Consider the following 72,089-nt stretch of genomic DNA (forward strand, 5'->3'; position numbering starts at 1 on the left):
CCGAACACCATACAAGGATTAAGGTTCTATTTGCAGGTTAAGGTACAACCAGGGAACTGTAATCAATGATTTAATTACCCTTTCCTTCAGATGAGCACAAGAATCAGATTTTCTGAACTAAGGATTTGTATTCACCTAACTTCTATGAGGATAATTTGTCTGACTGTTCAAAACATAAGAGAACAGGGTAGAGAGTATTATTGCACTGCATGACACATTTAGAATATTTCCATGGTGTTCCAACATAGTGCTCATGGTCTAACCTATCGGGAAACGCAAACTACAGCAAGACATTAACAGGCTTCTAGGAAGGGACAGGAGAGCAAGGGAAGTGGATAGGACCTTTTGGGACCTCAGTTCAGATGGTCAGGCTGTGAAAAACAACAAACAAAAAACAAAACATATATCAATCAATCCCTATTTACACATCTTTTATCAAAATATGAACGAAAGCCGCAACAAGATCTCTCCATTTCTCCCCGTCTTTTGCTGCAGGTTTTGCCATGCCAGACTTATCTTTTCCAACTTGGTTGTTACCATCCTTCTCCAGGTGTTCTAGGGCCTGCCTACTTTCTTCTGTAGCTTATCAAGTGCTTTCAGGTACGAGACGGCATGAGAAGACAAGATGAAGTAGGTTGTTGTAGTTGCCAGACCTGATGCTAATGAAACTCAGCTCCTGCATAATTTTTATAAAATGATAGTTTTCTCCACAACAACAGTTCTGAGACTGTGTGTCCTCACATTACACATTATTACACATTTTCCCCCTCAATCAGTCTTCATTTCTCCTCGTAGCAGTTGCAATGCGCTGTGAACTCATTAACCTGGTTAACCATTTGAGAAATATTTTCGGATTCTTTGCCCTTGTCATGACATGAGTAATGACAGACAGCAATGGACACGGTGGTGACAAATTCATTCTACTCTTTGTTATATAGCTGTAAGACCTGATTTCAAGTGTTGCTATTCAAAATCCGTGCCCAACTGCCAGTTTCAATAAACTTGAGTAAAACAGTCCTTCTCTCTTCCTTGTGTGACCTAACAATTGACAATGAACACCTCTTATACACACTAAGGGATTTTGGTCCATGGTGCTTTGATACAAATCATGATCGTTTGGCAGACAGCGCATCTATTGACCCATGTGCCACATACCTGTCCATACTAGTCTACACCTCTTCTGGGAGAGGACACAGGCCCTTTCAAACTAAAACAAATAAAGTCACTCATGTATTTTGATTGACTATCTATAAATATTTAGTCTAGTAGAAAAAAGGATGTTAACCAAAATACTGGTGGCAATATGATGCAAATTTTCTTGTTGAATCTAATTTAACTTCCATATTTGATTTGGCTTGGACTTAGAAAACATACCTCTTCGTCCTGAACACTGGGGAAGTCCCAATGTTTGTCACTTTCTCTAAATAATACCTGAGGTCTTTACATTTACATTTTACATTTACATTTACATTTAGTCATTTAGCAGACGCTTTTGTCCAAAGCGACGTACAAGGGAGAGAACAGTCAAGCTAAGAGCAATAAAAAGCATGGTGTAACAATAAATACTACTTTACATGAGAATTAGAAAACAACGACCTAGAAAAAAGGAAAAAGAAGTGCAGGAATGTAACTGCTGAAGTGCAAGTTAAGCACTAGTCGAAAGTGCCAGTTAGGAAGGGAGGTGCTCTCTGAAGAGTTGGGTCTTCAAAAGTTTCTTAAAGGTAGAGAGGGACGCCCCTGCTCTGGTAGTGTTAGGCAGGTCGTTCCACCAACGTGGAACTACAAATGAAAATTCTGGATTGCCGTACTTGCACAGACGGCAGTGCCAAACGACGCTCACTAGACGAGCGCAGTCCTTTTATTTATTTTATGACATCACAGTGCCTCGTAGAATCAAGACTATACATGTGAAATGTAATTGTTAATGATACAAATATTCTCGTAATTATTATTATTATAATTACTTTAATCCGAGGATGTCTGTAGAGTTGATGTGAACGCAATCACCAACGAGTTCTCACAAATTCATTAACACTTCTAACACGGAGAGTTTTCTTAAATGCGATTCCTTTTTAAGGAATCGCATTTGAGAAAACTCTGGCCGAGTTACGACTGCTATTTCGAGTTCGGGAAGTCTTCTGAAGTTCAGAACAAATCCCAGATGAGAGAACTTTCATGAATGCCAAATGTTTTCCTAAATCCAATTCAGAAGAAATTCCTCTTAAATTCCTCTTAAATTCTTCTTAACTGCGTTCGAGAATGAGGCCCATTCATTTTAATTCCACACGTGTAAAAGATTTCGCTCAATTTATAGCCTACAAAAAGCCTGATAGTGACAGTTTTCAGTAGGAGATATGGCTGCATTGGCGTTGTTAGAGGATATTATCCCTCTATATCCGAAATGTATTACATGTCCATACAGTGCCCAGGAACAGCGAAATGTGAAAGAGGATTTTCTGCGTAAAACAGGGTCCCCAATGGCTTCTCACCCCGATTGTGCACTCAGACAGCCTAGGAAGCCCACTTCAATACAGCACATGCGAGTGTGCGGTCGGTAGTGGAGCGCAGCATAGGCATGCTGAAGGGAAGGTGGTGATGCATCGGGAGGGAGACTGCTATATGACCCCGAAAAGGTTTGCCAGATCAGCCTGTTGTGTGCTACACAACATCTGTCTAAGCCATGGCATAGAACTAGGAGAAGACGAAATGCGCATGGACCAAGATGACCACCCTCCCATCCCAGCTGGCTGGAACACGCACGTCACTGTGCTGAGAAGACGGGAGCTGATTCACCAACTATACCAACAGTATAAGAATAAATGTACACATGTTAATTTTCTTCAGAATGTTTTATTTAGGCACGTTTGTTCAAAGAACCCTCAGTAGCGGGCAGGGTTCGGCAACCACCTCACTAACAGACTCATTCAAGTCCCTTTGTGAATGAGAAGAGGAAGCTGGTGATGGCCGACGAGGCCCCGATGCTGGTGCAGCAGGTGCTGCTGCCGCAGATGCGGCTTCTGGTGCTGCTCGTACCGCAGGTGCGGCCGCTGGTGCTTCGGAGACGTGTCTTCTACCATGCCACATACTTTGCTTTTGCCATTACGCCACCCGACCGGCTTTCGAACAATGTTTTGGCCTGCATCTGCTCTTCCATCAGCAGAACGTCGATTTTAGCCTCACTATGATTCTTCTTTTTACATGTTTCTTTCTTGCTTGCCATTGTCACAGAAAGTTTGTGCATTGAGGATGCGCTCCGTTTGTGCATTGAGAATATGCTAATTACATTAAGTAGGGGCGTTTTGACCATTTCAGAAAACGTCTGAGATCAAATGTAGGATGGTTTCTACGCAACATTTGATAAATAAGCCCCTTTGACTTGCACCACAGTGCAAAGGCCCTACATCCCTCTGTGAAGTGTGGACCACTCGTTGCGTCATCCTTATGTTACATTTACAAAACTCAAATGGCCATCCTTCACCTGTTGAAGCACTCAAATCATTCAACCTTTTGCTGCATTTGGATATCCTGTTCAACATCCATGATTACTGCTTGAAACTAATAACCCTACAGCATTTCATATATGCCCGTTTTTCAAAACGTAGTCAATAAATCCCACGTACAGATATAGAATAAGCCTCATATGCGTGGTTATGTAAACATCTAAATTTAAACAGATTCTCAAATTTAGCACAATAATCTGTTATAAAGTCACACTCATCTTCACATTCATTACACAGGTCTCAAAATCACAAGTATTGCTTCACACTCTCGTATTTAAATTATCTCGTAAATCTCCAATCACAATAAGACAACAATCATTTTAGACTATTGCCTCTAACATAGTTACACTCTATAGGCACACTGTTATTTTCTCACTTTTTTACCACAATGTTGGAATCACTGCTGATAAGCATACCATCTACTGGTACTAAACATGTGTTGATATCTTCACCAGCAAAACTCTGTGGACAACGTATAGGCTATTTTTGTGCTAATAAATAGTTGTCCTGAATTATGCATATAAGCAAGCAGTGGAAAGTGGTCAGTGTTAGTCTCCCTGCAGTCTTGCTGTTGGCTCCAGGGCTCTCATTGCAGAAATATATCCTGGAAAAATATGAGAGCCAGGCTTTCTGCTGTTTGGTGTCTATTTAATTGCAAGCTAGATTTGACCAAAAAAAAGGCTGAGAAGATCGAGACAATCTAATGGGGGTGCGTGGTTGGGTATGAAATTGGCTACATGTTGCCCACTGAAAACCTCCTGCCGTACTTCTCATCCTGGTTTCAGACTGCGTTTTGTGAAAGGCAACTATACTGGAATGGCACTTAAAGAGGGACTAGCAGAGGATGGTTTCGATCCATCGACCTCTGGGTTATGGGCTCAGCAGGCTTCCGCTGCGCCACTCTGCTCTTCCTCCCTGCAGGCTTGCTGTTGGCTCCAGGGCTCTCATTGCAGAAATATATCCTGGAAAAATATGAGAGCCAGGCTTTCTGCTGTTTGGTGTCTATTTAATTGCAAGCTAGATTTGACCCAAAAAAAAGCTGAGAAGATCGAGACAATCTAAAAAACAAACAACAAACAAACAAGGCTGACTGCAGTCAGTTTTTTTATTGCACGAACAACTCACAGCAACACACACGTGTTATATATATGGAGGCGACCAGGACACACTACACACACACACACGCACACGCAGGCCTGAGGTCGCCGTGAATTTTTGCTCTGCCTTTAACCCATCCCGGATCGTCCCTCCTCCAGGATCCTCCAGGAGCAGTGGGCAGCTTCTCAGCGCCCGGGGACCAAGTGAACCGTCCGTCTCGGTCAGGGACGGACAGGATTGTTCTGTTCTTTTTGCATGTTTTTCTGTTGGGGTTCTTAGCGGAGGAAACCCCTTGTGAACACGGGGAGAACATGCAAACTCCACACAGAAAGGCCTGGGAGATAGCCCACTTGAGCACTGTGCACTCTGGAAAATTGGCTACCTGTTGCCCACTGAAAACCTCCTGCCGTACTTCTCATCCTGCTTTCAGCCTGCGTTTTGTGAAAGGCAACTATACTGGAGTGGCACTTAAAGAGGGACTAGCAGAGGATGGTTTCGATCCATCGACCTCTGGGTTATGGGCCCAGCACGCTTCCGCTGCGCCACTCTGCTTTATCTCACCCCAGATGGGACTCGAACCCACAATCCCTGGCTTACTGTGTTTTTCATAGGGTTATTAAAATAACAAGGAAGATGGTCTGCTCTTCATGTACTTGCATTTATGTTATTGTCATGCATTAAAAACAATGTGTCACCAAAGGCAACATCTTTAAAGTCACACAAGGTGATTGCAGACACATAGTGGATTACCATTGGCAGGAAGGTAACACACCTACCCAGTTTATTTGGAGTTGCTGTTGCTGCCTGCCTCTTTAGTTCATATCAAGGGAACTAATTGAATGTGTGCGTGCGTGTGTCTGTGCGTGCGTGTCTGTGCGTGCGTGTCTGTGTGTACAGGTGTCAAACCCCTGTATCGGGGTGGAGTCGTTGCTGGTGACGGTCATCAGTAAAGCACCAGCCCAGCAGAAGGCAGGGAGAGCCAGAGTCTGGCCGGGGAAGTGCTTCAGACTCTAGACAGAGGTATAACACACACGCACAGACACACCCACATACCCAGGCCAGGACGCACAGACACACACAAGCGGGCACGCACAGACAGATGCAGGTGGGCAGACACGCACGCACAAACAGACGCACACAGGCACCGAGCACACACAAACGCACGTAGGCAGGCACGCACACCCAGATGTACGCATGCAGGCACGCAGGCAGGCACGCCTCACAGACACACAGGCAGGCACTCCTCACAGACACACAGGCAGAAACGCCTCACAGACACAGGCAGGCACGCCTCGCAGACACACAGGCAGGCACGCCTCGCAGACACACAGGCAGGCACGCCTCGCAGACACACAGGCAGGCACGCCTCGCAGACACACAGGCAGGCACGCCTCACAGACACACAGGCAGGCACGCCGCACAGACAGGCAGGCACGCCTCAAAGACACACAGGCAGGCACGCCGCACAGACACACAGGCAGGCACGCCTCAAAGACACACAGGCAGGCACGCCGCACAGACACACAGGCAGGCACGCCTCAAAGACACACAGGCAGGCACGCCTCAAACTCACAGGCAGGCACTCCTCACAGACACTGTAAGAGAAATTCAGTTTAGTATGAGTTTATTAACAGCACATTTCTCAGTATGACTGAATGCAGATGGAACACAGTGTTCAAAATCTGAGGGGCCCAAAAGTAACAGAAGCCTACGCCTGTGACAGGCTGACCAGTGACATACACCTCAAGGTCAGAGGGCCAGAACAGGACACAGACAAGATAGAGATGCCAGCTGTGTGTAGGAGATGTTAGATTAGTCACAGGGGCCCAATGGCATCAAGCAGAAGTTACAGTTCCCCAGGGGAGGACACCTAAAGGCCCCAAGAAGTCACATTTAAAAGACTGATCTTGTGATATGTGTGGCAGAACGCCTTCTCCAGTCGTGGGTGACAGAGCTCTTGTGCGAACCTATCCAAGACTGTATTTGTGTGACTATATACCAGTAAAACTCAACTTGTTCAACTAAGTGCTTCGTTTGGCGGTCCTTTACTCTGATTCTCTGTAAACCAACACGCAGTTAAAGTTTTAACTTAACAACACACAGGCAGGCAAGCCTCACAGACACAGGCAGGCACGCCTCGCAGACACACAGGCAGGCACGCCTCGCAGACACACAGGCAGGCACGCCTCGCAGGCACACAGGCAGGCACGCCTCGCAGGCACACAGGCAGGCACGCCGCGCAGACACACAGGCAGGCACGCCCCTTCGCAGACACACAGGCAGGCACTCCTCGCAGACACACAGGCAGGCACGCCTCGCAGGCACGCCTCGCAGACACACAGGCAGGCACGCCTCGCAGACACACAAGCAGGCACGCCTCGCAGACACACAGGCAGGCACGCCTCGCAGACAGCATACATATTACCCAGCAATCATCATTGCAAATCTGAATATGACAAAAATACCAAAGAAAATAAGATAGTAGCCTATTCATTTCATTGAATCGTTTTTTAATAGTTTCTGTAGTGTATGTAAGATAAGCATATAATTTTGTTATAGATTGCTACTATTTTTCCCCAAAATAATACCTACCATGATGGAGATAAGTTTGCCTTTTCAAGTGTATATATAGCGTTAGACACACTTTCCATTCAAATACAGCATGTTTCCAAGACCCATGTGTCTACACCTGATGAGCTTGCTCTAAATCAGTGTCTTGCTAGTGACAGCTGGGAGGTGGGCGATAATCAATCAACGTCTTCTATCACCCAAAGACTTCACGGAGTAGCTCGTCTGCGACAAAAAAACTTTGCTCCACCTACTGTTCTGGAGGTGAATTGTTTTCAACACCCACAGCCATCGGAGAAGTATAAATCAAAATAGGCCGCAACATGAACACTGTTTTCGTTTCAACCCGCTCCACAGGCGCGCATCTACACAATATTTAGCTCATAAAAAAGAACGAGTCGTGCTTAGCTACCAAAAAAAAGTTTGTCGCTGACTTTCCAGTCAATTTTTGGTGCGTCTATGTTTTATGCCGAACTAGTTTCTTCAGAGCGCACAAGGATCTTGGTCGCGAGTGCTGGCACTTTTCGACACGTGATCGTTCTACACCAATGAGGTAGCTGCTTTTTGTCAACAGAATGGCAAGATGGCGGCTCCCGTGGTTAGATTCAACGTTACCGATAAAGAGGAAAACACCCGAACATCCTCAAAAGTGGGCTAAATGGATTCTAAATAGTGCTGTATACATAGCCGCGTCCCATAAGAACAATGAGGCAAATATACGATAATGTTATGCTTATGTTAAGTCATTTAGATCAAGTTTGACATACCTGGGAATACACCTTACTGACGATCTAACATGGACTGTGAACACCCAGCACACACTGAAGAAATCAAGGCAAAGACTGTACTTCCTACGTCAGCTGAGGAAGTTCAGAGCATCAGCACCCATCAGCTGTGTGTCCTGACAGCATCATCACTTGGTATGGGAACTGTACAGCCTGTGACTGCAGTGCCGCATCATCAGAGCACCTCTCCCTATTCTGCAGGAGACCTACAAGAGAAGACTACGTACCAGGGCCCAAAGTATTGTAAAGGACTCCTAACATCCTGACCATGAACTTTTCAAAACACTGAGGTCAGGCAAACGTCTCTGCTGCTACAAGACCAGAACAGAGAGACTGAGGAGGAGCTTCTTTCCTCAAGCATTCCGTATCCTGAACACACACAATGACTACATGCTTTACGTTAGTATTTCTATGTATGACAAATAAACCTCCTTCCTTGTATCTATAAAAGGCAGTAATTGTACTTATACCAATGACCATTTGTTCGTTCGTTCGTTCATTCATTCATTCATTCATTCATTCATTCATTCATTCATTCATTCTTCCACAAATGAAAACAACACTGATGAACCATAAAAACAATCTTCATGAAAAATATGAAATATGATATATAAAACTGTACAAAACTAAATAAGAAATAACAGATTAAGGACACTCAGTCCTCACTGTCAGTGTCAGGAGAGTTATCTTCCAGTTCCTCAGTTTCTTTTGTGTTGGCACAATTACAGTAACGAGTAACACAGTCCTGCAGAAAAACAGGAACATCTTCCTGTCTCACAGGCACCTTTGCAGCCGCAGTGTATCACATGCAAAACACTGTCAGGGGCCGGATTTCTGGTCATCCAGGTGCAAGGTCCCATCCTCGATTTGCCAACCACATTCAGCAGGTGATGGAGCACTTATATTTTGTTTGCTGATGACACCTTGGTAATGTCAATGATACGTGTCCTGTTGCCAGTCCCTGTGAAAACATATAAACTGCATGGCAAATCTGTCTGCACACGTACAGCAATGACTGCCACATCAGTGTCAGAGCTCTTGATAATGACAGCTTTATGCTCCCGTGCAGCATGTTGTGCATGTAAAAACAACAACAGGTCTTCAACAACACGAACAGACTGTACACCCTCCTTAACAGTCACACAGTGACATTGATTTGTATGTGCGATGTACAAGCAGAGGTTTTTGCCCACTATTGTAAGGTCTGCATTTTTCCATGCAACATACAGGAATTCGGCAAGTGCTTCCTTATTTGTTGCTTCTGAGAGAAACTTTTTCCATTGGGTTGGGGTCCTCTGATCCGGGTCAAAGATTTGTATGCGTTGTGACCCTGCATCAGCTCTACGTGACCGTTCTAGGTTTTTGATACTGATGGGGGAAATCACGAGTCAGCCTCTTCTTCAACATATCCTGTCTGCAACACAACAAAACAGTGACAATTAAGAGTCACAGGAGTATCATGAAAAGCAGAGAGTGGTGGAGGTGGTACAAGACATTACAGGCTAGAACCTATCTGCCATACAGCACATTTAACACCAAAGATGCCCAAGAAAGGCACACAACATCACTAACCACACCACACCACACCACACCACACGCACACACACACACACACACACACATCAGCTATTCTCCTTGTTGCCAACTGGTACATGTCTGTACAAACAGCAAGACTTAAAAACAGTTTCTCAGGCCTGTCACACACATGTTGTGTAAAGCTGGACTTGCACATGACAAATAATAAGACTTGAGAGAAAAATGCATTGCAGTTACCTGTAGTTTGAAGCATCAAGACCTTCATTTGCTTTCACCAGTTCAATGAAGGCCTTCCTCAGCTGGCCCATTCTCAGCACCTCTTGGTTGACAAGCAGCCTTTGGCGAATGATCCTCTCACAGAATATCTTATAGCCGACATCAAACGTGGGCTCATTCCTAGAACACATATGAATGAGAAGGAAAGAAATGAATAAGTGTTGTGATTGTGTGCACATACAACAGAATGCAGATTGAATGTTTACTTATATAATGTTAAATTAGTAGCTCCTTGAAATGCAATATAATAAATAACTTACTGTTCTTTCTCTGGTTTTTCAGGCCTCGTCAAAAACCTGGTGTACTGATTATAACAGCCTTTGTGGTACTGCACCTCCAGAGCCACACAGTCTTTGTCTTTTATATGCAAAAGAATACTTTGGTCATCCTTCAACTCTGCAGCTTTCTGCAATTGGCCTTAACAAAACAAAAAGGATAACTCAATGAGTTCTCACACATAATTGTACCTTTCAGTCACTCAACCACAGTGTGTGTGTTTACCTGCTGTTAATGTTTCAACCAGCATCCTCGGGAATATTTTCAAACTCCACATCAACACAGTGTTTGAAGTTCTCAGCCATGTCTCGAGACTCACCCTCCAACCCGAGCCACGTTTGTAGGCTTGTCCTGTATGTATTCCATCGTGTAGTGGTGAAATAATGTACCTCCTCGTGCTTGACTGAAGTAATATGCATAAAACAATGTTTGTTTTTTGATTTATTAAGACATTCCGGTGTATTTTCTTCGTCTTCCGTACTGCTCGACGAAGGCATGGTGGACGCCATCTTGCAACTCTGTTGACAAAAAGCAGCTACCTTATTGGTGTAGCATGATCACGTGTCGAAAAGTGCCAGCACTCGCGACCAAGATCCTTGTGCGCTCTGAAGAAACTAGTTCGGCATAAAACATAGACGCACCAAAAATTGACTGGAAAGTCAGCGACAAACTTTTTTTTGGTAGCTAAGCACGACTCGTTCTTTTTTATGAGCTAAAGATTGTGTAGATGCGCGCCTGTGGAGCGGGATTCGTTTTCTAAAGGACTTTTCGTGGTTCATGTTGCGGCCTAAAAACAGTACGTCTGAATCCGTTTCTCCGCCCATCCGTAAAGAGGACGAACACCGACGCAGAAGTATAATTCGACCTTTAGATGGCCTTATGGCCGCCAGCTTTGAGGCCAGTGGGGCTGGCACAGCTACAAGACCAGGTATCCTTTATAAAGGAGTTATAAACACCTGTCATAAGCTTTCTGTATTATGTACAGTGGCTGTATTATGTAGCGTTCCCTACCTCCGCCCTCCCCCAACTCCGCCCCTTACGTGTACGTGCTGCTTAATATTGATTTCTGTGTCAACCAGGATAACGGATTTTAAACAAAGTAAGCTCATGCGCAAAATGGTTATTTAAATTGGATAGCATAGTTAACCGAATACTGACCAATATGTGAATTATGTATCAATAACCAAACAACATCGGGACATGCCTTCGACTCCTACTATTGCTGTTTGGTGGCATAACATTTTGTAAACACTGCAAGGTAGTTTGATGTTAAGAGAAAATGGTGAAAAGGCATTTGACATTTTTTTTACAGAGTTGACAATAACGGTTTTATAGCGAGCAACTGCTGAACAATGACCTAAAATATCTAAATCTTAACCCTGGAAACTGATAATAACTGATAAACTGTCATAATACACGGTCACAGAGCCTCATCTCCCTTGAAATCCCCCTTACAAAAACTAATATAGGTAAAATAGCTTTTAAGTTCTTTGCTTCCCATAAATGGAACACTATTCAAGTAGAGTTGAAATTAACCAAGTATTTGTCTGTCAACCAATTTAAGAGCCTTTTAGATAATAAGGATGTGCCTCAATGCTGTTGTTTTAAATGATTCTCTGATTTAATTTTTTTACTTTATGTTATTTTATTTATTTATTTTTTATACTTAATTTCTGAGTTGTTTAATGTGTTTTTTTTTATTTATTTTGTCTGTTTCGTTTTGTTATGGTTTGTTTATGTATTGTTCTTCTGTACTATGTAGCCTCAATCAGGGCATTGCTGCAAAAGAGCCCTGTGCTCAGTCAATTTCTCCCTGAATAAACAATGATGATGATGATGATGATGATGATGATGATGATGATATCTTGTTGCGTGATCCGTTTTCCTAGATATAGTTACTGGCGTACGTAGTTTTACAAATGTAAAAACATTATGGTAAAGTTAAAGTTGTGTGAGAACATAAGTACAAAGTTGAAGTAGAGTTGAAGTAGAGTTGTAATCCCTCACACAAAAAGGGCAAAAGCGAAGAAAACCGGTAGCTTCTAGTACAGGCTTAGAGAGCCTGCTTGTTATGGTTAAGACAATTCGCATTAACGTTACATGCCAAAAAGACAAATACCACTTTGACCATTATCTAATAAGCTTACCTTGTATAAAGTTACCCTTACAACCGAATATTTGCCAACTCAATGTGAACACAGATGCAGGAAGCAGAGCAGCAAACACAGCAGTTCAGCGTCCTCTCAAGGAAGGAAGAAGAACTCCGCATTTTTTAGGCTGTCCGACCGTCTACCTTGCTTGGCCACAGCTACGGTTGAGGAGGAATGCTACGCCAGGGGAATGGTGGCTATCGGTTGAAAGGCAGCCGACTCTAGCTATCATTAGATTATCATTGGCGTTAAGGAAACAAAGAATAACATAATAATGAATTTATTACCATCAAATCCACATGGGAATGGGCTTTTGTATGCTGGATTTAACCAGGACCATGGTAAGACAATTGTAATCGCTAGCTAGCTAGCTTAGCCCTGTGGGCACAGTTGCAGCTGCTCCTACTGAGTTATCTTAGGTTTTGACATTAGCGTAATGCTATTAAGCTAATATGGTGAAAGCCAGTATTATCGCTAGACATTACAGAATCAGATGGATTACTCTCCTACGTTTAGTCATACGGAACAGTCAACTTGTCATACATAAAACGGCGTGGCTATTGGCACGTAGATAGCTGATAGGCAGCAGTTGTCTCATTAACAATTCTGTTACAGATGTTGTAAACAACCTAGCGATATCCTAGCTTGGGAAATTAGCTACCCAGTGCAGAGCTAACCTCATAGTTAGCTTAGCTAGCTAACTTCCAGACATCACACAGATTGTACAGATAGTAACGTTTGCCCAACATGACACTTAGCTTGGTTAATTAACGGATTGAAGTTATGGCTAGACCCACGATATGTGGATGTGCCGTTCATCTTACTAGCAGTGCTTCAGTTTCCACTGTGAATATGAATAACTTCATGTTCACTGACTTCAGGGTATCATCCACTGTCTTGTTTTCTTGTGAAAGTGTACCGACTCTCTAAAATAACGGTAGCTAACGTGAGACAGCTTGCTTGCTTTAAGTCTACGTACGCTAACGTTACGGCCGGCTGCGTATTTAACAATGGACTGACATTTCGCTGAATTGAGAGTGTTAATTGGCAGTATGATTATTATTGTGAGTTTCTTTCTTGTTGTTTTGCAAAAATACTCTTCTAGAGACCGGTCTAGAATGCTAACATTAAAGTAGCATAGCTAACGTTAGCTAAATATGTCAGTCAGCATTCGCAGCCAATTAGCTGACAATCAATCCATGCTATTATGCATTTTCCTTATTAACTATACTGAATCTGGGTATTACTCTCGTCTCTTAACCATGTAATAGTTAACAGAGTTCTAGCTAGTACGTTAAGTAACCTGTCAGTCATTGTTCATTTTGAAAACACATGAAGCTACTGTAAAGTCATACAAGATGCGTGGCTACTAACGTTATTCGTTTGGGTAACACCGCAACACCGTCGATAAATTCAATCTGTCATATTTTGCAATGGTTCAAAAGTAGTCCAACTATCAACCTAAATTTAACTCCATATGCTAGAACTGTTGCCAGATAGCTCCATGACAGTGCAGATACAAGTGGACAAAGTTGGCTCATTGTCAGGGCTAGATGGAAATGTGTTCCCGAAAGACTGCGACTCGCTGGAATATGACCAATCTCTGCTGTTTTCACAGGTTGCTTTGCATGTGGAATGGAAAATGGATTCAGAGTTTACAACACAGACCCTCTCAAAGAAAAAGAAAAGCAAGGTATAATGCTATATCCTGACCTGTCTTACACAACATCTGTTGCATATGATCATGAATGTGGAATATGTTTTAACTCAATCTAAACGAATCTTTGACAAGGCTATGTTTAACTTACAGTTCAGTAACTGAACAGTGCAACTATGGAATCAAGATGATATTCTTTCCCCAGTTGGAAGTACGAAACGCCATATAACTGCATTGTAGAAAAAAGGAAGTTAATTATTCCTTCCGTCTTGCGTCTTGGGCATGTGACTGAAAAACGCATGACCTGTTCCATAGTTACAGTATATCTCATAAAAAAGTTTAAAAGCAAAGGTTTGCCCTTGTATTCAGTAGTTCTGTCTTAGTTCAATTTGGCTAGCAAGTAATGAGATTACTTAACTGTACTGGAGCTCAGTCTTGCTTTAAAGCACACCCATAGAAAGGTGGTAGTCTCTAATCCATGCCCTTTTAATTTATAAGGTGTTTTACTGGTCAGTACTGTCAGTACTTTTGCAACAATTTGCCACTTTTTGAGGAATGTTTTTAATGAACAATGACTTTTCGGTATCATCTTCAAATTCATTTTGATGGAATATGGTCATGTGAAGGGCAGATAGACACACATGTTGTTCCCACTAGCTGTCCAGGCTTTGCACTATGTAGTTCTTTGATCCGGGTTGGAGCACCCCGTGGACATGTAAGAAAAGCCTTCACAGCACTACATTGCCAAAAGAAGCCACTTAACATGGTTGCAAGCTTTATCAGTGCCAACTGGGCTGGTGGTGGGGTTTGTAGTTTTTTAAATGCTTTTTAGGTTGGTGGCTTGCTAGTTTTATACCAAAATTCCATACTGTTTTTTTTTTAACAGCTTGGGTATGTACTTACAGCCATTTGGTTTGCTCTGTTTGCTAACTGGCACCTCACCTATGTGTTGTTCTTGTCAGAATTCCTTGAAGGTGGTGTCGGACATGTGGAGATGCTTTTTCGTTGCAACTACCTGGCTCTCGTTGGAGGAGGGAAGAAACCCAAGTACCCACCTAATAAAGGTAGCAGGACCAGCCTGTGGTCTCTGGCCTATAATGCGTTCTTTAATTTGATTTGGCACCTTACAGACTTGACATGGAAAATTAAACACAAAAGTATGAGGATAATGTATGAAATGAAGTCAATATCTGATTCTCTTTTTCCATAGCCAAAATAAGCACGACATCATTATTTTGTGGTATTTTGATTTTGGAATGAGTGGTCATGTATTCTATTATTGTGCTTATACTGATAATCAGGAAGGTGATTCATTCATTTTTTTTTTAACACTTGTGTCTGTTTTTAAGTCATGATCTGGGATGACCTAAAAAAGAAGACTGTAATTGAGATCGAATTCTCCACGGAAGTCAAGGCAGTTAAGCTCCGACGGGACAGGTAGGTCACAGTGTTAATGTAAAAGCTGGCATACACCCTCACAGTTAACAGTCTGTCTGAAAAGCACAATGACTCAGACTTCTATCTTTCACAGAGGGTTATTGCACAAGCTCAGTTACAAGCTGATTCAGCAGGATCTGTGCTCCTCGAGCTCTAGTTTGTTTCGTGGTATAAGGGTGCCTTTGTGCGCCCATGGAATACGTGCATATGTTCCTTGGTGTTTATGCGTTATTAATGTGAAGTCGATGCTTAATGGGCCTTAAGATGCAGTGCTGTCATTTGTGCTCAAATCAGTTAGCCTGAGAATGAGCCCACTGGAAGTTGTCATTTGGCTAATTGCATAGTTCTGCATCAGTGTTATCTTGAGGTTAGCTACCAATGCTTGTGCATAGCCACAAAAGTTTTGCTTTTGAATTTATGGCATTTGTTCTGCACATAGTGCAACACTTTGCATCACAAGATTTGATGCAAGATGAGTCTCTGACAGTCAGTGTTGGTTTGTTATGAGTCAAGCAGTTATTCTTTCACTAACTATATGCAAACTAAGGCATTCTTGCGGTTTCTTTAACTGCCTCTTGAGCGTTTACGTTGTGTAAATGGATGCTATTACAGTTAAAGAGGCATTGAAGTGGACCTAAGATGTGTTGTCTCTATTTTGAGTTTGTGTGCCTCTCTCCCTCTACCTGCAGGATTGTGGTGGTCCTTGACTCCATGATCAAAGTCTTCACATTTACCCATAACCCACATCAACTACATGTGTTTGAAACGTGCTACAATCCTAAAGGTCTGTGCTCTTGATAGTTAAACTATGTGAAGGATTTTCTTTAAAAAAAAAAGACTGCTAGTCTATGTAAAACAAAAAGCAATGATTGAAATGTAACATAATTATAGCTATCTTTCAACAAAGTATTCAGGTATTGTTATGGTATCAAATTGATGTTAGGCAGTGTACACGTATATTTGAATGTATATTTTTTCATATACTGTCTGTTATGATTTGTTTTCATACCTTTGTCTGATGTGCATCTGTAGGTCTTTGCGTCCTGTGCCCAAACAGCAACAACTCCTTGTTGGCTTTCCCCGGCACACACTCGGGGCATGTGCAGATAGTGGATCTGGCTAACACCGAGAAGCCGCCCGTGGACATTCCCGCTCACGAGGGTGCCCTCTGCTGTATCGCCCTGAACCTGCAAGGGACACGGATAGCCACAGCATCAGAAAAAGTTGGTCCTGATGAAAGCTCTGTCAGATACCACTTAATGTTAGCTTTATGTCATTGTTTTCATTATTAATGTTAACATTTACGTGTTAATATAATCTATTGTCCATACAAATAGCATCAGTCTGTTTGTGTTGGACAGTTGATGCTGGTGCAATCACAATCACATAACTGTAGTTAATTAGCATACATATAACTGTAGTTAATTAGCATGGACATAACTGTAGTTAATTAGCATGGACATAATTGTAGTTAATTAGCATACATATTTCCAAATTCCGTTGTATACAAGTGCAATGACAATGAAGGCTTTTCTATTCTATATAACTGTATACATATATACACCTTGTGTCTTCCCCCTTTCATGTCATGTTAAGACATGTTGACAGAAAGCTACTGTGTTTCCTCTGAATGTTTCTGAACTTCTGGCTGGACGTTGTTTCTTCCAAACAGGGCACTCTGATTAGAATATTTGACACCTCTGCTGGCCATCTCGTACAGGAGCTGAGACGAGGCTCACAGGCAGCAAACATCTACTGGTGAGCTGGGGAGTTTTCATTTTCCGTGGACACGTCAGATGTCCCACTTCCATTTGTTGACTGTTGAAATGATTTCTGAGACATTCACCCTCTGTGTTTACAGCATCAACTTCAACCAGGATGCCACACTCATCTGTGTGTCCAGTGACCACGGCACGGTCCACATTTTTGCTGCCGAGGACCCCAAAAGGAACAAGCAGTCAAGGTTTGCGTCAGATGAACTGGAGCTTATCAAACTGAAAATCTTAAGGAAAAAAACACACATTGATATGCATATCCTATCCTAGACCATTTTCATTTGGTAAAATAATTTTATTTACAGAAAATAATTCTGTCCTCACTGTTCAGCTCTGTTAACTGCAAGTCGAAGTTGCTTTTGCAATGAATGTATTAGTAGTCACCCAGACCTGTGTTCAGAGTTACCCATTAATCTGCATACATGAGCAGTGAACAGCTTCACGAGACATTGCAGGCTTAACACAGTGACAGACCTGCCGTAACATGGGGGAGACAAACCTATACTAAGACTGTCGTTTCTCTCTGCAGCTTGGCATCAGCCAGTTTCCTCCCCAAATATTTTAGCTCCAAGTGGAGCTTCTCCAAGTTCCAGGTCCCATCTGGGTCGCCCTGTGTCTGTGCCTTTGGAACGGAGCCCAACTCTGTTCTAGGTAAAGGATTACTTGCCGACTCCCACCCCCCTCTAAACCCTTAAAGTCAGTGTTTTTCATGGATGCATAGACTCTGATTTCTGCTTAGACATTGGGGTGCTGTAAGGACAGGACCATGTTGTTGATGTTTTCAAGACAAAGTCCTATTCCAGAGTTCTATCACAGTAAGGGGGACATGAGAACTATAGAACAGAAGAATGCTTGTTGTTTCATCATTTGAGATTCATCATTTGAAAAATATTTCAGCTGGAATTGGGTTTGAGTGCCTAGTGTCACTGTAGGAACTAGTGTGGGAAATATTTCCTGATAAAGAAGTGTAAAATCTGTGTGTGTGTTCAAGTGTTGACCAGTCCTGTTTTGCCGTACCCTCTCTTTTCCTCCTTTCAGCGATTTGTGCTGATGGCAGCTATTACAAGTTCCTGTTCAACCAAAAAGGGGAGTGCGCCAGAGACGTATACGCACAGTTTCTGGAAATGACAGACGAGAAGATCTGACACCTGAGACCCGGCACGGGAGGATTTTGAATGAAGAGTGTTTTTTGAGCTGGTGCTTGTTTTTCACAGCACCTGCTAAAATAAGAAGAGAAGGGAAAAAAACAATGAACAGAAGTGTTACTTGTTTCTCTGAAAGAATAGCACCAATGCCAAGTGCTGTACTGTGCTCGTCACAATTGAATGGAGACTGAAAGACCAAGAGACCTTTCCTGGACTAACGTTTGGTCCAACTATGGACAGGGGACTGAATACCTTAAGGCACTAAACTATTTTGTTCTCACTTGACAGTGGGAAGTGAAAACCCTTTTTTTCTGTTTTTTTTTTTTTTGGAGAAGACTACTTTTACTTTTTAAAAATGTCTTCCATGGACTATTCTGTTTTTTGTTTTTTTTATCATAGCCTCCATTCTGCTAGATAGTTCAAAATACTTTTTCCATTAACACCACCTAACCCTAACCTGAGTGCCTCTGTATAGTTTGAAGAGGTCCAGGTTTAAATGTGCATATGCACACACGTGTGTATGTGTATGGAATACAGAATATACAAATGTTTGTACAAGCAAAATAGTAGTGCTAGATTCTGTTTCATCTGCCCTATGTCAGGCATCAATACATAAACAGCGGACTTAATCTATAGTATTACAAAATTCATCACCGGTGAAAAAACTTCTCATTTCATATTGTTTCAGTGTATGTGCAATATTGTCCTTTCTTCGCTCTCACTACTTGCTCTCAGGCTTTTCTTTGTCAGCTGTGGACAGATGTGATGTGAATGAGGCCTATCTTCAAAATCAGAGTGTTTGTGTCGCTGTCGTTCATCCACATTCAAATTTAAGCACGCAGGAAATCAGACCATCACACTTATGTGTGGTGTCATGAGGAAGGTATGCACTATTCAGTCAAGAATCTTTAAGGACTGACAACATTACCCATATATAAATGTGTATATATAACTGCCTCATTTGTAGCCTTACTGATGACAGAAATCATGCATTATGTAAACAGGGATTTTTTTATTCTCCTGATTAAAGAAACAGAACCCCAGATTTGAGCTATTATACTCTGTGGTCACAAACTATCAAAATGTCTGTTTCAACCTCCTTGTATAGTCTCTAATTGGCCATATGAGCACAGCATTTTACCTTATGAGGTGTCTACAAGGCACTGTTGCCTTTGTTTCACAACAGTGGTTGAAAACAGATTAGATAAACTAATGTACAGGTTACGATACTGTGTTTTTTTCCCCCTGAAAACGTTCATGTTATTGTCTACGCTAAATCATTGGATTTGTTGATTACAGCAAGAATGATTTGGTTGTGGCAATGTGTGACATGACATTCTGTTGCTGTAGACATGGTGTGGACCCCCCCCCCCATTACAAGTTAGCATTGCTTTTAAACCCATGGAAAATAATATGAGGGAAAAAATACAAACATAGCTTTACTTTATATTTCTTAAATGTTAAAACACCTCTAATATCCCCTTCTGCTCTCGATAAACTGTAATGAAAATTGATTTGGTTTGTTCATCATTGAATAGAGAAAAGTGCATTTGCGTGTTGATTCATTCTGTTTCTTTTCCCGAAAATAACTTGCTGGTCAAATGACAACTTGGTTCTTGTTCTTGCTGGAGGACGGCATACTGAATGCATTTCATGCTTTGATTGTAATTGTGATAACACTATAAGTAAACAGTGACATTAAAAGTCTAGTATTCTATCTGTTACTAATTTTACAAGAGTACTGCACAGATTCCGTATTATGTGACAAATAAAAAATGTTGAAGTAATACTCCCAGAGGCCCATCTTCGTCAAACAAGTGTTTGCACTCTGCACAAGGTGCACTGCTGCAGCCATTCTGTATTTTGGGTAATACATGGATACATCCGCAAGGAACTAAGCCTAACAAATCTTCCGAGACTAACATTTAATGGTGCTTAGTAATATATACCATACCCGTCCTCTGTTTGCAGTTATGGTGCGCTCGAGACAACTCGGATATATCCGACTTGAAATTCCCCAGTTCCGATTTGTAAATCGGGGTAGACTGTAGTGGGAACTCTGACTTTGAGTGGCTTTCCATTGTACTTTTCTAGTAGGAGGTCGGAAAATGTTTAGTCATTAAACCATTGCTGTAGTATTTGAGAGTAGCCTACTTGTACACACTGTTATGGGGTAACTTGGGTATTAGTGCTGTCATATTCAGTGTTCATTTCGAATGTGGAACGGCCGATCACCACCCGTGGGAATATCCCTTACCTACCCCACTCGCACTATATTGCTTAAATGAACTTCTCCTCAAGAGGAACAGCTATGAGTCTCTGGAACTCTGTATTGATCTAAAACAAAAAAAGTGGATATGGTATCCTGAATCACAGGAAATGCAATAGGCTTCCTGGCCACGGCGATATGTAAAAACTCAAACAATGTCGCTGCAATTTTGTAACTAAAGGTTCTTTCAGCTGACGCCGAATACTAAGCATACAGATGATGGCACATAGAAGGTATGAATGTGTGCATGTATTTATTTATTTAGTTATGCTCGTGTGCAAGGAAACTCCAGAACTTGGATGGTGATGGTGTAAATGACTCAATTGTTGTGTATCGCTCATACAGCAGCCGAGGTTTGAACCTAGGGGTAATCATAGGATGACCTCCACGCTACTACATTCGCACAGGCATTATGGGTAACTCCATTTGTAAACGAATGTGAGTAGCGAGCTGCATTGAAAACCTGAATGGAGTTTTACGAGGATTTTGGTTTTGGTTTCATTTGGGTGGGGACATAGAATCACATGTGCTGTCTTCCCTATACGCATGTGCAATTAATAGGTTTAAACTGCAAAATAACATTTGCAGACACTCAAAAGGACCTGATTAATATTAATTTCAATTCAATAAAAATGTGATCTGGTAGGCTTTACCCCTTTAGCATTTAATCTCAAAATATTAAGTGGATATCTGCATATTCCAACCTGTAACTAACGGGCCGTCAGGTTGTGCATTAGTTACATTTCCGTCGAAGAAGAGGTTTTGAATAAAATGCGTTACAAAAAAGCCTCTCCATATGAGAGTTTTCTTTCCGTCTTTTGCAAGCGACACAGACATGCGTGTCAGGCCACAATTCAACCAACCTCTGCCATGTGTCCTCATTGGAGTTCCCCATTGGTAGCTATGCTTTCCTTACTTGGTGACTCCGCCAGCACATTGGTTACGCACACGATCAGTTATAAACAACCCACCCCTTTTGTTTGTTTAGGAGGTTGTGTTTTACCCTCTTTCTCTCTGTCGCGGCGGTGGGTTGGAGCCGCTGTTCCTGGGCTGGCACGTTCCACATTATATATTTAGTTCAAAGCCATACAGTTAGAAATTCTCTACGAGCTATTTAACTGGAAACACTTCATCTAAGGCATTTCATTCATTTCACCTCCAGGTTTCCAACGATTGATAAAAGACCCTATAAAATGGCGGTGGTGAGCGGGATGTCAGGGTCGGCAGTAGCCCGGCTTGAGGGCCGAGAATTCGAGTATCTTATGAAGAAGCGCTCGGTAACCATCGGTCGAAATTCTTCCCAGGGATCCGTGGATGTCAGCATGGGCCACACAAGTTTTATTTCACGGAGACACCTTGAAATATTCACTGCGGGTGAAGATAGCACGGGCAGCGGCGACTTCTATCTTCGATGTCTCGGCAAAAATGGGGTGTTTGTGGATGGGGTGTTCCAAAGGCGAGGGGCTCCTCCTCTACAGCTTCCACGAATGTAAGATGAACATTTAAACACATGTTAGAGAAGCACTATAAAGCCCAATTAACGTCTTTCATGTTGATTGTTTGCGTCCTTTGTTATTGTTTTCTTTCCCCATGCAGCACGTGTCTGTGCATATAGTGACAGACACCGGTTTCATGTTGCTAGCTAAGCCTATACGCTATGTTAGCGTGCTGTGTCGAGGTAGCAAAACCATGTGACGCTATCCCTCTGTTTGATAATAACCATCATCCATGTTTCTAATGTGATTACATTTAAACTGCATAATCACACTTTGTTTATTACTGTGATAAACAGGCTTTTTTTCAGTTAGCTATATGGCCAGGCCAGCTAATGTAGGATCAATTAGCTAGCTAATATTAGCTCGTTAACTAGCAAGTGTTCATTTGGTCAATATGATTGGTTAACGTTAGCTAACTGTTTACATTAAGAGTATACCATGTAACGTTAGCAATACAATGTAACGACTAAGCAAGATAAGAGTGGTTCCTTCACCGCCGAGTGTTGTGTGGGTTATAGTAATCAAAGGCCTTATATTTTCCTCCCTTTTTTTGCGATAATATGGCTGTCTTTCTGTTTCAGCGGTCTTGTTTATGTAGTTAGCAGAATACGGACTACCTAGCATCGCTAGCTCGCCAGATATACAACAACGATTAGTGGTGTTAACCAACATTAAGGTTTTGTCTCCTGGGTTAATCTAAAATCGAATAGTTTGACTTAGCCTTATATCAGTGAAAACACATGGTTGGCCCTCAAATTAAAATCCCTTCTGCTGACAGTTCTGATATCCTGTTTAACTCAGATTCTCACCTGTATAAACAAAAACCCAGTTAGGTCACAAACGCACTAACCTGTTAGAGGTTAGACTCCTGCGACATGTACATGCATATTTAATGTGCAGGGTGTTAAGTTTTGTGTACATCTGAGATTTTTTATATATATATATACTGTATATCCTGTTCATTCGCATGAATCCATGCTTATACCCCCTCAATAATACATGGTGAATATAGTTGGTTATGTAACCAAGTCATGATGTATTGCCATATATAAACCAGCGTGATCCGTGTACTCTATTACTGACTGTAGTTAATTTCTGCTCTTGGGGATGGGTGGGCGGGGCGCTGCATTAATGCAGACGGTGCTCTATAGTTGCAGATGAATGCAGAAACAAATCTGATTCTATTGTTTTATGCAGAACTGAATTTTGCATGTTTTGGATGTTGAGTGAATGCCTTTTAGGGTGGGGCTTTTGGAGCCTTGCTACGAAAGAGAAGATGCATCACACCAGTTGTAATATCTTTCTCTCCCTTTCTCCCTCTCTTTTTTTTTTTTTACCTCAAAGGTGCATCTTCCGTTTCCCCAGCACAAACATCAAGATCACTTTCACAGTCTTGGCGAGTGACAAGAAAGAGCGAAGGAGCACCCCTGAGTCCCCAGTGAAAGTGGTCCAGCCCCAGATAGCCCCGCTGACTATCAACATTCCAGACAACATTACTCACCTGATGAGCCCCCTCCCTTCGCCCACCAGCACCCTAAGGTAGACCTCCTTGTTGACCTCTTGACATCAGGGCTCGCTCGCCAGCTGTTCTCAACATGATGATTAGTAGCCTGGTACCAGACATTCAGTGTTAACAGCTCTACAGACAAAAAACAGCATGCATAGAATTACTTAAATGGGTTAATTTAATGAATGGGCTCCTGTGAGCAATGTGACTTGTCTGAAGCTTTTTGTTGTTGTTGTTGTGTTTTTTTTTATGTCATGTAATGAGAAAAATTATTTGTTTGAATAATTGTTTACTCTATGAATGAAATCAAAATAAAGTCATGATTGTTTCCCTGCTGCAGCGCTGCCAACTCCTGTCCGTCCAGTCCTAGAGGGGCTGGGTTGTCCAGCTACAGGATGGGACGTGGACTCACTGCTGAATTCATCGGGGACAACTCTCAATCAGAGAACGACAAAGACGCCTCCGGAGGTGACAGTCCAAAGGTAAGAGTCTGGTGGTTGTTTGGTTGAACGTTGTTGTTAGGGCTGTTTGGTTAGTTACGGTAAACCAATAAACCATGAGAGTATTTGGGGGTTTCATGGCTTGATCCTATCCGATTTCGGTTAAGCTAGAATATTTTGTCCTCACAAAGGATACGCCCAAGTCCTCCGAAATGTCAGTGGGAGCAAGATGCTTTGGAGTTGGAACCTGTTGCTAAATTTTCTTGTCTATTGTTTTTTTTTTTTTTTTTTCTCTACAGGATGACTCGAAACCACCTTATTCATACGCACAGTTGATAGTCCAAGCTATTACAATGGCAACAGACAAACAACTCACACTGAATGGAATCTATACGCACATCACTAAAAACTACCCTTATTATAGGACCGCAGATAAGGGCTGGCAGGTGAGTTGTGAGATGGCATGGCGATTGGCATAATGTGTTTGCATCTTGTTCAGGGCTGGGTGTCTCTTAGCATTTTACGAAAACTTGAAAGGTATACGTTACTAAAGTTTTCTCCGTGGGTTTCCCAAACCATCTCTTAAGAGTTCCCCTAAGACAGAACTTCCTACGTATACCATAAGAGGCTGAATCCATGTTTCTGGCATCAATTATTGCCATTCACGTAGGTTTGAGCACGCATGAGTTAAACATGATGGGCATGCCCGCAAATTGGAGTGCAGGTGATCATATTAATAAAGAATGTTAACAAAAAAATGCAAGTCAAAATAAAAAAAAAACTAAATAACGATGGCTGTAGGCTTACTGTTACTTATAGATTTGTATTCTTAAAGCATTAAAAATCAACGGCAAAATTCATTCATATTGTTCTTTCTTTAATGAAGCACAAAATATAATGCAAAACATTTCTGGTTCTTACATCACAGGCAGCGCATACATCCAGACACTAACACATTTTTAGGCTCTTAAAGGTTAGGCTCTAATAAGGTGTATCTCAGAGTGGTCTAGACCAACCATACAACGGTGTCTCTTACTGAGGGTATACTTGGTTAAGAACTTTCTGGAAAACGCCTCAAAATGTCAAGCTACCGCTTAAGGTATAATTTGCATATGACGTAGAGTTAAGAAGGCTTTGGGAAACCTACCTCTTAGGATATTTGTCAGGATGATGTATGCAGCTTGGAAAATTGCATGTTTTGTGTGAGCTTTTAGATGACCCTATTTGTGCAACCAAAGCGATAATCAGTGAAGTCTTAAATTGTTTTTATGTGTTAATGGGACCCCTATCTGAGATGTAGGGGTGTCTTTAGCTCATAACAATCACAGACTTCTCTGTCTGCAAAGGAAAAATAAGTCAAATTAATCCTGCTTGTTTGTCTTGGCTAACCCTGTTGCCTCAGCCGTATTTACCACTAACACTCATTTCCTGTTGCAGAACTCAATCCGTCACAATCTGTCACTGAACCGCTACTTTATTAAAGTGCCCAGATCCCAGGAGGAACCAGGCAAAGGCTCCTTCTGGAGGATAGACCCCTCATCGGAGGGCAAGCTCATAGAACAGGCCTTCAGGAAGCGAAGGCCTCGCGTGCCCTGCTTCAGGACTCCGCTTGGGCCTCTCTCTTCTAGGTACCTCAGCCACTGCATGTGGTTATTTAGAAGCATCAAACAATTTTTTTTATGGCATTTCCAATTTTTATGTCTGCTGTGTAGTCTTGTCTAATCTCGTTGGAGTGTGTTATATTAGCTGTTTCAAATGTTGTTCAAATGTTTTTTTTTGGGGGGGGGGGGGGGGGGGGGGGCGGTACGATGCCTCACTTCCCTGAAGGCTTTTTGTAAAATTGGCTCCCTGTCAAAGATGTGTATCTCTTAGGAGTGTTGGCGCACACAAGCTAGAACAAAACACCAAACCCAAAAATAAAACAAAGTAATTGTTCCATTTGTTATGCTTACAACAAGGTGTGCGTTTTGACACAAGCTGCTATGTCAGGTGTGCCTCGGGACGCCTAAGCATAATTTGTGCAAAATCAAATGCACTGGAGTTTCACAATGACACTTGAAAGTCTTCAGAAACCCGGCAGTGGTCTTTGATTCTGCATTGGGATCAACTGTTGCCTAAGGATTGTTTTACCATCAGTGCAAAAAAAGATTTCTATTCTCACCAGTTTTAGCAGTGCCATGTGGTTCTTGACAGCTCGACTATTGTCATCCAGGTGCTTTTTTTGCGGCCTGCCTGCCAGGTTAGTTCCTTAAAAAGCTGGTTACTCACTAATTGCTTCCTGTGTTTGTTTCTCAGAAGTGCTCCAGCTTCTCCAAACCACACAGGTGGACTCTCCGCCCACTCCAGCGGGGTGCAGACACCAGAGAGCCTATCACGAGAGGGCTCTCCCATACACATGGAGCCAGAGCCCGCCCCTGCCTCCATCACCACTTCTGTCCAGCCCAAGCTCGCTGTCATTCAAGAGGCACGCTTCGCTCAGAATACCCCTGGTGAGAACCTCTTCCCCCCCAACATAGACGCAGCCTATTGCATGTCATTGTATTGATAGAAATGAGGCTATGTGCCAAAATAGACCTCTGAAATATTTTCGAGGGTGATCTTGAAGGGGCTGCCTTGCCAAAATCTAAAGCGGGATCAGTATGCAATTCAGCTAACTAAAGCCTATCTCTATGGTAGTAGGGGTTTGTCTCTCCAGCTTTATCCACACACTTTTTTTTTAAGGGTGTGGATTCTTGTCTGGGTTGTCACAGCCGGTTTCTATATTAAGCTGTTCCAGATTCATAGTGATTTAAATATAGCGTCCCTTCATTTCCCCAAGTGCACTGAAATATCTGAAAACAAAGGAGGAACTCAGGATATGGTATCTCAACTGTCCCATTCAAAGCCCGTCTGATGCGTTTCTACTGGAGATGAGTCTTAATCACTCTTCACAGTTCAATCTCATGTGTAGTCAAATCTGCCCAGCTCAAAAAGAAGATCTTCAGCCTTGGGATTGGTGGAAAAAAAATTAATCCCCACATGAATTATAATGGCTTTCTCTCACCCAGTCTGAGAACCAAACTGTCTTGAGCCGTGCAGCATGCTTGAATTGCAGTTACAGGATGGCGCAGGAGTAACATTGATCATCAGTGCTTGTTTTTTGTGACCTATTTGAGGCATCCAAGGGTTAGACTGTACATTGGTACTTTTCATCATAATCTTTAATTTCCTTAAACAGACTCTAAAAATCAACTAAGATCCATCACATTTTCAGTTAGGACAGCCTCGGTAATTGTAGTGAGTTTCCTTTGTTGGTGCTTGCTTGCTACACGTGCAGTTTGGTGTTAAGAGTGGGGTTGAACCAGACTTCTTCAGGGCTGTGACCGTGAGGCTTTAGCCTTCTGAAGCAGTGCCAAAAAACTACAGTTTTATGGAAAAAATATTTTAGTTTGGATCGCTGCAGGGCAGTTTTACTTTGCTTGATTAAAGCGTGATTGTTGAAAATGGTGATCAATGTAAGGTTTATCCAGGTCGATAGGACTCTTAAGAAGATGGATAAAAATAAGACCAGTGCACAGTAAAAAAAATTCTGGTACAACATTGTGCAAATAAATAATTCATAGACGTACAGATGTAAGTGCATTTGTCTGTCGCTGAAGTATTCATAAAGGCTAACAAACAAGGATGACAGGCAAACAATAAGCTATAGACAAACCCAAGTAGACCACTGAAGGAAGCTTGCATAGACCTAGTTCTGTGGCTATTATTCAGACAAGGACCTGACTGAATGTATCAGTTGAATGAAGGCATTTGACTTTTGTTTTTAATTGTTAAGTGTTGTTTAGACTCAGAATGCAGCCTCCCCAAATAATCATCAAACAGTTAGCAATCAGGTGACCTGAAACTGAACATCACTTATTACAGTATTATCCAAAACTACCTGGGACATTTTATGTAAACAACTTACTTATTTTGGTTTCTTTGAATAATAATGATTTTAAAAAGCTGTGGAGAAACTTGAAATTGTAGATGGCTCTGTTTTTGGAAAGCCTACGAAGAACCTCAGATCCTCATAGCGGAAGGTGGTTCTGGAAGTTTCCAGAGAGCTCTTAAAAAGACTGGTGCACATAAACACAGGTCCTTGATGTCTGTGTCCACCTCCTGTCCTCTAGGGTCTCCCCTGACCGGCCAGCCAGTTCTGATCACAGTGCAGCGGCAGCTCCCCCAGACCATCAAGCCAGTGACCTACACCGTGGCCTCGCCGGTTTCCACCTCCTCCTCCTCCTCGTCCCAGCAGCAGCCGACGATGGTGCAGACGTTACATGTGCTGCACCAGCTCCCGGCCATGGCAGTCACCACTATGGCCGGCCTCACCGCCGGCCTCACCTACACCGCCACCCCCAGCCAGGCCGTCAGCATCCAGTCAGTGAAGCAGGAGAATGGTGGTGACCACTCGGAGGTCAAAGGTGAAGAATTTCAACCTTTTTCTACTGTGGTTCTCTGTGTCTGGTGTTTCTCTTTGGCTCTCTTTCTCCCTCTCTCTCTGTGTGTGTGTGTGTGTGTGTTTCTCTTTGGGTCTCTGTGTGTGTGTGTGTGTGTGTGTGTGTGTGTGTGTGTGTGTGTGTGTGTGTGTGTGTGTGTGTGTGTGTGTGTGTGTGTGTGTGTGTGTGTGTGTGTGTGTGTGTGTGTGTGTGGTGGTCTATCGTTTGTAAAATTGGTAACAAAATGGTCAGTAAAACATGGTTTTATGAGAGAGGTTTATATGATGTGGGGTGACTCGTATATGGATGTGCAGTGTATTCACCCATAGCATTTCACTTTGTTTCTTCTCTTGTCTTTGCAGTGAAAGTAGAAGCGATGCCTGCCATCTCAAATGCCTCTATAGGCGGGGCAAGTCGCATCATTCAGACCTCCCAAGCCACGCCCCTTCAGACAGTTACCTTGGTACACCAGGCCCCATTGGGTCAGCACCAGCTGCCAGTCAAAACCATCACACAGAACGGCACGCACCTAGTGCCTCTCAGCGCTGCCCTCTCATCGGCAGGAACCACAGGTTAGTGCTTCTGATCGGACTTGACGGTGTAATTTATATAAACCATGCATGTCAGCTGTCACCCTGCTTTTCTGTCAAACCCTTAAAGGTGCAGTCCACAATTCTGGTGAAAGGTTGTTGATGCTTGAGCTTGAGAGACAATCAAATTATAGCCCTCACTTTCATGCTCCTAAAGCAAAGTATTGATTGGCTGGAATAATGTATTGCTCGGTCCCGTGGCCATGTTTCCCAATTACAGGTCAAGGACTTGTGTATGTGCGCTCAAAAAGGGGTTGCATACAACTGACAGCTAGAAGACGGTGTGGAGCAATTTGCTGAATTTGACAAAAAGTGGATTAGAATTGCAGACTGCACCTTTAAAAAACTGTGTTTATTTTTAAATATACTATCCTTTTTGAAGGTACAGTACCAGACAAAAGTTTGGACACACCTTCTGATTTTTTTCTCTACTTTTATTATTTTCTACATGGTAGATAACACTTCCATAGATTCCATATGTGTTCTTTTGTGTTTTGAAAACACTTCTCAACAAAATTTAAGGTGTGTCCAAACTTTTGACTGGTACTGTATGTGATGTTTGGATTATGAATCTTTTCACATGTAGTTTGAGCACATGCTTTTACTGCCTTGGAGGTGCTGGTGTTTTCTTCTTCAACCCAATTCTGTCATCCCAGTCTAAGAGAGGTGTATGAATGAGTGTGGTACATGTACATTTCTTTGAATCTGAATATAACGTGCTCTTTGTGATTGAAAGGGGACTTTCTTATGAGACTGACACATAAAAAAAATGCAGAGTTGTATGATGCTACGTGGTAATGCGTCAGCAGAAAGTTGCAATGAGACACAACAGTGCTCGTTGCCTGAAAGACAAATGGCTCCCCTGTGCGGTTTAAAATCAACCTGAGGCCGGGGCACCTGAAAAGGGATTTATTCGTGTGAACTGTACATTACATGAGACCGAGCTGTTTATACATGCTGGTTTTCCACTATTTTAAACTGACTGACAGTCATACCGTGAGTCAGCCTCAAGTGGAAAATGTCTGTCCTGTGTGCACAGCCTCAGCAGTGTTTCCATTTGACAGGAATGGTATGGAACACCAGCACAGAGAGCTTCTAAAGCCATGTGTTGCATTGATCTTTTGTTGTTGTTGTTTATAGTACACACTAACTGCAAGCATGTTAAGAGTATGTTATCAACAACTGCCAGTGTTGTCACCTTTTGTTGTGATGGGTAACTGTCTGTGCAGGTGCAGCATCTGCTCCCATCACACTACATCTCTTAGTCTTAGAATCCTTATTGAAAATCTGAAACAAAAGTATTGGTTCATTCAGTCCACCCTCTTTATAGATTTATTTTCATGACATATGACCTATTTTTTAATAGTGAAACTACAGAACAAAATGTTTGTATGCAGAAATCTGAATTAGAAATCCATACAGAATAAATAATGATTCTAAAAATAGTGCCTTGAACCAGCGTAGTTTATGAAGTAAATTAATTTGGCAACCTCTCTCTTTTTGTCAGCAGTGGCGAGTCCCCTGCACATACTGGCAACCCACGCCTCAGCGTCGGCCTCCCTGCCAACCAAACGCCAGAACGGACAGCCGTCAGAACAACCTGAGCCCAAGAAGCTCAAAACCGAGGACGAGACGGAAGGTGGAGGGCTTGTCGCCATGACGACAGACAGGGACAAGCAGGCGGTCAGCAACTAGGGCTATTTCTCCCATTTTCATCTTGTTGACCTCAAGTATCTCTCATTTCTTAGTTTTTTCTTCCCCTTTTTTTGGCCCCAACCATTTCCACCATTACCTATTCCATCTACTTCTATGGTGCCAAAAAAAGGAACAACATGTTTAAGAACACAGATGGACCGGGAAAGTGCGATCATCACTGAGGATGTAGGCAAAGTTGAAAGACGATATATTTGGTGCAAACAAGACCAAGGAATGCGAAGGAAACATGGGTAACCTATAGTGTACAGTGAGTGAAGCACATTAAGCCTTTAAACATAAACAGACAATATATGTGAAGTTGAACCCCAAGGCCTACTCAGACTTCAGAGAACAACAGTCCAGTCTCCAGGAGGTTCTAGAACCTTCCATCTCCACTACCTCTTTGTGGACTGGAAAGAAATAGGCAAATGGACGGTTGAACTTGAACAAAATTTGAACAGCTGTTATCGAAAAGCATGACACAATCGAAACACTTTGGAAGCTTCGATAGTCTCTAAGGTAGTCTTCAGATGCTATTTTGTATGCAGATATTCATAGTGGCTTGAGTGTTTGAAGCGGGACTTGCAACTTCTTTACCTGATCCACGGACACAACCGTACTGCTGCTATTTGTGAAGTCCTTAAGAAAAGAAGTTGCAGTGGTCAAAAAGGCAAGTTTTCAAAGCGATCTCATGTCCATGTTGTTCGTTGACAAACAAACAAACAAGCAAGAAAAATGTTCTCATGTTGTACAACAGATTGGGATTTCTTACATTCAGTAGCATAAAAAAAAACAACTATCCTTGGAACCTGACCCAGGAGTTCCAAGTTGGTTCCACAAAGGGAAACTGTGGTGACCTTTTGACCTGTACAATGGCAGCTAGCCTTCACATAAAACCTACCTAATGCAGTCCTAACTAGATATGCAGTCTTTTGTGGTACATGTGTATCATAGGGTCTTATTTGTGTGTGTTTTTCCATTTACCAAGGCACCCAAAAGCAACCAGACCCCTCCAAAATAGGGTCTTTTCACATTTCCAATCGCTCAAGTTTTAGGGTTTAAAAAAGAAAAAAACAACAACATCCTAATAGGAAAAACAGACTCTATACCTTCATCAGAATGAATGTAGTTTCTCCGTAAAGGAAAAAAAAAACACTATCAATACAGTGGATTTGTGTGTGTGTGTGTGTTGTTTTTTTTTCTTTTTTTCTTTCCTGTCAAATCCAAACGATCTTTTTTTTTGTTACACCTACAGATCTTTTGTTTTTCATATTTTAACAAATAACCTATAAGATAAGAGATATATTTCCATTCGTATTTGAACAAAACACTTCATATGAGCTTGCATGTTTAATGAGTAGAGAAAACTATACAGGACCTGAGCAGAAACCCTAAAGGAACTGTGAAGAAACTTAAAAAAAAAAAAAAAAAAGGAAATGTTTTCCTCAGTGATTTCAGACCAGAGCTGCACTTACCTTGCCCCCATCTCTCTCTCCCTTTTCTTTTTTACGGTTTCCCTGTCAGCAGTGTTTGTATTTTGTGTTGGAAGTTGGCAATGTCTGCCCAATTTTTATTTTACTCTGCTCAGATTAAAAAAAAAAAAGTTTATTCAGATGGTATATGTTCCTCAAGGAGAAAAAAAGTGATAGATGTTTGTTCTGCTTCAGTGGGTAAATGCTTTTTATATATTAAATTAAAAAAAGAACTAATGTATTTTAACTTTCTTTGTGTGCATCCATTCAATGCTAGAATAGCCCATACATTTAAAATGAACACTAGATGGCGCTCCTGACCAAGTTCCACTTTGCTGACTGCTCAGAGCAGACTTCCTATCAGGGATTACCACCATCAGCTCGTGCGCAGGATACAGGGAAGGCAAAGACCGCTTGCATCATACAACAATGAGCAGAGTTGGCCTAACCTTTTTTCCCAGTATTTTTACAGCTCAGTGTATGTCTATCTAGAGTAGCCCCATGTTTGGAACTATGTTTTTCATTCAGAGGGTATAATTTCACGTTCACACACCTTTATTGGAAATTGCTTTATAAAAAGTGCAGAAATGGTAGTCTGTGAAATGTCCCTGTTCACATGCCAGACCGGATTTATGGTCAAAGTCTCTTGGCTGGGGTTTTATGAGCATGTAGAAGACCGCCTTTTATAGCCGTTACTAAGGAAAAAGGTGTAATAAATGAATGGCTTCTCTGAACAGCTTTCACCCTTGGTATACACCCTGTGTGTGTGTGTAAGAATAAAAATTGTAATCAGGGGTAAAGATGATTTTAAATGCCCACCTTCTGCCCCATTAAAAGTACAGGCCTGGTTTATATATGAAGACCCCTTGTAAGTATCCTTACAAGTAGAACATTGGCCCAGCTTAAAGCAGCAGTAATGAGTTTTGAAATAGTTTCTGAAACTAGCGAGCTACCTACCTAAAGGGCGTGCAGGTACCTTTGCCAACCTCACCAACAGCCCAGTTGGCACTGATTAAAGTTTGCAAACAGGCTAACCAATATCTCTTGGCGATATAGTTGCCAATGACGTGCTGTGAAAGCTTTTCTTAGATTTCCGTGGGGAGTTACGGCCTGGAACACAGCTATATAGTGCATATCCTGGATGGCTAGTGGGAACGACAGCTATATAGTGCATATCCTGGATGGCGTGTGGGAACGACATGTATTTTCACATGACCGTATACCACCATGAATTTGAAGATGATGGCAAAACTAATTGCATATAAAAACATACCTACAAAAGTCTTATAGTGTTGCTTTAAGGCGTAGAAATTGGAGTTAACTTTAACAACTCTTCATGTTTAACACTGTTCAGATGCAGTATTTCCAAAACACTGTTTACCTAATATATATATATATATATATAATTGGCAATAGGAATATCACAATAGGCAAATAGAGCTAACAGGATTCGGTCACTTTACATCTTTTCTTGTGCAAGCAAGAATAAAGCCTTTAAATATCATTTAAAGGCTTTATTCTTCACATGTCTGTCGGTGCAATAAGGTAAAGATATCAAGTCACACACAAAGACCCACTATAAGAGTTATGTGATTCCTCATTGTCTTTAGGCTCTTGAATAAAGAACAAATATGTCATGTTTGCTAAGATTACCAATCATTAGTCCCTCTCAAACATCAGGTAAGTGATGTAATCATTGAACTGCTGCACACGCCTGCTATTGAAGCAAAAGCAAATGGCTGATATAATGAATACTCAAACAACCACACAACAGGCACTGGGAACATTTAATCAGTCTCTGGAAAGTGTCTGAGTGACTCATTTAAAATGATATGCTGCTAATATTGTAAACATAGGTTTACTAATGACAGCGGACTGCTAGATACCTTGCTACTGTGTTACCTTGCTACATACCTTATAACCAAGCATAGTGGTGCCAATGGTTAATACTGAGGTGAGGTATTTCTTAAAAAAATGTCCTTTTTCATTCGCAACTTGGAATGGAATAACAGAGGACATTCTAACCTCCACCTTCAGAATTCACCCGTCTTGAAAATAGAATGAAAACTGTATTTTAGTTTTTTGAAAAGATATTTCACCCAACCCCTTCTGCCCGGCAACCTCCTGTGTGTAAAATTGTGTCAGAAAAGGGGCTCAGCACACACCCACTTGAAATGGCTTTTTTTTTTTAAATGTCACCGGCGGTTATTTTTTGTTGCGCTGACCGAAGTGACATAAGAGGCTTTCTGGGAGCGGATTCCCATCAAGTGTGTTTATTTGCCACAAGGTCTAGTTTGTTGTCGGCCCTCCCATGGTGTTTAGTGCAGGCTTATTCGACACACTTCGTTATGCCCTTGCTTTCAAACTCACCCCTGTGAGAGGATGTACTCACTTGTTCCCATACTGATGGATTTTATGCTCATATCTATTGTTTGGTCAGTTGTGAACAATAGCTTTTGTGATGGCCAAAGGACGCTGCTGATCAGATCCTACAATCCTGGTCCTGGAAACTTTATCTCACTGTGAACAGTGAGGTAAAGCCGGTGTCAAATTCTTCTGCCAAACCAGGGAGGTGGGCCAAGCGGAGGTGTAAGAGCTGGAAACCCAAACCCCTCGCTCCGACACGCTTGTTGTGAATGGAGCAACCCGATCCGTTTTCTGAGCATGTACTGGCTTGCTAAGATGACAAGCGTCACTTGACACAAACACAGCTTGATTACCCAAAGCCACGCAACCCGCCACAATAAATAAGTGATGAATGTCTGACTTTTCTATGAAGCTTCTCTTCCAGCACTGTCAAAAATGACCCCCGACAGTGGATGCTCCTTTGATCCTATAGCACAAAAGCCTCTAAGTAGGGCATGGAGCTTATATATTCCCAGTTGGGGAGATCATAAATTCATGTCATAAATGAACCACAACACTCCAGCAACCTATACGTATAAATTAATCTGTATAGCTCAACCCAACACAGCATGCAGCGTTGATGACTACTACTTGGCTAAACAATTGATTTTAGTACTTATTTAGTCACAATATATAAAAACATCAGCTTACATTTACTCCCAACACATCCAAAAATCAGTGCACAATAACACAATAGAGATGTTAGGCAGAATTTGTAGGCTCCATGGCATATTTTCAATCTTCTGAAGTCAGTCTTATGTTCTGTCCTGGTACTCTCAAAGAACTGGGATCAATTATCAGCGCACACATACCTATCAACAGTCTAACAGGGTGAACTAGTTTTAACTTTAGCAGGTGGACATTTCCTTAAACAAAGAAATTAAAGGAATAAGAGGAACTTTTTGTGGCAAAACGAACATTTCCACGTAGTCCTGTAGCAAACAGAAAACTGCGTCGTCACGGGAGAGGTGGTTGGGAAATCTCTCATCTCCTCTGCCCCAGTAAGATAATACATAGCCTCGGAGGGTGTGACACTTCCAGAAGAACAGGTTTCTCATGTTGGTAAACTTCTGTGTTGGTGTGGTAGCACGTCAACTTTCCCGTCGCCAAGGTCCTTGAGAAGTCATAATCACATTCACAGTAAACACACTCTCTGTTAAACTTTGAAGACTGTGATTACTTTTTCTCTCCCTCAGTTTTCAGAAAAGGACAGTATTCATAAAATGAGTATAGTTGTATGCTCCAGTGTATATAAAGCTAATAGGATTTTGAATGTCATGTCAGTATATACTTAACTGATCAGAACAGTTGAACTGTATGTATGAAAATAAATGTGTATTCTGTTACACTATCACACTACTAGTTTAGACAAAGACTTAATCGTGAGAGCTGCTACAGTGTTAATGTGAGGGTTAGCAAACCTTTTTTTTTCTCTGAGAGGCAACTGGTGAGATTCCTGTTTTGATTTTCCGGGTTCTGTTGCGAGTTCCTCAAGTCTGCCAGTGTTCACATTGTATCTGTTGTCAGTGTGGTACACCAGCAGCAATGAAATCCACAGTTCCAGACAAACGCACACGCACACGCACACACTCACTTTCCCCACACGTTTCATTTCGGAAGAAACTCTGTTGTCGGCACCGTGATATTCCCCAGGTACCAAAATATCCAGAAGAAAAGGCTGACGAAGATGGCGATGGGGCCCGAGAGGACAAAGAAGTCCCAGAAACTCAGGGGAGCGAAGATGCCGAGGAAGAAGAGGATGACGCCCACTGCATCGAACAACACGGCCAGGAGGAAGAAGAAGATGCAGCGCCCAAAGTACTTTTTGTAGTCCATGACGCCTGAAAAAGATGTCCTCTTTGTGTCTCTGTCCCTATCAGCCTTGAGACTGCAAGTGGCTAGCCAAAGGAGAGTTCTCTTAAGAGACAAGAATACATTCCAGTAATACTTGAGCTCCACTGATATCTTCCGCATAGCAAAAAGCCTGAACCACAAGTAGATCCGCTTTACTCACTCTAAATCACTCTTCCGTCTTTGGTATAGGAAATGTGATGGATGGACAAGTCTGAAGTAACATTTTAACTAGGTACAATCCTAGTTATATACATCCTGACATGTGTTAATGTGTATATGACACATTTCATATACACATTTTCATTGTATATGAAATGTGATGGATGGATATAACAAGTCTGAAGTCACATTTTAACTAGGTACAGAAACATGCAGCGTATCTATTCAAATAGTGCCCTGACACATACCACCATACGGAATGGAAGTAAAATAACTATACTGTATACAGTCCTACGTTGTCACTTGAAGCGTAGCATTTGATTATCTAAGGAACGTGTATGAATGGCAACTACTTGAAACTCGTACTTGGAATACCCACACAACTGACCTGGAGCAGAGGGGTTTAGCTTGAAATTCAAAAAAAATTTAAGTCAAGCATTAAATAAAAAAACAAACAAAACAATTTGAGGTAGAACTGACTGAAGGAGCATTACTGCCCGGAGCATGTTCTATACAGTCCACTGACAAAGTGGTATGTTCAATCAACATGCATAAACTTTCAGACACCTGTGATTGAAAATGTGGACAAAAGATATTTAAAAAATATAGTTGTTTTATTTAATATACATAAAATACATAATTGAAATAATTACAATTTACAAATGAAATGTTCATATATCCGCTGAAATGTGCAACGTCCCTTGATCCACAGAATAAAAGCAGCGATTCTTCAAAGACCCATCCAAAAAGAGAGATTAAGAACATTAAAATGCCATGTTCAGTCTTGTAAGTGCTGATGTGAAAGGCAGCCAGTGACCTCCTGGAAAACAAACAAACAATTCCTTGGGTTAAACTGCTGACAGTTATCAGAGAGCACGATTAACTCATCTGAAATCAGAGCTGTTTTGTGTGGTCAAAAGAGACTAATTGCAGTGAGCAAACATTGCACAACACTAGTTTGCCAACTGTACTGTTGACTTACGGTGTGGCTACTCTATCCACCACCATAGTCTACAGCGTGCCAGAAAGTGTTCTATGCGACTTACAGGAACTCCTGCAGGGCATTGTTTGCTTACTGCTGGGCCCACGGTTGACAATATGATTACCAGTCATGACAGTTGAACAGACAAAGGGGCATAGTGACATCTCCTTTTCTAGAACCCAGCATCCTAAATTACATTTTTTAGATCAATAATCATTAATCATTCAGCATATGTGTGTCTCCACAGATCCCCCTTCCATGGTTACGTTTTTTATTGAAACATGTTGGATGTCATCTTTATAGCAAAGGACTATTTAAAAGCAATGCTGCCATATTGAGTCTAAAAAATAGCTTGCTCATTTTTTCCAATAAGGAAACCAAAATGGTTTGAGATACTGAATGTTTAGATCATGGGAAAATAAAACGTGCCCCGTTTTCCAAAACTGTTCAGGGCAACCTCAAAAGATCAGATGTAAATGCTTTAGAACCACTGAACATTCAATACAGAGCAAAAAAAAAACTGTATCATATATTTGAGTTGAAGTGGCAGGGCATGTCTAAGGTTTTACAGACTTCAGCCTCTCTAAGTGAAAAAGCAGCAGCCTCTTCCAAAAGATAAAGGTAGCTTAATTGTTGAATGGCAGTGAGAGGGTCAAACTGCAAGATAAATGTAAAATGTCATAAGCTGTCTAGATATACTTGATGGCAACATCATTCATATAAACGACATCAAATGCACACAATCTGTCCCCTGTAAAATGGGAAACGTGTTTAGACATGGACTGAAATCAACTTTAACATGCTTGAATTTCGATTACCTGTAAGGGCTACAGTTCAACTTTCCCGTCTACACTGATCTGCAACAGTTCTTCGGAATTCTTCAAAATACCCAGTTCCACAGTTTTCTCCACTGGAGAGTCTAGACTTTGCTCATATCCTTCGTTATCGTATCCAACGACTACTGAATTCTCCCAACGTATTTTTGTTGAAGCGTGCACTGTTCCGTTCATCGACTCCTTGCCAATACACTTCTCTCCTGCCTTCAAAGTTTTAATTCCACTCTTAGAAAGCCTTTCGGAAAACTTTCCAACCCATTGTGCAAAACTGTCCAGACTGCTCTTGTCATAATCCTGAGACAAGTCTTTGATGTTTCCTGTGTACCACATTATCCACCAAATCAAACTGAGACAGACGATGATTGAGCCGGTGTATATTAAAAAGTCTCCATAAAATCTCCCGTTCAGATGCAAATTTCCAAAAATTCCCACTAGTAAGACTATCAAACCAACAACGTCGAAAACTATACCGAGAACGAATAACGGTATGCAGGTTCCCACGCAGTTCGAGGCCATGCTTTGACTCTTGGTGGTATGCCTTTGGATAGCGACAGGGGAAGAATTGACTTGTTTTTCAAGACATGCATTTCCTCTCCTTACACCTGTGTAACACACCTGTTTAGAGCCCCGCCTTGTTTGGTGAGGTCAGAGACAAATATAACGCAGACTATAACGAGTCTATCTACCCCAGTGCCCATCTCAAAGAATAGCCATACCCTAATTCATCAAGTTAAGTTCACGTGTATTTGTTTGTCAATTAATTAAGTAAAATATATTTTAGTACAGATCATTCTTGGCATGAACTTTGTTACTTAGTTGGCTTTTGCGATGTCCTTGAGCTAACTTCTCAGGGTATCTATGCATGAAGGCAAATGAGCACTGAAACGTCCATTTGAAATAGCCTGTTGAAGATCATTCTTCTTGTTCTGACTGTTTTAGTCACTTGAACCTTATTCGATTTCAGCCCCGACAAAACAAACGGACTGTGGATGAATACAGACTTTAACTTTTAGGGTAGCAGACAGAGTTCAGACAGAAAAGTATGGATGTGCTGGGGTGCAGCTGCTAGAGGGCGCCAGCCACCTTTGTAACCAACCGTCGCATTTCGAGAGTGAACAGAGTTCATGCAGCTGTATCGAGATCACGGTCATACGATTGTCAAGATCACACACAGTGTACGATGACTAAGAGGCTTTAATTAATATTTTCTGGGCCTCTCACCAATCATCATTTTCCTTATGTACTTTTTAAAAATGAATTGTGCCGCAAATCGTTAAATTATGTATCAAATAACAACCCTTACCCAACGGATAAGAAACAAAACATGGATTTGACTCTTCATTACTACTCTGATATCATAATGACGGTTCACCCTCTGATTCATTTGTATATTGAGCATATTGATCTTATTATTGCAGTTTATTAAAATGAGGATATATCGCATTTCCATTCACCACACTGTGGTGATAGAGCCATTAGGAATGTGTTTACGCTCGTCAGCCGAGTGGATACCCAGAAGACGCAAAGTAAGGCATCTGAAATAATTAAGTCCTTGGGGGGGTTGAACTGTGAAATGACAAAGGTTCTCTGAAACTCTCAAGAGTCTATTGAAACCTCCATAAAGATGCTCTTTTTGCGAGAAATTATGCTGTTTATGGTATGCTTGCGTTTTTCCCTTCTCCTACTCTTCATACTATCTCTACTTACACTAAAACTAGTGGAAATCAATTTATTTTTTCCAGTTTTATTGTAGCCCTGTGTAGTGTTGTAATAATGAATGACATTTTCTACAGTTATTCCATCAGATGGCCAGTCAGCAAAACATATAAGTCTCTGATAAGCAGAGGGTAGTTCAATGAAATACATTGGACCACTCTCACTGTGTCAAATACAAACAAGCTCTCCTGAAAATGATGACTTAGTGTAAGCCCAAAGATCAATCTTTGTCTGAAATAATAGCTGTGTATGCAGAATGGAAGTATATGATAGATTCATGAGAGTGTTTAATCTAGAAGTGGTCACTTTATCCACAGTGCTTTAAGCACCAGGAATCTGTAGAGGGAATAGGCATAGGTTTTTCATTTGAAGCCAAATTTGGTCTGTGATCTCGCTTGGCTGCCCCATAAAGGATTACATAAAGTTATATTTCATACAAGTACATAAGCCCACACTTTGTTCTCATCAAGGCCCCGTATGAAATCACCTGCAGTCCAAAAACAAGAGGATGAGCCCATGTCATTTCTGTTAAATGGACCTTTATATTGTCTTTTGATGAACATAGGCCAATGATACAGTTATCTGCAATAAAATAGCCTAGAAGTTTTATTAAGGTGGCGTCAAAGATGGTACCTGCACATAGGCCGTACACGATGGAGGAAACCAGTTACTGAACATAAAGTACGTTTCTTGCTGCCTGCAGATTTTCATTGATAGTGTCATGTGCTTTGAAAAGGTGAGTGCTCATTTAGTATATGAATACAGGCAATACTGGCATATCGGAGCAGAGCATGTCATGACAAACGTCATGTCTGGAGTGATGTCAAACGCTTTAGATGGCACTCATGAATACCCTGACAAATGATTTTAAAATGGAAACCAATTTGGTCCAAGAACGGTGTGCATGGTCGACATGTAGGAGATGCACTATACACCGCGCTGGAAAAAGTTAAGCAAGTTATAACTGTCCTTGTGTTATAGCTGTACTTGGTCTCACCTTCTTGTATAGATGAAGTTGAAGTTGAGTTCAGACCTGCTTTTTATAGTAGATCGTTTCATGGTTGAAGTCATGTTAAACAATTCAGCTCAATGTGAGATGAATAAGGATTGTAGATCAATAATACCTGGGAGCTGTTCTCATTAGAGCAAAGTTTCCCATTGAGCCCCAAAAACTGCAGAGTTGAACATTAGATTAAACTTGACAAATGAGCACCACTTCCTATCTCCTCTCTCGCCCAGTGCACACGCCCTACGTGGATGTCAATTTAGAGCGGGTGGTCTGGTGTTCGCCGTTCCGAGGTGTCAGATCTTGGTGGTCTGAGCCGAGGATCCTTCCGAGGATGCTGTCTTTCTTCCCAATCCTTGATTTCCCAAAAGGGCCTCAGCAACTGACACGCATGAGCTACCCGGAGAATTTAAGCAGACATCTTACCCTATTATCAAAGACAGTTGCTCCTCATGGTTTCCCCCCCCCAGTATTCTTAGCCGCACCTATAGCAGACACGCTGCCTTCCCATCTCCCTGTCTGCAGTGGATAGCAGATCGGCAACTCATCTGCGACCTCCAGGGGGAATGGTGTACAGTAGATGATATTAGAGCGATTGCAGGATGAGGTTTACCCCCAGGGTAGGTGCAGGCGTTTCTTCCGGCAACTGAGCAAAATGTATTTTGCGTCTCCCATGAAGGATGTTAAACTGCTGTATGGTGTAATTTGGAGATGCGAGACTGAGACCACTGAAGCAGGGAGTTGGGTGGGGGGAAGGGGGGCCCCCGCAGCAGCTACCTGTGTGGCTTGCAGTCGGAGGGCGCCGACTCATCAGCCACAGACAAGTGTCCCCAAGGTCACATGTTTATAAAAAAGTGACCATAGTCGCAAAATCCATCTCCCTCCCTCTCTCTACCCCTGTCTCTCTCTCTCTCTCTCTCCCCCTGTCTCTCTCTCTCTCTCTCTCTCTCTCTACCTCTCTCTACCCCTCTCTCTCTCTCACGTGGATGAGTGTTAAAAAAAGACTGGTGAAAGGTTCATTCCTCCCTTCTACTCCCAGCATCCCATGTCATCTGCTTCGGTCAAATAAATCAGTGCAGAAAGGCAGCAGGGAGGCACACGGTGTGATGCTTATTCCCCATCCATCACTCTCAAGGTCAACTCAACAAATGGAGGAGACCACAGGCCTGACCGTAGAGCGTGTTTGTGGGACTTGTTTGTGGATGGGGACGTGTGTGTGTGTGTGTGTCTGTCTGTGTGTTCGTGTCTTTGTACTCTGTATTTATTGACCATGTCCCTCCATACAAGACATCTCACACACAGTGGCACATGTCTCATGGTGCATGTCCTTCTAGTGCACGCAATCCATCTTCTGAGACCCCCCTCCCCCGACCACCACCACATCAACCCCCGATCATAACTGGGCAAGCTCAGCAGCAAGGTCAGAGCCACTTGGCCTTTGAACCAGCGGCACACGTGGTCTTCACATCTGGTGCTCTTTTTGCTACACCCACGTGGAGGGTCCTTTTCAACCCAAACACACGAGCGAGTGCCTGATTACTGGCGCATGATAAATAAAGCTAAACCCCCCGAGGCAACAGGAGAAGGAGGAGAAAGCTTCTTATCTCGCCAAGCAGATACATACGTAGATTCTCCCTTTCAATCTGGGGGCTCACAGTCCTACGCGAGAAAAAGGGGGTTCGATTCATCTCGTCCTTGAATTATTTAGACTCAGCTCACCTCTTTTTAGGCCAGTTGTTCTTTGAAAAAAAAAAAAAAAGATGCCTGCCAGAACTGACTGTTTTCCGACGCCACCCGTGCGGCTGCACTTTAAACCAACGCGGATTTCGACGACAGTTAAGGGAGCGGTGGCCTCAGTCGTGAGAATGCATCGGCTCTTTTGACAATGCCAAAGAGATTTGCAATACATACCCCGCACCCTCCACTCCACTCAATCTTTACACACTCAGTGGCTGCTAGAGGCCGGCGAAGCAGCATTTTCAATGTCGTCTCCAAAGACAAACTCAAGAGAGATTGAAAAAATGTTGAAGCCACAACATTCAGTCCCTTATAGCTGGGCCCAAGGTCTTGCGGCTGAAATGTGTGGCGTCTGTGCCGTCCTTCTGTCTGTCATCAGGCACGCTGTTCCACTGCTTGCCTCTTAAAGCCTATATTATAATGCAGCACCATAATCCGAAAATAATTAGCTACTTCCTTGGCATGAGCCAATTTATTGAATTGTATCACTAATAGGAAAACATAAATGGATTGGGCAGCGAAGCTTAAACAGCCCACAACAGAAGTAATTCTTATTCACATGCCGTGTTGCTAATCAGGAAAAAAATAAACGCTATAAATCACGTCTTTTGTCCTAGGAGGCATTCATTATTAATTTTGCCGAATGAGTACGCTGCAGATAACCTCTGTCCCAGCAATTTCACAGAAGGAAGAGAAAAGTAATAACTGAGCGGTAAGACACTCACATCACTTCCTGAAAATTAAGTTTTTCTTTCTCAAAATGCAGGTGTAGGAAGGTGCTATAGGAGACAAAGGGCCTGTGTCCAAATGAGTCTTTGTTGAAACGAGGCTGCCTATTATGTAACAGACTGCCAGCTCAATACAATAGCTCTGTGTCATCCACCGAAATGCAGTAGGCCAGATTTAGCGATATTTAATCATGATGTCCGCAAGCGTGTTGGGGTTGATGTGTGAGGCAGCCTGGCCAGTCTGTTGTCTTACAAAAGAACTTGGCATGTGCTTTCCTTTTTTTGTGTGCGACATGCCAAATTCCACTACAATATCATTTCTGTCTTTGTCTGTACCCCCCCACCCCCACCCTTTATTTTTTTGCTTGCTTGTTTTGTTGTGTGTTCTCGGGCTGCACCAAGAGATCTGTTATGAGTCTGTGCTCCCAGGAACACCACATGCCTGTGGGCAGCAATAAAGAAGAAGCAGTATTTGTATGAAGAGGGGTAGGGTGTGGGGGAGGGGAGGGATACAGTTTGTTACTCTTTTTCATGTGAAACTGAAGAAATACTTTGGCACAGACCGAGAAGCTTAGGTTCCTTTGTTTGATTCAGGAAAACAGAAAGATTTCAGAGAGCTGAGAAAATATCACAAAGTGGTCGTTTCTGAGTCATGTTTGAAAAAAGAGGATGAATGATAAATATTGTGACTTGGTTTAACCTTTCCGCTACAGCTTCAGTGACATCATAACTGTTTAGATGAAATATTGCTGTACTTCATCATAGCTTTCAGTGTTGATAACATTGTGTAATATATTTTTGATGTCAGACAGCAAAATATTTTTATTGGCAAAAGGTTTTAGTGCATTACAGTCTTACTCACACAGATATGCTAAAAAACGTTCTAAATAATAGACATGGAATAATTAGAAAAATTCTTTGTTTTTCAGTTGCGTTGATGTTTGACGTGAATTAGCGGACCAAGAGAGTCCAAATATGTGGGGTAGTCAGACAGACACCTCAAACACCTTCAATAACTCTCCCAATCAGGTTCACCAGAAGACCTGTAACACCAGGTCTCCAAGGCAACCAGTAAGTGCTTGTGATGGATGCTGGTTCTAAAAGGAGTCTCAAGAAGAGTGACTCACCACGGAGCCCTGGCTGACCATTACTAGGTAGTTCCTTCAGTGCTCATAGCCCTGGTCTCTGTCAGGTCAATATTCTTTTTCTGTTTGTAGCCAGATTCCACCACAATGAGTGTTCACTGATGCTAGTGTTTTTCCGATCAATCTTACAATTCAAAACGCTGACAACAGTGAGCTATGAGTGTGTGCATCCTGCACTCATTATATTCTGATACTGATTTATATTTTCCCTTTAAATAGTCTTTGCCCAGCTCAAACACACACACACACACACACACACACACACACACACACACACACACACACACACACACACACACACACACACACACACACACACACACACACACACACACACACACACACACACACACACACACACACACACATGCCATGCATGTATGCACACACACACATGCACACACACACACCACCACCATCATCACCACCCCTCCCATTCTCATTGAAATTAAATGGTAACCAATTTAACATCCATTTGGTCCTGTTATTGTGACAATCCTCCGGGGATTCGGCGGTAAGAGCAGCAGAATTATAGGCTGGTAATTCTATAGGTTCCCTTCTCCTCTGGCCTGTGCTATTCTTGCATTCAGTAATCCTCTCATTCTGTGCCACCACCACAGGGGGAAGAAGAAGCACCATCTCGGGCTAATATCACGATTAAATTCAAATTAGCGGATAGTTCTGGGAGGCATTACTGTTTTGCATTTTCAAACCCTCTTCAGCAATGATTACCCTCCGCATTATTTTAATGACTCCACACCCTTGCAACGTTTCCTTTAAATTAAGGTTAATTCCCGTGCTTAATATTTCTTTTCTGTCTTTATGGACGAATTCTTTGCGTGGAATTAAGACTTCCTGTTTAAATTACGCTCTGCCATTCACCGCAGCGCTTGGGAGAGAGGCATTTCCATTCGGAATGCAGGGGCTCTCGAGTGCAGCCGACGATCCATTACTCCGCACAGCGAGTCAAGGACACATTGTGTGAGGCCCTTGTGACAAGCAGGGCGGAAACCAGCCGTGATGAGATTTCTCCAAGCAGTAATAGGAGACCTCACTGTCACAGATACGCAGATAACCATAAACATGCCTTACCTCTAGGGGTGGCGTGCTATGCTCTCTGCTTGGTTCAGAGAAATAAAACAGCATATACGCCGGTGGGGGTGGGGGGAGGGGGGTGAGGGGTAGAGGAGGTTCATTCACATTCAAGGGGAAATGCCACTACTCATGTGCATCCTTAGATTTCAAGACAGCGGCTGGCGTTATATTCCAGGCTTCTCGTAAAAAAGTAATTATTTTCCAGAATTTACCAGCATATGACAGTCAAGTCACAGCAACTTCCATCCAGAAGAATCACAAAATGGTCTCCCTTTCCTAATTTGATTCCATATACTTTCTCTTGTTGGACTATATATATTACATAATACTTATATATTATACTAAGAATGTTGCTTGGAAATGTTCCAGTAAACATGTTTAATGTCCTATGTCTAAATACTAAACACTTCTTGTAACTGTGTGGTCTCTTAGCCGAGGATTATATTACAGAGCGTATGACTCATCAAATAAAGAAGTCAATGAGGCTGAAAAACAACATGGCCACAGTTAACCTCAAGCGCTGACAGACAAGTAACTGCCCATACCCTCGGAAAAGGTTAGAGCAATTTACAGCGTTATTTTCATCTTAGAGCTTTGCCGTGTTAAACACAGAAATTGTGAATACAGCCCCCAACAGACCAAAAAAAAAAAAAAAAACTATTCTGTTTGACTTCCCTCTGCATCGTATGCTATTCATGACAAATGTTTTACTGCAAATAATATGAAGACATTCTATTGATTCAGTAATGACATGTCTCTTATCTTATTTCATTGCGCGGGAATAATAAATAAACTGCTGTCAGCTGCGTTAAAAGATGGTAAGTGGGAAAAACAGAACTATTTACAACCATCGATTCTCCCACAGACAGGATTATAAAGGACTTAGCTTGCTTGTCAGGTTTGGGAAAATTCCATTGCCGTGTAGCTGGGTTATTGAGGCGATTCCATCTTGGCCTTCATGAAAGGGCGTAGTGAGACTGGAATATTGATAGGCCATGGAGTGCCATTCATAGCGCCGACTTGAAAGGCCCGACAGCCCCTTTCGTTCTTCTCTCACCTGCTGTTTGTGTCTCCCATTTTCCTGTGAAGTGCGCGTAACTATGGGGAAGTCGTGCAGTCTTACTTTAACCTTCTGTCAATCCTTCAAAACAATTCTCCTTGACATGAATGGGGATACATTCAAGCATCATGGTTTTTGCTTTCGCTTTTCGACTTTGATAAAAATAGGAGAAAATATTGAACGCCAAATTTGAAACTGTGCCTTACCATGTTGGCACGACAACAACAAATGTCAACGAAGAGGGAGGGGTGGTTCATTTTCAGTTAAGGATCACAGGCAAACAAGGACTGACAGTTTTAGCCCACCGTATGCCACTAAGCCTCTGTACGTACACAATCTGTTGCTACTGATACACGTCATCCTCTCCCTCCCCACAAATAACTCATCAGGATTAGCAGCAGGCTAGGGTTTTCATTTAAGCACTTTGGAGACTAACATGGCATTGAATCTGAGATACAATATGGCTGCTAATTCACTTGATTAACCTCCCCCCAGGCCTCCGGTCTGCCACCCAGCACAAGTTAAAGGGGCTATGCTCACTGGCCAGATAGCACCCATAGAAACATTAAGGCAAGAGAGAGAAAGAGAAAGATAGAAAGAGAGAGAGAGAGAGAGAGAGAGAGAGAGAGAGAGAGAGAGAGAGAGAGAGAGAGAGAGAGAGCAAGAGAGAAGGGGCCTTCACTTTGCCTCAGTCACCAGACTTTTTGGCTGGCAGTGAGATCAAGGCAGGCCCAGATTTACGAGCACGGCAAAGGAATGGATGGCTAATTCAATCAAGTCTATTATTCCCCGGGCTGAGGCTCTGTTATCTGCAACGCAGCGAAGGCGTTTTGATGCATTGCCTCTCCTCTGAGCACCATCCACTCCCCTGAAATCAAAGGCCTCCCTGCCACCCCCCCCAAAACCTCCCCCACACACACACACACTTCAAGAGGCGGTGGAATACATCAGCATACAAGCAGAGGGAGCAGGGTTGGGGGGGGCTTGAGGAAGGGGAGACGACACTCCAGTTGCCAGGAACTGACAGAATTCCCGGTATTCCGGTGCGGTGTGATTTACTGTTGTGTGACCGTTCGCAGATGGGCGCATGCCAATGACTCCCTAGGGGATGCAGAAGTCTCTGGTGAAAAGCCTTTATTGTAAAGCGCTAATTAGGGTCACTGTGGCAGGGGAGGTCAGATCCGGGGGAGAAAGGGATGTTCTCCGGAGACATTTGTGTGGCCCACGATTGTACACAGCTCATTTCATCAATTTGGTAATGAGAAAGAGAACTGAGAATGTCTTCTCCTCTACTGCCACTGAATCAACACTTGATTTCTGAGTAACTTGGCCTGCTGTTCGAGACCGACATGTGAACACAAATGCACCCTTAAACCATTTGACTGAGTTTCCACACTGACTACCTGGCAAAAAATAAGAAACCGTTTAATTGCCCCGAATTCTAAAGGACTGTTACATGGAATCTAACTGAGCTCTGAAACAGCCGCTCTGTATTTTCTCCTCTGAAAGATATGACTCACTTCTGTTCTTGAAAGACACCAGCCATAGAATTTCATGTTTCAGAAAGGGAGGAAAATTGCCTTTCCAGTGAGGCCCCTAATGAGACGGACTTGTGCATACGCAGGAGCAAGAGCTCAGTATAAAAAAATGAGGTCTCCAGCTCCACCTAAGGGCTGTGCTAATCACGGCTAAGATATAGAAGAGGGTTCTCTGAATCAAGCACCGCTGATTACTGTAATCATCGACTGAATCACGAACATAAGGTGCTGTCAGACAAATGGAGGAGGACAGGGAAGAAAAAAATAATTTTGAGAGGAGAGAGAACCTGTCAACAAGCGCCTTCATATTTGGCAAGAAAAGGCATAAGCAAAATGATTTCTGAAGATCTAGGAGACATTTAATTTACACGATTAATTACCAATCGACCTTCACATTCACAGCTCACACCTGCAAATGTCAAACCTTTGCGACAAAACTTTTTCCCGCAAACATTGAAAAAGGACACTGACGTGAAGTTCATTCTCCAAACATCAATCGTCTCTTTTCTAGGCATCAGCAAGTTGGTTGACAATGTACGAAGAACGATGAGTTTTTGTAGAGTTGGCAGTAAGATGGAATAGACCCCTGTCTCCGTGCCTGTTCTTCCCCCAAAACGGAGCTTGATTTAGGGCAAGTGAGTCATCTGTACTACCTGCGGGGACAAACGTCCATTGCAAAAGCTTATGAAGAGAATGGGGACTGATGACTTTGCTAAGGAGCACGCTGTGTGCCCGTTCAGTTTTTCCTCCGTCCTCCTCCCCCTTTCCCCCAGCCCCCATCGTTCAAAGAGAAGAAGTGTCGGCCGCTCTGATTATGTCACTTCTCAAAATTGTGAGTCAGCAAGGTCAGGGGAGTAGCAGCGGGGTGCACGGCTCCGGCCGAGATAATTTATTCCGGACTTGATAATCGCAAGGATTTTGAAAATTGCCTTCAATATGACCCCCGAGAAATGAAGAAAAGCTGACTTAATAATTTATCAGGTGCCATTAATACGAATCGGGAAATAAATGTATGATGAGCCGGATGCAAATGTCACCTGAGGCTTGCCACACACACACACACACACACACACACACACAGGTCTTGAGTGAATAATTTGCTTTCACAAAAGTATTTTCAATATGAAAGGCAGTTCCATGAACTCTTAACCTGTCATCATCTAAATCCAAACAAAAACAAATGCGGACTTGCAAACATTCAAAAGAGCAGACATATTAGATTCTCCCTGCAACTTCTCTAGGCTGTCTCATGGAGTTACGTCTTTTATGTGCTTAAAATGTTTTCTATTCCTCCTCACAGTGCAAGGAAACTATCTGTTGCTAATGTTAATCATGCTAAATCTTAGGGACAGAGTATCATCATCACTTGTGTAGTGTGTGTATTGTAGGACCTGTGCTGGGCCCTGACATGGCGGTCAATGTATTACAGTCATCACCATGGTTTTCCCCATCATTCAGGTAAGAGAAGCAATCGTAATTTTTTGTGTTAATGGGACTCCTGTTTGCAACCAGGGTGTGAGAGTCATGACACATTTTTAATCAACAGCTGCTGGAACAGATGCAACAAGCCTCTGACTGGAAGGGGGTGGAACTCAAGGTGTTCTTTGCAGTTCAATATGTCAGTCCTCAAGCGTCAAACTGAATACGAATGGCTTAGTTCGCTAACCTTGCAGCTAACACTCAGACCAGCCAAAGAGTCAATCTGGAACCTCAACCCACACCTAAGCAAAGGACTTCATCATGTTAGGTTGCGGCAATTCATTTCTCAGAGTGACATAACTCAAAACAGGGCTGCCATCTTTGTTCGGATAAACCATTTATTCTGTATCGCCGAAAAGGTTCCCCCTATTGTCTCAAATCTAATCACTGACATCAACAACAAATAAACACAGCCCTGCTAAACGCAAATCAATTCACCGTGTGTGCCTGTATGTCAAAAGCTCAGACCGGCTTCCATTATAAGCAGCTATTGCCTGTTTGCTTTTTTTTTTATTTGATTTGATTGAGCATTGATTTTTGTTTTGGCAGAGTGCGTTCCACTAGAGTCTACCAGCTGTTACATCAAAAAAGTTGCCGTCTCCTGCTTCTCTACACCCCTTGACATCTCATCAGTGAAGCTCAGCCATACCAACTCACCCTCCAGCAGTCACAACTGACACTGTCTGTTACTATGGCAGCCATGTTTTCTCCACCTTCTAGAATGCAGGCAGAATTGCTGGTTTCATCCCATGATCATGGTTTAATCTATTGCCCTTTTGAGAGAGGTGGTAGGTTGGAGGTTTAAAGGGGGAAGAGGTAAAAGTGTCATGACTAAAGCGTCTGGTTTAGGGTTTCACACTGGTCTGTTTCAACGGACTATGAGGGAATGAAACAAACTGAAATAAGTTGTTCTTACGGTGTGTAGTCAGTGGTGTAAAGACATAAATTGGACAATAATTGGAATATACATCCTTTTATCACGAATAAATCAGCAGTTCAAGCAATTTTTTATAGATGCTATCAATGCTAGTATGGTGAGATGAATAGATATGATATCAAATTGAATTGCAGTGGAGGCCCACAAAGTCATTGCAATGTCAAAATACTGTTATTGCTGAGGTTGCTCAATGAAATGTATGTACAAATAAGGTGCTGAAAGGACCAAAACTAGAAAAAAGCCGATGAACATTTCAAGTTTGGTCACAGAACTCAATGTTCTCCATAAGCATTTTTTGTCCAGGAAGCTGCACTCTAAGTCATCCTCGCGGTACGCAAGACAAGCATTTGACATCTTGTTTTGATGTAACTTGAGTTATATGTAATATGCATAGGTTTTTGGCATGCCAAGACACAAAAAAGTCATATGTCTTAGGTCCCAGGTCCTATGATTATTTCATGTTTAACCTCACCTTGACTTCTGACTGCGAGGGAAGGATGAATATTCATTCTGCCTCAGAAGGCCTCCTATGTAAAATGTAATGGTAACGTACATATGGTTTCAATCAGGAAACCAGGTGTGACGGCTACATTAACCTTGCTGCATATTAAAAGCAGCCACTTTCCCCCGGACGTTCTCAAAATGTCCAGATTTCCTGTCTTCCTCTGTCCCTCTGATGGTCTGTCTTCTTTAGTGCTCAATGTCTAAATCGTGCCTTAAAGTTATCCATCATGCTTGTTGCTACGGGGATGATGGATTCATATGTGCTCTCTTTGAAACAGGCACTTCAGCCACGCCCTTGGACCACTGAGCAAATAGATGGAACCATGTACCAATCTGGTTGTAGATTTTTTTTCCTCTCTTTTTTTTAAAACTGTATTTCATTCATTTTACTGCCACATGTCAGTACATAAAAGGCATAAACAAAAAAACATTCTTCTGCTTTGTGAGAGGGATACAAATAAAAAGCAAATAAAAAGCAAAATAAAAGGTTATATTAGTGTCGATTATATTGCAGTTGTGGCACATCCTGCACGGCCACAGATTACGAAAAGAAAACTTTTGCACACATCATTCTCACAGTCTGATTAGGAGATACTGGACTTAACTACAAAATGGCTGAAGTAAATGAAAAAGAAAAATGTAAAAGAAGTAATACATATTTCATCAGTATATGGAAATAAAAAAAACATGTTTTAATAGGCAGCAGGAGGTTCATCACTCCAGTCCCACCTGTGAGGCTTGGATTGCAAATGAAGATGATGTCCATAGGCATCTCGCCCTGATGAAACGCATTCAAATGAAATGAATGTGTGCTAAATTAAATTTTCTAAGAAAATGGCTTTGACCTCAATTGCTCTTTATATCACAGGGGAAAGCGCACCATGATTACATGTCTCTAAGAGAGCCTAGAGAGACCCAGTTATTGTGCCTCTGAAAATGTTATCAGAGGAAAAACAATAAACAATAAAAATGGAATTGATTTCTGGAAAGACTGGACAGATTTTCCCAGAGCAACCATTTTGGGATTCCTCTATCAAAACAGCAAAAGAGGAATTCCACCCATTTTAGTCATACTAACAAGACGACAGATAGCAGTAAAAGGACCTCGATGATACAAATAGCTGTCTGTATGGTAAGGGAACGAGTAAAGATACATTTCAAAAGAGCCTCCTGCTCTAAGATCCTGCTGTTAAGTTTAAACATAAGTCGAGGCTAACTCCCAACCCCCTGCTATATCCATCACAGAGCCCCTGTCATCGCCGAAATCCCTCTCCATTTAGCACGGGAGATGAGGAGAGCTGTGAATGGACTGTCGTCAGTGGGCGCTCGGTGTTTTAAATTCCCTTTTGATGTGGCTCTTTCGCAGAGAAAGGATTGTGTGTGCGCTCCCACTAATGGCTTTCTCGAGTATTTGATTAGACAAAATGCGTCATTCCTTCGGATGTTATGGACCCTTAATAGCTTTCAGTTCTTTACTTTGTGTCTTTTTTTGGCAAGGAAATGTTTATTTATTTATTGAGTTATTAAAAGCCATTTGATGTAGAGGGGTCATGTGTAGGCCTATGGATATTAGCTTGTCTGTTTGCGTTGCTAATGCAGTTGTCATGACATAATCAAACTACATTCTGGAATTTTAATCATACAGCCTCTAACATCAGTGTGTGCCATTAAATTTAAACATTTATTTAACAACAAATTTGTTTTACATTTAAATTTACACATGATGTACCTCCCTGATTAACATGAAACATAAGGTAAAATGAATCCTATTGCTCCATGAAATGAAGTTATATATGTTAATGCTGCCCAGTGAAATCATCGGTTGTGTTTTAATTAAGGTTCCTTAACATGATGAGATACTTCCTGCTCAATTGCTTGTGGCTAGTGATGTGGTCAGTCATTTGTACATTCTAGTCACTACAACATATTCATCATTCAATTGAAATGAATATAGTCAGTGCAGCACCAGCCTTTTTGCAGCCATTTAAACGCACTTGCAGCATAATTGCCATTGTAGAAGATGTACATATAATGCAAGGAAATGCACATTAGCCCATTACCCAGAAGTCCCCTTGTCTCAGGACATCCTTACCTGTTAGCCTTCTGCAAACAGAGGGCATTGAGGTATGAGCTCTTCCAACAGTGCAGGACTTTCCTATGCTGAAAAAAAAAACTAATTGTTGTTTTTGTCATTGTCATGATCGTCTTAGAATGACCTTATCAATATCTTCCTAATACAGAGCATGTTGTCCACTTGGGTCTGTGGTGTCCGATCTGCCATCACGCGGGAGAAAGAAAATCTGTCTATTGCAGATCACATCACTCCCTTATGTTGAAGGACAACCTTGGCTACATCACCTAAGACATGGAGGCAGGGTACAAATTGACATGCTCTTCCAGGACATGTGCAGGCGTTTCTGCCAGTGATGCATATAACAGATCAGTGACTGGCACTTCCTGATGTCTTAGAATGACCTTAACAATATCCCTCGAGAACATATGCTACAATGCGCACTGTAGCTCATGAATCACAGCAGGCAATACCAACTGAAATGTGACTGAAAACGATCTAATCAGTAAACCCAAAGCTAACAAAAGGACATCTGCCATCAAAACGTGTCAAATAAAACTTGCAGCATCCTGCAGTAAATGAATATGAAAAATAAACGGCTAAATCGACATTAATTTAGCCTGTTGACCATGATGGTATGGTAAACTATGAAGAACCATCTGGGAACCAGTTTCTTTCAATGGTCACTGTAACCTTGTTTAGTAAATACAGCAACCTAACTAATAGACGTATATACTACTAAGTATACTAATCACTAATAGAGCAAGTTTATAAATGAATCTGACCAAACTCAGAAGGAAGTCGAAGTGTAAGTAAAGTATAGCTAATGTCAAGAAGCAGCTTGGCCAGCTTGGTTTTTGGAACCAACTTCTGTTACACAGTTTTCTAAAAGCTCTGCTACTCTGCTAAATATTCAGGTGATGTCCCCATTTTAAGTTCGTTTTTCTCCAGACATCAAACGAATGTGACAGCAGTCCACTAATGCAGTTTCACTGTTCTGACTTTACTTCAATTTCAGACATCATAAGAGATTGTATTGCATAATTGGCCAACATTCAGCTATGTTGCCTTCCATTTTTGTTTTGGCACTGAGTATTCCAGGACATGAAAATGAAGCTCTGAGTGCTCTCAATTGCAGCTAACATTAATATTGCTGTCACTATTAACACATGGGCTAGCCCCTCACTGACTCAACTGCATATGCTACAGTGTATGCAAATACCCAATCTGAACAAAAACAAGTGGTACATGGTCAGTGATATGACACTAAAATGGGACAGCAAACAACTGCAATGACTGCTGCAGGACTTAGAATGTTAACCTCTCTTGACAGGGAATGTCAAATTCTAAATGTCAAAAATCTGACCAGACTCTGCCCTTACTGCAGTTATTTCAGTTTCTTGCTGTGACCAAAATGGTCAACGAAATCCAGCACTGTGTCTTACGTAGAGGCGTTTATATCCACAAACAGATTCTCATTTCTCTGCTAAACCCCCTCTAGTGACTTTATTCATGCAACCTCACTCTAAGTTGCATTTGTTATCGGCCCTGTCTAACCAAAGGCTCCTGTTAGGATGGGGGTGGCAGGGGGGTGGTATCTAATTACAGAGAGCCAATCCATTCCACCACTTCTCAGCCCACGCCCGCTCTCAGGTCAGCCTCTTCTTGCATGCTCTCCATCCCTCCTTCAGCCCCCTGCCATTGTGGCTCCACATCCCTCGATTGCGTCACACCTTGGGTCTCTGAAGCTTGTCTGTGCAGTGCATTGTCACTTGTCATATTTGTTCCTCCATAAAACTGGCCTTGTCCTTTGTGGTAGATTCCACGGCAACGTAAAGCCTGCCCCCCTCCCACCCCTCCACCGTCATCACCAGCTAGCTCTGATATCTTGCCATTATTTCGGAAGCGCTGTGTTTTTTTAAAGGCTCTGGGGAAAGCTGCTCTTGTGTGATATTTGATGAGTGAAAGGGGATATGTTCACAGCTTCGAGAAAGTTTCTGGAAGCCGGCTGTGATATTAACCTGCGCCCAAGGACAATAACTGCACTTATGCGCCAGCGAGATCCTCGGTCGCAGGACCAGGAGAACGGAGTGCAAGGGCACTTTTAAGGCTTTACAGTGCTCTTTATGAGTAATCCTCTTTTTTTCCTCGTAATTAAATTCAACATTGACGCAACTACAGATGCGCCACACAGCCAGCAGGCAGAGATTGGACTGGGACTTACAAGGTCCTCCTCTTTGAATCACTGTGCTATCTTTTAGTAGATATCAGTCTGCTTGGGCTTGATAAATGGCTGAATCCCTGTAATCTATTTTCATTTCTTCCCCTTTTTTCTTTCTAGTGTTTCCAGCCGCTCCCCAATCCAGCCTCTTTTCACTAGTGAGACCAACAGCTTGATGGAATTCTAGCGGCTTCACCACACCAGAAAGAATCTCTCTCTCTCTCTTTCTCTCTTTTTCTCTGCTTCTCTCTTGCACTCTCTCTATCACCCACTCTTTATCCCCCTCCCTCATTCTCTCTCTGCATCTCCCCTCTCTCTATGTTCCCTTTCTCTCTCTTTCTCTCTTTCTCTCTCTCTCTCTCGCTGTATTTCTGTTTGTTCATGTTTGATTGTGTGGCTTAAATAAATTCTATTACTTCCACAGCAGCCTCTTGCGGTTTGGATTGAAACTGTAAGCTGGACATTAGTGCTTAGCTCTACAGTGATTCATTGTGTGGTGTGATGTTACCTACCACAGTTGTGCCATCAAACAGAAATAGGTTATCTTACAGTTGGACAGGTGAGATCAGTGTAAGTCATGAACTTGAATTAAGCCATAGAACTAACTAGCCTTAGTCCTTAGTCTGAGCAGAAGGACAAAGTCTAGCACTGTGACCATTACCAGTGAGTTGATTTGTTTAAGCATGTACCTGTTTGTGTTATTTGACTTAAAATACAATACTTGAAATGCAGCTATGCTAATGCAGCCTTAAAGTCTATTCCACGACCTGTGCGTAAAATTTGGAAAAAGCAAAATTTTTCTTTGCATTCATTTCCCAGCTCCATTTTACTGGAGATGTCTCTTGTATTGTGATGTGAGGGGTAAATGCCTAGCAACGGAAGTAGCCTTCATCAATCCATTTCATTCATATTTCCCTGTGACCCAATTTCTGCCCATTTTCACTGCATAAAAAAGGATTTACCACACAAGTAATTGCCCTGAGCTCTCAAGTTTTTGAAAACTGGAAAAGGTGAGACAGTGCTGCACATATGATGGCTATATGCTCTGCACCATATATAACATGGGTTTGGGTTGGCCACAGCTTTACTGTCTGTCTAATAACATATTAAATCCTTATGTTCAATAAGTGTCCTCATTACCATGTCTTGTCCATGTTACTAACCCTAACTTGAATCTAACGCTAACCCCAAGTATCTATCTGGTATCTAAATGTACATTCAGAATGTACTTGGACATTTTCTACACATACCTAGTGCCTAAGGGCAGGTATAAAGTAGGGCTGGGTTTTTTCTTTTGATCATAATTTCTGCATTTGTGAATGAGTCAGCTTGGTGATGATGATGACAGATGCAGAATTCTATATGGATCTGGACCTCCTTGCGTGGGACAGATGGATAGTTTTTGAAGACCCGAGTTTTTTGCTGCATTGATTACAGGGACATTTGAAATCGGTTCTGAGTGCGTTAATTAATGAGCTTCATTGCAATGGAAATCAGCCTGGACACTCATTGATTATTGACTTTGTGAAACGAAAGAAGTCAGTCTGCCAGACGACTCATTCTGGCGAGTGTCCAGATTAACCACTTTGCCTCGCGAATAATCTGCAATGTTGAAAAGGCCTATAGCTTGTGCTTGAGGTTTGACTGAGAGCATTTTTGTCCCCCAAAAGTACTGTAAAAATGATATACTGGTTGTCTCCATTCAGTTGATCTTTTCTGTATTTGTCATATTCAAGAGTGGATATTGTGTGCTTTACAAATAGAATGAGTAATCTTCATTGTGTGAATATAAGATGCAAATAGATGTTTTTGTGGAACCTGTTTTTCGTAAGCATTCACACGCTATGGTGCAAAAATAGGAACGGAAAAACAGTCTTCAGATGTGACTCACATTAATTACGCCGATATCTTCCATCCGATAAAACAAAATCAAAGGACATGCTTCCAATGGCGAATGATTACCAGTTCCACAAAGCCTTAGTCTACAATAGTCTCCCAAACGATAGAGTACACCACATCCTCTGAGCCTCATCAAAAATGTATGAGGGATTCTGAAACAGAGCCATGTAAGCTGTTTTTTTTCCCCCTCCCTAAAAGTAAAGTCTGAGTATTCTCTAAAAGGGGTGCAAAATGATGTAAGATTGGCCTTCGGTGGCCATTGCCGTCCCAGTCTCTCTATTCGGCTTTGTGACGTACTTCTTTTTTCTCAGAGACTCTGTTCTTTTCCTTTTTACGACTCTCTTCTCATTTATAACTGATTTGGTCGGTTAAGTTGTAATTATTATGACGTGCAGATCCAGGCCATTGGGGAGTCTCCTGGTGGGAGGTGGGAGGAGGTGGAGTTGAAGATTTTGAGCCATAACACTCCCCTCCACCGTGAACTCCAAATAATGAGAAATTGCTTTACTTGCTGCTGAGATTTCTTTATTTCTTTATTTAAAATTTTCATGTAGCGGTAGAACAGGAGAGGTCAACAGACTGATCTGGGAAGATTCAATGAAGTGGGTTTCTCATTATTTTCTTATTTGCTCACATTGATAATCTTCTTGTGATTTCATTCGAGGGGTTTTACAAGCGTGGGATATTATTCATTTGCGAGCGACACATTTCTGGTGAAAAAAAATTATAATTCCAATTTCCCATGCTTCTGACCTTTATGTGATGACATTTATTCTTTGTTCTGTGTACTAGCACGCTCTGAAGACATGGGTCAGAAGTTTGATCATACTAGTCACAGTTTCTCAATGTCCTGCTTTTTTTTATATATATATCCTCTTGAATGTAGCCTTGGCTGTGTTCCACAGCAAAGTCTTCAGATATGCTTTAGGTCAGAGAAGAGACTGAAATCCCCAGCTGAGCTCTGATGTATGAACACGTTATGAAATAGTCATGAACAGGCTGGATACAGTATATGAAAACCTGATACGTTAACAAAGGATGCTTTGCAGAGAAGGTTTCAGTGAAATATTATGTTCGAGGTAGATTAGCATACTGTTTGCTGCTACATTATATAATGCAAAAAACCCATCCATCTGTGAATAAGAATCAGTAGAATCAATAGAATCAATCCTATAGAGATCAATAATGCATCGTACTCTACCCACAGAGACAGTCAAGAGAGGAGAGAGGTGGGATGTAGTTGATATATCCCCATGCCTCAAACTATATACATTTTCTATATGTCTAGTCCTTATGGGACTCCTCCATGTCACCACTAAGCTCCTTGATATATACCAACGCTGACATCACCAGATAAAAAAAACCCTTATGTGGATTCAGTTCTATCTAATCTGATGTATCATTCACTAAGGTGGTTGACAGAAATGTTGACAGATAAGGACATGAAAGAGAATAGCCACAATATGTTTTATTTCACTGGCTTCAATAATAAAGAGGGTGCCATGATAACTCTGCATAAATGCATTACAGCTGGGATTGCAAATGGCAGAATGTCACGCTGTCAGGATTTGCCTTCCATGTGTGTGTGTGCTGCATGTATCTGACTGCATAATCACGCATATACTGTTTTAGCAAAGGAGGAAGACATATATTTGTTAGGCTTAGGATGTAAAACATTTAGCCGCAAGGGGCTGCAGTAAATTAAAACGAACCATATGTCTGAAATGAACCATATGTCTAATTAACACTTAATGTTGTTATGAATAGTCGCAGATTGTTTCCTACATTCTCACAGACTATTAGAAACCATTAACAAATCAGCAACTAACTATGGCAGCCTAAAACTGCCGTAAATTTCACGTACAGATACATTGATTGATACATAGATCGAGTTAAGATATGATGATATTAGCGATAACGCGATATTGGATATTAATATAGTTAATATATTATTTCAGAATGGTTTTCATCAAGGTTTATGGTTTCTGTTTTTATCCCTTTAGTCATGTCCCGGTGAAAGTGATGGGAGAAAATGTCTGCAGTTGGACAAGCAGCTCTGGTAATGAAGAGAAAAGCCACTGAGCCGTAGAGCAGTCTACCTTCAGTCAGGAGGGCTAAATTAAAGGACCAAATGATGCGTGCACTGAATTTCGCCTAAATCTCCTGGGCTGCAGTGTGCTGACTGGAATTAAACATGTTTCTTCAGAGCCCCATCTGCCTCGGCGAGTTCAGCGTCTCAGATAAGGAGCCAAAACTTTCAGCGCGGTGGTATGCACTGTGGGTAAATGTGGGGCGTGGAGGGGTTCTGGCTTTGCTTATGGGACTCTTTCAGCCTACATCATTTCTCTTCTCACACACACATTGTCCGTGTCAGAAAACAGATTAATTTCACGTTCGTGTAATGCAGTTCATTTTAAGAGCATCCCATGTTAAATGCAAAGAATCCACACTATGTTATTCACACACTGTTTGCAGTAGCCATTGTTAAAAATGTAAAAGTGAACGCACATATTCCATAGGTCCAAATACAGTGAACGAAGAGAGAAAGCAAGTGACTGGTAGTCAGGAGTAGTGCCTGGCGATGAGTGATTGGCAACTATCGGAATGATTCTGGGGTGTGGCATCTTGACACTGCGCCCATCCCCCCCCCCCCCCCCCCCCCCCCCCCCCCCACACACACACCTCCCCACTCCCCTCTGTACGGCCTGGTGGGTAAACTGATGTGTCAGTGGCGAGTGTGTGAGCATCAGTGTCTGCACAGCTCCCCGTGAGCGTGTCCTGCACTTCCCTGTCAAAGAGCCACGCTGCTGCATGGCCATGTTCAGCACATCTCTCACAATGGGCTGTGCAGTGCCTGGCAATTACACCCTGCAGGAGGCATTGTGGATGTGCCCGTGGCTCTGTGTTTAAGGCCTAGTGGTGTATGGGCTGTGTTGGCTGGGGCGTATTTTGAGAAGTTTACTTGATGTGTCATTTAGCAAACTTCGTGAAGATTGCTGTTAATTACTGACACTACTCTCGTTCACTGCTCTGCGTTTGCTATCAAAATGTTTTTAGATGTCCATTTTGAGTATACTAACACTGGGAAGAGTCTAAGTGAGCATACTCTTTTTTATATATCATCTATTGTATACACAAAAAACAGGGTCTATTTCAAAACATTGGGTGATCCCCAGCATTGTATTCTCTCCCAACTAAATGGTGCACTGACTTATTCAAAACAGAACACACATTCACTATTCATAAGTGTTACGGCTGCAGGCTCATGAAACATGTAAGGCATGAGGGCACTACAAACTCTTCTGCGCAGTTAAACACAGGGTGAACATCACAGGCATGGAAAGGAATTGGTAAAGTGAGGCACCACATAAAATTCATCGCAGACATTGGATAGTGCTCACAATTTACTAGACTTCCATTTTGATAGTGCCATAATAGAGGATTTTATACAGACTTTCAAATGGACAATAATATACAATGCTAGGAGAAAAAAAAGTACACGGTACACAATGCCGAAGGTTAATTTGCTGCTTGTTTATGTTTAGTTTGAATGTGCTCTCAGATGAACAACAGAGTTAATAAAAAAACTGCAGCAATGTTGATATCCACATCTGTTATACGTAATGTAAAATGGTCCTGTTGGCTGTTAGTGGCTTATTTGAACTCTTACAGTCATTGGAGCATTTCCTGCATAATATCATCCACCTTTTTACATTCTTATGATGGTGGCCATGGCTGAAATAGGTTTATGGTTGGGAGTGGTCGGTGTCTTGTGAAATGTGTGATGATTTAGAGTTGATCATTTTTTATCCTTTGTTACTTCTGACATGGGGCTTGCTCTTAAGGTGGCCGTTTCAATTTGATTTCTTATAACCTTAATTAGATAAAAAGCCCCTGTCACTAATGATGATTATTGATTAGGGCCGTTCAATATTATGGGTGACTGCATTAAGGCTCTTTAATCATGGCTGTTTCTCAGCATCAAATCAAACTATCAGCATGGCTTTCAAGCTTCATGTGTTCTACAAAATACGTAAGGCTGCACTACAATCAGTTTTTTTTTTTTTTCTGTTTCATGGTTTTACGCTTTATGTGTTTATGTTTCTGGAGTGTTGTGACAAACTTTCCTAAATATCATTTAAACGGAACGATTAAGCTCAAGTTCAAAATGGTGGAATAATCGATTTTCTTTTTTTTAGCTCTATACTTTAATTTCCCCCCACATAACCTCTCATGCAGCAACATAGTATGGTGATGATGTCACTATGTCCAGCAGGTGTGTAATGCACTGTTCTTAGCGCCTATGCAAAAGCTGTTCTGCTGACAATACATACTACTTCGGTTTCAAGCTATTTGTTTCTGAGACAAAGTTAGGAAGTAAACACTGCAGCAATCCACCTTATAAATTAAGATAAGCCTTCAGACATACGAAGTTCAGATTTGTTGAGACAACAGGACATTGGTCCTAATCCTAATTCCCCATGGAGGGTAATCTCACCTGGATCTGATCTACAGCAACAGTGACTTGTAGGCATAGCACTGGCTGCCTGATGTGCCGTCTGTTTCCATTCTGTAAAGTAATCCTCGGACTGACCTGCCTTGACATTCAATTTTCATTATTATTAATTTATTTCTCAATCGCTATCGCATTGGGATTTACTGTCTTGCGACGGTTGCACTGGGGGCCCCAAAAATGCCAGCACTTAGAGTTCTCTCTCCTGGCATCCGTTTCCCACGAGTCAAGCCCCAAAACCGAGTTGTTTTTCTCTGCATGTCACAAAGAATAGCAGACGGGTCTTTGCCCCGGCAGGCTCCGCGAAAGAGAGAAGCGCTCTTTATCTGGCTGTGCCAAGATGGTAAAGAGTGACACCGCATTTCAACACAGTGTCCAACGAAAACAGATGGTGGAGTTTGGCAGCCTCGGCAGGCTAATAATTGCACTCGCAATTTGATATGCCCATTATTTAGCATACTGTCGCTAAAAAACACTGTCAGGATCAACCCCAAACTTATGGAGAGCATGCCAAAATGGGTTTTGCTGTGGAAATGTCTTTTCAGGGCCATCTGTCTGTGCTTGGCTTTCCTGCTACAGCACATCTTTCTCCATACCTTGAGAGAAACCACTTTTGTCAGCAGCAATCTAAAGCTTTTTTCTTTTGAAGTAACCAGCACAAATGTTGGCAGCAGAGAAAAATGCTCAAAAGTCTAACACAAGTTGCCATAAAGCATACCACTTGATACGAGCCTCTTCCCTTTCTTTTTTCATTACAAAGGTGCATTTCTACCGAAATGACTACAATCAGTTTTTTTATCGCCCTTGAATTGTGTGCAGCTGAGTTTGGCTTGTACCCAGAGAAATAGGCCTCCTCATTAAACACCCAGCAGATGCATTAAGGAGAGAGCAGTCCGCAATCACCTAATACCAGCAGCCCTGCTATAAAAACGGGGCTGCTAAAGGTGCAATCACTTTCAGCATTAGAGTCGCTATTGCAAGTGACAGAGCAGATACGCTTGGCTTTGTCTTGCTCCCGTTTTTAGCATCGCCGATCATCCAGGTGCACTTCAAAATAATTGGACTGTGTGGACGACCTGCTCTTCTCCCAATTAGCCGCATTTAAAAGATCAGAAGTGGGCTGATCCCCGCCTCCTTTCAAGAACCTTTTGTGCCGGTGGAGGAAGCCCACTGTAGTTAAGGAACACATCAAACATGGCTGCGCTCATTATCGTATATCTAATAGTGACATTTTCTGAAACAACACAAGGCTTTAATGACAGGCGTAGCAAAGTTGTTTAACCAGGAACATCGTTTAATGGCACAACCCGAACCACAAAATAAACGAGAAACTAAAAATCACAGCTTTCTGATTCCATGCACATCCATTCTTGTGTGAGCAAGACACTGAATAACTGCAAGGATGAAAAGATGAACTCAAAACTTCAATAAGAAAAGGGTCTTTTGCCGAGATCAGACTTCAGAAGAAAAAATCAATAATCACAGGTGCTGCAAAGGATCCTTCATGGTAGAGAGCTTGGTCACTGCTGGGATCTGCTGTTGTTCTATGACTGTTATCACACCAAGGGTTGCCGAACTTCAATACCAATCTCCAAGGGATGTCTGTAACACAACCTGAACCATGACAGGATATATCAACGTCAAAAAAAGAGACTACCCTGTAACTCACTTGACTTTGCATTACCATAATGTAAGATTATGGTTTTATGTGAGAGACAGAGCTTAATATACGCCTCACAGAAATTATATCTGGATCATTTCTGCCAGACAGTTTTCGAAACGGTATTATCATCAGTCTTTTTACTTCCATGGTCATGGTTCTCACTGTGCCTGATCACTGTGTGTGATGGACATGTGAGGACACTCTAGCAGAGCTGAGGCCAGTCATGCCAGTCAGCAGCACACCCCCAGCTCACAGCAACAATACCCACAAGGCCGCTCCAAAGACCATGGTGGTCACTCCATATTAATTTGACAGCTGATGTCCTGAAGCATGAGACTGCATTTTAGTTCAGGGGTGGACTCACACATGATCATGTGAGGTCCGCTGATAATAATAGGCCTATTTGAACGATCACGTGAATAAAGAAGTACTTCTCTATTATGTACCTGTTTGGCTTCGCTTTCATTCCGAAAAATGTGTTAGAGACAGGGAATCCGAGTAGCACAGGCCAAGAAATTGACTGAAACAAAAAATAGTTGGTGATGAACTTTACACTTTCGAAAAGGGGACACGTCCGCAGAATGCCCAATAACACTATCATCATGCTTGTATGTGTATACGAGGATATTCTCTTCCTGTCTTGTGTAGGAATTTAAATGATGGGATGTAATGATGTCCCCATGTCCGTGGACTGAGGTGGAGAGGAAACCTGTGTGTGGACAGGAAACCAGTTACTGCATCATCAGGAGAAGACACCTCAGCGGACAGCTGCCAACTTAGCATTCCAGGCGGCACCCTCGAGTAAGTGGCCAGATACACTCCTGTGGACGTGACTGGGTTTCCAGTCAGCCTCAGCCTCAGCATCTCAGCCTCAGCATCTCAGCACCACCTCAACATCCTCACAGAAAGCAAGCCACAGCTCCCCAAGATCACTGCATACAGGTAGTGATTTACTAAAGGGATGTGTGCACAAAACCACTTGCAAAGTTGACTTGACAGACATGTCCGAGCTAAACTTTTAACAAGGTTTTGTGGAGAATTGGTCCTGTCAAATGAGAAAAGTAACACGTCTGTTTTGGAGCTCTGCTGGAGCATTAGATCGGACATGTTGTTTTGCTGTCGATATTGGGTTTGCACCCAGATTCCTTAACTAAATCAGTGCCACAGTGTTTTGAATGTAAAATAATCTTCTGCTCTCCAACACCCATTGTTTTTCCCCATTTTCCTACATCATAGTACATGCACTTCTGTGACTTCACTGTCACCGTCACTGAAAAGATATGCATCATGCTGTTCCTCATGCAAATGCAAACGTCACCAAGGAATATTGTACCATACCATGCAACTAGGCGTTAGAGGATGGAACATATATAACAAGAGGAAGGAACATGGGCCCTTCAGTGCTGACACACTCTGGCCTGGTTCAGACGTTTAGGCTGCAACTTAATCAGGAAATGTTGGCGCCAAATTCTCTCATTAAATCCCAGCCTAGGGGAGCTGTCATTTAACAGAGTGCACATAAACACGATTGCGAAAATGAGAATGTCATCTCAGTCTGGAAAGGAGAAAAAGGCATTTTAGCAAAAATTGTGAAAAAAAAACAACAGTTTTGTGAGGTTAGAGGCAAACGATTAAGCTGTGAAATTTTGCCGGCTGCACTATGTGACACTAAAAAGACAACCCAGAGATTCAGTCTCACGGCTCCAAGATAATAAAAATGTTAGTTTTTTTCGGTCTCGAGTAAGCACAAAGTTTGTGAATATCTAATCAGGATCAACCTTTCTCCCCTGCCAGGCACTGCAAAATAATCAAACGCTATAAATACAACAAAGGAAATCCTCAGACCAGGTATTGGGCCTTGAACCCAAGATCTCGCTCACATCCCCTGTTATGCAGTGTCATCTGCCTTTTGGGACCAAATTAATTTTCCCGGTTCCATCGACATGCACGCGGTGCTCCGGAGGAAAGGGGCGGAATGACAGAATGCATCTTATCCACGGAGGGATTTGGCTAATCCATCAGGGCCGTGTGTCTTCTAATGAAAGCTTATCAGATCTAAGCAACTCAGTGGGAAGGTGACTGCAAGCTGATGTCCTCGTCCTCAGTGTGGCGTTGCTGTTGCGTTTTTTGCAAACTAAGCCGGTTAAAAAATGTGTTCTCGAGGTCGTACCCCTCAAAAACATGCCCTGGCGTCCTCAACAATAAAAAGGCAACCAATGTAATCATCGCACGAGTCAACGGTGAATTAACAGTTGCGCTGCGCCGGTGAACATTCATTAAACATTTCTAGGGATGGGGAAATCAACCATGTTGTCCTTTTCATAAGATATAATCATATCTGTAATGGATATTGTGATTCTTGGCGTTGATCCTACAGAGAATGCAGTCATGGATTATGCAAAGAGACTTATGCAGGACCAGACACAAATAACAAAGCCATTGATCCCTCGCTGTAAAAAAGGTGCTGAGACAGCTTTATGCACGGCTTTTTTGATACGCAAAAAGAATGAGAGACAAACAACAAGATGGCAAATGCCTCAGTGATGAGACCACTGGTGTCTTTGGATGAGCACACCATTTTTGTGTCCTTCGGACGGCAAGAGCACAGAGAGAGGATAAAGAATGACAGTCCACAGGGTCTTTTCTCTCTCTCTCTCTTACTCTCTCTCTCTCTCTATCTCTTTCTTCTTTTTTTTCTTTCTCTCTCTCTCTCTCTCTCTCTCTCTCTTTCTCTCCCTCTCTCGCCCGCTTGCCTGACTCTCTGTGAATATCACAGTAAGTGAAAATCCCAAAGTCACCTCCCATATTTACTTACCTCCCTTATTCAGCCTTTTATAGCATATACACACACACACACACACACCACACACACATTACTAACACCAGAAAAGACTGATGTATGTTGTGTGTTAGGGGAGATGAGTTTCCTGTGTAGGACATCGGCTTTACGACACACACACACACCATGGGCAGAAATCTCATTTCACTGTTGGGGGGGGACAATAAACAGACAGACATTTCTCAAGAGCAATTCCTGAGGGGAACACAAAAGATGGCGCCAATAGTGCTGTTGTGCTTGTTATTTGTGTACATAAAGGAAACCCTTACTTCTAGATACTTAATTGTTAAATAACTTAAGGGTTAGTATGTTAGCAATGTACAATACATTGCAAAGTCGTTACGTGTCACTGAACTTATCTCTGAGTCTTCTTCAGTAGCTTTACAAGTAAATAAAGCTCAAAATAAGTACAGTTTTGAAGAAATACTTCAATGAATAACACAACTAAATCAACCAAACCAATTTATTGTTGTGGTTCTTACAAGCATGTTATGGGCATTTATTCCACCAAATATAAGGCAACTTAAATAATTAAACTTAAACTTAATTCAACTTGACTTCCTGTCTCCATAGACATACATGCATTAGGAGACGCGGCTGCCCTGTACAAAATATGGCGGCCACATTGACGCACAAGATTCACTCGAGAGGTAATGGAGCGAACTTGATGCAGGCCGGCTCCAAATGTAAATGTGTGTCATTCTACTGAGTGGTGGAAGTAAAGAAACATGTTTCACACATCCACTGTTTCAAGAGAACATTCGCTGTAGCTGCTGGAGGTCAGCCACCAATGAGCCACGGACACTTATACTGGACCAAGGTGTGAGGGGGTGGACAGCAGGCAGTGGAACAAACCACTGTGAGGAGGAGGGGGAACGAAATCTTTTGAAACAAAACGCATTGTTTTGCATTCATAATTTGCGCAAGTGCTTGCAGTACGTATTATTATATTGTTTAAAATGACATAGTTAGGTTTACAGTGATAAATTGAGGGGTCATGACCCCCTGTCCCTCTCAGGATTTCCACCTATGACACACACAGACATGAACCCACACACACACACACACACACACACACACACACACACACACACACGCGCACACACACACACACAGACACACAGACACACACACACAGACATGCACCCTCACAGACATGCACCCACACACATACAACAGAACATGTGCAGGCACACACACACACACACACACACACACACAAACGCAGACCACAGACACACACACACACGCACACACACACAGACACACACACACACACACACACACACACACAGACATGCACCCTCACAGATATGCACCCACACACATACAACAGAACATGTGCAGGCACACACACACACACACACACACACACACACACACACACAAACACACACACACACACGCGCACACACACGCACGCACACACGCACACACGCACACACGCACACGACACACACACACACACACACACACACACACACACACACACACACACACACACACGCGCACACACACACGCACGCACACACGCACACACGCACACACGCACACACGCACACGACACACACACACATGTCAGTGGTGTCCCACTCATGTGGCCTCATGTTTCTTTAATGGTCGGGCCCAGGCATGCTGTTAATCGCATTAGCATTTGCATTAGAGCAACGAAGGTCAAACTGTGGGCAGGCATCTCTGGAGTACCCAGTACAGTACAGTACAGTACAGCACAGCACAGCACAGCACAGCACAGCACAGCCCAGCACAGCACAGCACAGCACAGCACAGCACAGCCCAGCACAGCCCAGCCCAGCCCAGCACAGCACGGCACAGCACAGCTCAGCACACATGGCCCAGCGGTGGGCTTCCAAACGGCAGCGCGCCTCCTCATGCAGAAGAGGTCGTTCTCTGGCCTCGCTCTCGGCCAGACCCTTTGATCCTCTATCCATCGTCAAGCTGCCCGCAAATGATGCTCTGTTCTTTTGCCTTTTTTGTCCCTTTCTCTCTCTCTCTCTCTCTTTCTCTCTCTCTGTTTCTTTTTTCTCCCTTTTTTCTCCCTCTACTGCGCCCTGATGCCACACACAGACATGGAGTTGAGACCGGGCAGATTGGCCACCTCATGGAAATGTACCTCCTTGGCTGCTAAATAATGAAAATCGATTTTCCGTCATTTCAAACCCTTAGCGGTGACCTTGAATTAAAGTTAATAAATACACTCTGTTAATCCCCCCTTATCAGTGAGTCAAGCAGAAGAAACATCAGAATAGTAAAAGTCTGAATAACCCTCCGACCACACACACACACACACACACACACTCACACACACACACAAACACACACACACACACACACACACACACACACACACAATAACTTACATTTCTGCTAATTTAGGAACAATATCAGCAACACAGTTTATGTGTGAAAAGCAGAGAAGTGGGAGGCAGGAAGGGAGTTAAGCAAATGACAGGGCAGATTCGTTCTGCATGGCGAAGACGTGATGTGGAAAAAAAAGCGTCTGTGTTAATGTAAGAGAGAGAGTCGACGGCAAAGTGGGAACCCAGAGGTAATTTATCTTCTCGCCGAGCGGCGTGGAGGACGTGAATTCTCAGCAGCCCCTGCAGCCAACGCTGGTTTCAAATTTGACTCGGAGAAAAAGAGAGAAACAGAGGGGGAGAGAAGGTGGTGGCGTATAGTGGGACAAGGTAGTTGTGACTGCAGCTCTTCATGACAGGCCAAGGTGTTGGTCTAATCAAATCCGCAATGCATGAGTTTTGCTCCTCTGAACTTAACTTGCTGTGAATGGGTGTGTCAGTACAGTTGTTTGTGTAGGTATATATATATATATGTGTGTGTGTGTATAGTTTATGTGCTACTTTGAGTTTTCTGTATACAAGACAGAGAGACAAAGATGGAAGGAAAGAATGTGAGAGAGCCAGACAGAGAGTGAGAGAGAGGCAGAAGAAGGGATGGAGTCGAAGGAAGAGAGAAGTCGTCGTCTCCCATTTGGTAAATGAATGATTTACCATCCAGCCTCCCTGTGCACGTGTGCCTGCGCTCAGGAGAGCCCAAAGGAAAGTGGGGGTGGTAGTGGAGATGATGGCGATGACGACAACGATGATGGGGTGAGAACGTAATGTCAGTGCTACTGGGGGTATACATGCTTCTTCAATTTTTAGCCCCCACCCCCCACCCCCCCATCCTCAGGAAAGCCCCAGCAAAAAAGACAGGGCTAGGCACTCATCCTGGCAGCTGTGACCCAGTTAATTCATTCATCCTCAACCACGTCAGGAGAGAGAAAGAGAGAGAGAGAGATATATAGAGAGAGAGAAAGAAATAGAGAGAAAGAGAGAGAGAGACAGAGAGAGAGAGAAAGAGGAAAACAGTGGCAGCTGTAGCACTGAGCCCCAGGGACGTATAGACATGATTCACTCACCCCACAGCCCATCCCAGCGCTATTAGAGTATATGGCCCCGTTAGGTAAATGCCACCCCCCCGCCCCCCACCACCACCCTGGGTGCAGAAAACGCAGCGTTATGAGCGCGCAGTTAATGAGTTAATGACTGAGGCATCAAAAGTGGCACCTCAAGATGCGAAAATATGGGTCACGCTACAATCAGCTAAAAAAAAACAAAGTCATTGGGTGAGTTCAGCTCCACTCCACACAGGAAGTTCCCTGTCGCATATGTCAGGTTGCATTTGGGAGTGAGGCAGCAACATGTCGACGAGAGAGGGTTTTAAAATGAATTTTTAATTTAAAAAAAAACTAAACAAAAGCAACAGCGACAACAACAACAACAAAAAAAAGACGCTAACCCAAATGGGAAAGTACAGAGGCAGATTCAAAAAAGCACATATCAGTGAACACAGCTGAGACCGTTGCCCTGACAACACCTGTGACAGAGAGGGGACCTGCCTGATTGGCTGACCGGGGAGTAAACATAACTTCACTTGGGTAGTGTCTGTGTTGTACGCTTTTGGAAAATGCATGAAGCTATATTATATCACATGCTAGTGTGAAAATGAGGGAATATTGTTATTAACCTTCGTTACATTGTAACGGCCTGTGTATTTAAGGTACAAAGCTGTGCTCTATACTTAATTAACTTTTCTTTAACTTTATCCCTAAGCTTAGCGTATGAAATCTCATTGTGCTCTCATAACTCAGGCAAACTGTAACTAATATAGTAGTTACATCGGGACAGGGATGAGTGTGGCAGCATCCTTTGCACGCGAGGCACACATTCCATTGGAGGGCTTATGAAGGCAAAAGGTAGAGAATGATACCGTGTGTGCATACATACATGGCTGCTTATGCACATGGGGCTCTCCTGACTTCAGTGAGAGGTCAGGTGTGACCTGAAGCGGAGAGATCAAGCTCACATTGAGTGCAAAGAGTTCAGTGGACTCTCTTTTGACATAGCGAGAATGCTTGTGTTTTTGAGTCCAGGCACTGAAGCGGTCTGTTTCCACTCAGGGGATTGTGCAAGGGTGGTAGATGCCTTATGCGACCACAAAAAGATTTAATGTGAATATAATACTTCAGTCATACAATAATACAATAATCTATAGATAATAAAGTTGTAAAACCAATGAAAATGTTAAGGTAAGTATCGTAAAATGGAAAAGCTATGCAGTGTGATACTGCAGGGTATCATGTGAGAGAATAAATAATTTATCATCATCAATCATCAGTATGGTCCTTTAAATAAACTGCAATGAAATCCCTGGCTTTTATTATGCATCTTTTCGACTACTCTTTTGCATAGTTGCGTATCTCGGCACAATGACACTCCCTGGGATCTAAAAATATGAGCAGGATATACTTCTAAATTTCACAAGTATAACTGCTGAGTGTTACAGGATGTGCACTGAAAAAAAAGGGGGATGACTTCTTAGACATAAGCCCTGTCAGAGCACTCAGCTTTGACGTGGAGTCACAAAAACGAAAGAGAATTAAAAATGTCAGTTTCGAGACAACTCTTATCTCTCCTCCCTTTAGTCACAGTCATTGAGCACTGACAGGATCAATCATCCACCGCTCTGTGTGACAGGTCATCGCACGACGGCTCGAGCCGTAGCCCATGAAGTCGGTCGACGCGGAAAACTCCTGGAGCGACACCGTATATCCAAAAGTCCATTTCTCGGTGAGCCTTATAGGATGCCGTCCGACAGCTCACTTCGCTACATTGCTGCAGATGACAGATCTGATGGGTTGGAATCTTCCAGAATCTGTGTACCCCATCGGAGCACCATTACTCCTCCATTAAGCTGCTGTTCACTTTCCCCTCCTAAACGTCCCCTTTGTCTTCCCAGTCTGGACCCTAGTAAGCCCTCTGTTCACTGCTGGTTGAGCCCAGTCTGTTATATGTACCATGAGAACATGACATGAATGTTATGAAAGGAAGGGACGACCTAGCTTGTTGGTGATTTCAAATACATAACTTGCCATGAGATTTTGCGGCTCGGTCACAGACATCTGTTACCTGGAGGGGTAAACAAAGCATCAACAGAATGATTTTGTTGAGGTCACCACAGACACATTGGTGGGGGTAAGTGCATTACCTCA

At 42.4% G+C, this 72,089-nt stretch overlaps 2 protein-coding genes and 1 long non-coding RNA gene across 4 annotated transcripts; 2 read left to right on the top strand and 1 right to left on the bottom strand.

Annotated features, from left to right (window-relative positions):
* The first annotated feature begins 12,132 nt into the window (after positions 1-12,132).
* On the top strand, positions 12,133-19,910 carry wdr45b (WD repeat domain 45B). Its single transcript, XM_012814671.3, has 10 exons — positions 12,133-12,530; positions 13,808-13,882; positions 14,809-14,910; positions 15,196-15,283; positions 15,973-16,067; positions 16,316-16,506; positions 16,956-17,041; positions 17,145-17,246; positions 17,588-17,709; positions 18,097-19,910. The coding sequence occupies exons 1-10, from the start codon at positions 12,464-12,466 to the stop codon at positions 18,201-18,203; spliced, it is 1,035 nt and encodes a 344-aa protein (XP_012670125.1). The 5' UTR covers positions 12,133-12,463; the 3' UTR covers positions 18,204-19,910.
* A 1,532-nt stretch (positions 19,911-21,442) lies between these two features.
* foxk2a (forkhead box K2a) lies at positions 21,443-32,365 on the top strand. Of its 2 annotated transcripts, XM_031560681.2 has the most exons (10): positions 21,443-21,525; positions 21,635-21,961; positions 23,313-23,507; positions 23,816-23,957; positions 24,215-24,361; positions 25,353-25,543; positions 26,211-26,404; positions 28,067-28,360; positions 28,738-28,947; positions 30,473-32,365. In XM_031560681.2, the coding sequence occupies exons 2-10, from the start codon at positions 21,666-21,668 to the stop codon at positions 30,658-30,660; spliced, it is 1,857 nt and encodes a 618-aa protein (XP_031416541.1). In that variant the 5' UTR covers positions 21,443-21,525; positions 21,635-21,665; the 3' UTR covers positions 30,661-32,365. The 2 variants fall into 2 exon arrangements, with proteins under 2 accessions (XP_031416541.1, XP_012670103.1); XM_012814649.3 differs by having other exon boundaries at positions 21,452-21,961; positions 30,476-32,365.
* Positions 32,366-37,146: 4,781 nt separating this feature from the next.
* LOC116218792 lies at positions 37,147-39,147 on the bottom strand. The gene is made up of 2 exons (XR_004163038.2): positions 38,352-39,147; positions 37,147-37,371 (listed from the first exon to the last, which is right to left on the bottom strand). It is a non-coding gene; the product is annotated as an uncharacterized LOC116218792 (long non-coding RNA).
* Between the last annotated feature and the right edge of the window lie 32,942 nt (positions 39,148-72,089).

The sequence above is a fragment of the Clupea harengus genome, chromosome 23 (genome assembly GCF_900700415.2).
Source record: "Clupea harengus chromosome 23, Ch_v2.0.2, whole genome shotgun sequence".
Lineage (NCBI taxonomy): Eukaryota > Metazoa > Chordata > Actinopteri > Clupeiformes > Clupeidae > Clupea > Clupea harengus.

Excerpts from the sequence above, each read along its gene's own strand:
- wdr45b (XM_012814671.3), top strand. The coding sequence starts at position 12,464 with ATGAATTTATTACCATCAAATCCACATGGGAATGGGCTTTTGTATGCT. Across the intron at positions 12,531-13,807 it reads TGGATTTAACCAGGACCATG|GTTGCTTTGCATGTGGAATG; the intron begins GTAAGACAATTG and ends CTGTTTTCACAG. Across the intron at positions 17,247-17,587 it reads AAAAGGAACAAGCAGTCAAG|CTTGGCATCAGCCAGTTTCC; the intron begins GTTTGCGTCAGA and ends TTCTCTCTGCAG.
- foxk2a (XM_031560681.2), top strand. The coding sequence starts at position 21,666 with ATGGCGGTGGTGAGCGGGATGTCAGGGTCGGCAGTAGCCCGGCTTGAG. Across the intron at positions 21,962-23,312 it reads CCTCTACAGCTTCCACGAAT|GTGCATCTTCCGTTTCCCCA; the intron begins GTAAGATGAACA and ends TTTACCTCAAAG. Across the intron at positions 26,405-28,066 it reads CTTCGCTCAGAATACCCCTG|GGTCTCCCCTGACCGGCCAG; the intron begins GTGAGAACCTCT and ends CCTGTCCTCTAG.